The sequence below is a fragment of the Zea mays genome, chromosome 9, assembly GCF_902167145.1.
Source record: "Zea mays cultivar B73 chromosome 9, Zm-B73-REFERENCE-NAM-5.0, whole genome shotgun sequence".
Lineage (NCBI taxonomy): Eukaryota > Viridiplantae > Streptophyta > Magnoliopsida > Poales > Poaceae > Zea > Zea mays.
Window position 1 is genome coordinate 48210830 of NC_050104.1, and position 71687 is coordinate 48282516.

The 71687-nt window shown below is 47.7% G+C and overlaps 3 protein-coding genes across 4 annotated transcripts; 2 read left to right on the forward strand and 1 right to left on the reverse strand.

The window, feature by feature from the left end:
- Positions 1-10963: 10963 nt before the first annotated feature.
- On the reverse strand, positions 10964-17598 carry LOC100383148 (uncharacterized). The gene is made up of 8 exons (NM_001175813.2): positions 17194-17598; positions 16946-17055; positions 14182-14238; positions 13792-14091; positions 12652-12899; positions 12255-12561; positions 11891-12164; positions 10964-11419 (listed from the first exon to the last, which is right to left on the reverse strand). The coding sequence occupies exons 1-8, from the start codon at positions 17533-17535 to the stop codon at positions 11165-11167; spliced, it is 1893 nt and encodes a 630-aa protein (NP_001169284.2). The 5' UTR covers positions 17536-17598; the 3' UTR covers positions 10964-11164.
- A 1874-nt stretch (positions 17599-19472) lies between these two features.
- Positions 19473-20931, forward strand: LOC103638336 (exosome complex component RRP45A). The gene is made up of 5 exons (XM_020544584.1): positions 19473-19525; positions 19679-19774; positions 19868-19982; positions 20462-20542; positions 20629-20931. Exons 1-5 carry the CDS (start codon positions 19473-19475, stop codon positions 20914-20916), a joined length of 633 nt encoding a protein of 210 aa, XP_020400173.1. The 3' UTR covers positions 20917-20931.
- Positions 20932-22431: 1500 nt separating this feature from the next.
- Positions 22432-26702, forward strand: LOC103638338 (Sodium/hydrogen exchanger 2). 2 transcript variants are annotated; one of them, XM_008661277.4, is made up of 5 exons: positions 22432-22792; positions 22977-23170; positions 23531-23772; positions 23948-24109; positions 24390-24548. In XM_008661277.4, the coding sequence occupies exons 1-3, from the start codon at positions 22584-22586 to the stop codon at positions 23713-23715; spliced, it is 588 nt and encodes a 195-aa protein (XP_008659499.1). In that variant the 5' UTR covers positions 22432-22583; the 3' UTR covers positions 23716-23772; positions 23948-24109; positions 24390-24548. The 2 variants fall into 2 exon arrangements, 1 of the variants encoding a protein (XP_008659499.1); XR_558703.3 differs by lacking the exon at positions 22432-22792 and adding an exon at positions 26441-26702 and having other exon boundaries at positions 23446-23772; positions 24390-24495.
- Positions 26703-71687: the final 44985 nt, after the last annotated feature.

Consider the following 71687-nt stretch of genomic DNA (forward strand, 5'->3'; position numbering starts at 1 on the left):
GGTATCTTCTTCCTCAGAGTGGTGGCCCCATCTGACTTTGCACATTCTGATGGTATGTCTCCGTGTGACTCTGTCTACAGTCTCTAGAATCTGCATTGGCTTCTCTACGCATGTCAGGTCTTCTTAGATGTCTAGTCCTTCCACTGGCAACTGCCCCTCTGGTACTCGTAAACACTTCTTCAGCTAAGACACATGGAAAACATCATGCACCAATGACAGACTTTCCGGTAAGCTGAGCTGGTAGGCCACTTCTCCACGCCTTGTCAGAATCTGGTACAGTCCGATATATCGTGGTGCTAACTTGCCCTTGACTCTGAACCCTCTGACTCCTCTAATAGGTGACACATTCAGATAGACATAATCTCCCACTTCAAAACTTAGTTTTCTTCTTCTTGTGTCAGCATAACTGTGTTGCCTTAACTGTGCTATCTTTAGATTCTCTCGGACCATTTTGATGTTCTCTTCGGCTTTGTGCAAAATGTCGGGACCGAACACTTGTCTTCCTTCAGGTTGATCCTAGAGCAGTGGAGTTCTACAACTCCTTTCGTACAGTGCCTGAAATGACGACATCTTTAAGCTGGCCTGATGGCTGTTGTTATAGGAGAATTCCACATAAGATAATTTCTTATCCCAACCTGACTTATCTTGCAATGCACATGCTCTCAGCATGTCTTCCAGAATTTGATTAGTTCTTTTAGTCTGACCGGCGGTTTGCGGGTGATAAACTGAACTGGACTTCAAATGCGTGCCCAAAGCTTCTTATAGCTGTTGCAAAAAGTGAGAGGTGAATTGTGTTCCTCGATCTGACACTATCTTCTTCGGCACACCATGCGAACAAACAATCCGGGACATATATAACTCAGCTAGCGTTGCTCCATTGTATGTTGTCTTCGATACTTGATTCCACCAAGTAAGAGCATAACCAGAAAACTCGACTGAAGCCAAGTTCACTCAGTGTTGATCTGAAAAAATTTGAACTCTGGAAATTTGATCACACTACTCAGCCCAACTAAGATATTCACCTGCACTTTCTTTCCCAGTAAATTTAGGAATATCCAACTTAACTCAGGCAATATTGTTCGGGTCATTGCTATGACATCGTCCATGATAACAATCTCTATCTTCAAAGTCAGCATGTCGGTGATGATGACGCCAACCAAACATTCCATCATTTGCAAAGGGATTCTCATCGGATTCATCCTCACGATCGTGGTCTTCAAACTGCTCATCTTCAAATCTTACTCGACATCCGTGTGCATGATGCCTTCCACGCAGATTATTGAAATCAACATGACCAACACCACCATAACCTCTATGGCCATCGCCGAAGGGATCGAATTAATGGCTGAAACCATAATTCTCATCTCCGGATTCTTCTCGGTAAAATTCTTATGGATCACAATGATGTAGCCTTCGACCTCCTGTTGATGAGGACATGGATGTGTTTCCCTCTGAGATACCCCTGGATTACCACCTGAGTTGCCTCCAGATTTTCGGGTTAGTCCCACTTTTAACATTTCAGATTTGAAGCCATATATGGTTGACGAAGATGAGATAGAGTCAAGGACGACTCCAATTCAAGAGGAGGAGGATGATGAGGACATCACTTCTATACATACAATGAATGGACCGATAACACGATCGCGTGCACGACAGCTAAATCTCCAGGTATGTTCTACCCTAGTCAATTGTGTTTCAGAGCTTATGCTTGGGGCCATGGATGTTTTGATGATTCGGAACCTTGGAGAGGACCAGCAAGGACTTGGGAAAGGCCTACATGTTGAGGAGGAGCAGCAAGGGCACCACAACAGGAAGGAGATCAAGTCTGACTCGGCTGCGACTCCATCTTGGGTTCGAGGACCAGTCTGCACTAAAATGGACGCCCAAGATGCATCCGGACTCCGATTGCGACGGACTTGATATGGTTGGAAAGGTAAGGAGATTATCTAACCAACCCAACTGCTGCCACCCTAAAATTCGTCTGGGGTCAACGGGAATCATCGAAACAAGTCAGCATTCAGATTCTGTTTTGGTGCTGCGACACCGTCTGTTGGGTCGTTGGGCCGTGTATCGTGTCGGAGCCCATTAGGGTCGAGTCCAGGGGTCACGCACACCCTAATACTCTATTTATTCAGCAGCAGCCGTCATATTAGGGGGGTTTTGCTTAAGTTTGGATCTGTCGAGAACAGCCGCCGTAGATCGGTTTGTGAGACCCCAACTTGTGAGTTTAATCATTCATCCGCAATATTCTAGATTGTGTTCTTTCTTGTTCTTGCTTGTGTCTTTGATTCTCAGGCAGGAATTAGCCCTCGTGGCGAGGTCAATCGCGCAATGCACAATTGATAACCAAAGGAGAAGTGGTGCTACGATTGCGGGGTTCTAGTCGTGTTGATTGGAAGCCGGATCGTCTGTGTGACATCTACACCAAATCGATAGTTATCTTCACCTGACGGAAGATTGGGCACCCCCGTTCCTATCAAGTGGTATTCAAAGACTCAGGTATTACCGTTAGGCTTACCCTAGTTTAGTTTAGGTTTGTTTTCATCCTATAACTCCAGATAATTGCCATACAAAAAAAATCCGCTGTCCTATAACCCTATTTAGCCTTGCAATTTCGTTTCAGATTGCTTTGTTGAATTTGTGTCCGTGTTCGAGTCTTGTTGCTGGTTTAGGTCGTGTCGTAATCGTAGTTCAACTGCTCCGTCGCTGTTATTTGTTTCCGCCGCTATCCCATCCACCTTTCCCAGATTATAAGTCGAGACACCACATTACTTGATTTGCCCTCGCTAGCCGCCTTGTGTGAACTCTCGCCACGCTAGCCCTAGATTAGGTTGCAAGCCGCATTGCATTGCAGCCCCTCCTTGTTTCATCATCTAGCGCTTACCTATTGCTTATACCAGGGAGGTTTGTGCCCCTGTACTCTATAGCCACCGCTACGGTTCCTACCAATTTGTGCCCTTGAAAACCATAACTTGAGGTACCTTCCATAAAATGGGCATAACTTTTCGCTCGGTACTCCGTTTGAGCTCAAATTTTTACAGCAGATTTTTGACTCCATTCTGGGGTGACCCAAACTCGCCTATGACCCGTTTGGTTCAGTCAAAAAATTCAAAAAAAATCGGGAAGATAATTAAAAAAATTGTTAAAGTGTTTTCAGAAATTTTAGAGATCTTTTGTGATTTTCTCTATGCCACAATACAACTTTGTTTCAAGTGAAATTTTGTGTGCTTCCATCATTTGTGATTTTGGATCAGTGATAAAAAATTCAGAATATTTCGAGATCTTTTGCTGGTACTCCTTTGGAAACGCGCCTTTGATTTTTACTAGTGCTGAAAAATCTGCGCTATTTACAGAACTGCCATTCTGCTGGTTATTTAAGTTTTTGTCCACCATTCCTTGTTACCTTTACCTTGTTGTGCTTCGATAGGACACGTCTTAGCCAGCAATTGTGACTTGTGATTTGGACACTTATTGAACTTCGCTAATCTGCACTCGATTTTTGCTAATCCTTGATATTAATTTTTGGCCTCCCAAGCTCCACATACTTTCTTCTGATCAATACAGCTGTGACCTTGCAATCGCGGTTTCACTACCTCTTGGTAAGTATCACGAACCAGCCTCCGATTGTACCATCCTTTGCTTGTATTTCGTCAGACACTTGTAAGAGCTTGGTAAGATACATTAGAGCGTGTTCCTGTGTTCCACCCGAGAGGAGCGTGTAGTGAGATTATTAGGGATAACCTTCACCGTTTGTTTCCTGTTTTTGTGTTTCGATGGCAGGCGACGACGAAGAAGCAAGGATTCCTACAGACTTCGATGAATGTGTTAGCCGCCAAGATCTTGAGGCAAACAACAAGCTCCTGAAGGAGCAAATGGAGGAAACGGTCCACAAGTCAGTGCATGATGCCTTCATTAACATGGACCTTGGCAGGACTTACGAGAGGCTGGATCGACGATTGTCCTAGATCGTCGACAGACTTGCTGTGTTGGAGATGCAACAACAAGCACCGCCACCACCACCTCCTCGTCCACGTCTTCCCGATGATGCGGTGATTGATGAAGAAGGCAATTATGATGAAGCGGCCACAAGAGATTTGTGCCTCCATCGTCGTCTTCATCAAAACGCAGAAGGTATGCCACACCGCCAACAAGGTAATAACAATCGTGCTCCTGATGACCCTTATGCTAAGATTAAATTTTCTATACCATCTTTTTCGGGTCATTATGATGCTGAGGGATATCTTGATTGGGAGATGACGATAGAACAGAAATTTGTTGCCCATCTTGTACCTGAACGGCATCAAGTTAGACAAGCCACTAGTGAATTTAAAGATTTTGCTATTGTCTGGTGGACTGGTCTAGTTGGGGATGGTAGAGCACCTACGAGGCTACGACTTGGGAAGATCTTAAGGTAGCTATGCGTGATAGATTTGTTCCATCGTCTTATCATAGAGAATTGCGTAAGAAATTGATGCGTTTAGAGCAAGGGGATAAATCTGTTCAAGATTATTATGCTGAGCTTCAGAAGGGAATGCAGCATTGTGGGATAGTAGAGGGACATGAGGATGCTCTTTGTCGTTTTTATTCAGGTTTGCGACGTGACATTCAGGACATTGTGGATTACAAAGAATTTAACACTGTCAACAAGTTGTTCCAGTTTGCTATGCTTGCAGAGGAGGAATTGCAGGGACGCCAACATCGACCTAGGGCTACTTTTGGCGCCTCCTCTGCATCACGGACGCACACACCTGCCTCAAGCCATATTCCCTCGACACCTGCTGCACATGTTGGTAACCTTCCTTCGCAGGTACCCGCCAAGAAACAGAATTCACCAGCACCTGCCAGTGGTCGTTCTTCGGGTATTGTTTGCCACCACTGTCATGGGATTGGTCACGTGAAGAAGGATTGCCCGAGTCAGCGAGCATACATTGCTACAGATGATGGCTACATTAGTGCTTCCGACGGTGAGGGTGACAATGATGACTCCAGTGATGTTGCTGCTCATGATGATGCCATACTTGGTGCTGATGCTACGGTGAACCTTCGAAGCATCATGGTGCAGCGTGTTCTTAGTTCTCAGCCTGAACCATCAGAGAAGCAGCAACGCCATAATTTATTCCAGACTTTCTTCTCCATCAAGAATCGGCGTGCACATGTTATTGTTGATGGTGGAAGCTGTAATAATTTGGTGAGTTCAGATTTGGTCAAGAAGCTTGGCCTGATCACACGTCCACGACCACATCCATACCACATTCAGTGGATCAATGATTCAAGCAAGGTTAAGGTAACACACATGGTACGAGTGCATTTCTCCATTGGTATGTATTCTGATTATGCGGATTGCGATGTAGTACCTATGGAAGCTTGTTCTCTTTTGTTGGGTAGACCTTGGGAATATGATACTGATGCATGTCACCATGGTAGGAGTAATACATACACTTTTAGGCATAAAGATAAAAACATTACTTTGCTACCTTTGACTCTTACTGAAATTGTACAAGCTGATAAAGATAGAGCTGCAAGTACTCATAAGAAACCAACTAATGAGACAGAAATTCAGCAAAATTAAATTGAAAGCTCCTGTCATGCTTGCTACTAAATCTGATCTTCTTGAAACTCATGCTACTGATGCTTGTTGCTATGCCTTGGTTTGCAAAGATGCTTCCTTTTCTATTGATGATATTGCTAACACTTTGCTTGCATCTGTGACTAACCTTTTGCAGCAGTTCTGAGATGTTTTTCCCTCTGAGTTACCTCCAGGACTTCCTCCCATTCGTGGGATTCAGCACCAGATTGATTTGATTCCTGGAGCGAGCTTGCCCAACCGTGCTGCTAGACCATTTAAAATTTCAGATTTAAAGCCATTTTTGGGAAAAGAAGATGAGCTTGAGTCGAGGACGACTCCACTTCAAGAGGGGGAGGATGATGAGGACATGGATGTGTTTCCCTCTGAGATACCCCCTGGATTACCACCTGAGTTGCCTCTAGATTTTCGGGTTAGTCCCACTTTTAACATTTAAGATTTGAAGCCATATATGGTTGACGAAGATGAGATCGAGTCGAGGACGACTCCAATTCAAGAGGAGGAGGATGATGACGACATCACTTCTATGCATACAATGAATGGACCGATAACACGATCGCGTGCACGACAGCTAAATCTCCAGGTACGTTCTACCCTAGTCAATTGTGTTTCAGAGCTTACGCTTGGGGCCATGGATGTTTTGATGATTAGGAACCTTGGAGAGGACCAGCAAGGACTTGGGAAAGGCCTAGGTGTTGAGGAGGAGCAGCAAGGGCACAACAACAGGAAGGAGATCAAGTCTGACTCGACTGTGACTCCATCTCGGGTTCCAGGACTAGTCCGCACTAAAATGGACGCCCAAGATGCATCCAGACTCCGATTGCGACAGACTTGATATGGTTGGAAAGATAAGGAGATTATCTAACCAACCCAACTGGTTCCACCCTAAAATTCGTCTAGAGTCAATGGGAATCGTCGAAACAAGTCAGCGTTCAGATTCTATTTTGGTGCTGCGACACCGTCTGTTGGGCCGTTGGGCCGTGTATCGTGTCGAAGCCCATTAGGGGCGTGTCTAGGGGTCACGCACGCCCTAATACTCTATTTATTCAGCAGCCACCGTCACATTAGGAGGGTTTTGCTTAAGTTTAGATCTGTCGAGAACAACCGCCGTAGATCGGTTTGTGAGACCCCAACTTGTGAGTTTAATCATTCATCCGCAATATTCTAGATTGTGTTCTTTCTTGTTCTTACTTGTGTCTTCGATTCTCAGGCAGGAATTAGCCCTCGTGGCGAGGTCAATCGCGCAGTGCATGGTTGATAACCAGAGGAGAAGTGGTGCTGCGATTGCGGGGTTCTAGTCGTGTTGATTGGAAGCCGGATCGTCTGTGTGACATCTCCACCAAATCGATAGTTATCTTCACCTGACGGAAGATCGGGCACCCCCGTTCCTATCACCTGTGATGGACAGTCATTCATTAAACATCCTCTCCATGGCCCCACGAGTGAGTCGGCCATGTGATGCAATTCAGCCCGAGAGACAAGGGGCTCTCCATCTCCATGATTTCCACCGTGAACACCCGAATTGGATCCTACCATGTTAGAGTGAAGCAATAGAAAGTAGAATATGAAAGTATTTGTAGAACAATCGATCTCACCTCTTACTTACACAAGCTCTTTCCTGATCACTAGGACCGTGATGGTGTCGGTGTGACAGCTTCGATAGAGGTGGTAGAGCGGTCGAAAGGATCACAAGTCAAACGTCTCGGTTCAAGTTTTTTTGTGGAGCTATAGGAGGCTAAACAAGGTGGGCTATGGTACTGTCAACCAAGTGCGTTGATGTGCTAAAAAGATATGAAATTGTTGCTAGATAGATTCTCATTAAGTCAATGTAAACTGAAATTTTCAGCAACACAATCCCCTTTCAATTTTTTCACTTCTTTTTTTGACTTCTTTCTCTTTTTCTTTCTTTCTATCTTTTTATAACACTAATGGGGTGCAGAGATCAAATGGAATGACTCAATATGAATACGATGGTGGTAACTAGCAACTTGAGGAACACAAACGACACAAGGTAACAGTACCACCAAAGGGCTATAGGGTTTTTTTTGTGTCACTTTGGACTATAGGACAAAACAAAATATAAGACGAACAAACATTAGGACAAATATGTGGATGATAGTAAGACCTACCGTGACAACAAAAGCTTTGATACCAGATGATAGGTACCGAGTTATATTCGGTACTAGGGTGGCCCGATCTTCATGATAATAGGTTGATAAATAGGATGGTTGGATATAAAAGTAACGGAATAACAAGGTAAATTTGCTAAAGAACATCGGGTAACTGAGTTTATACATGATCAAGGTTGGAGGTGACCAAGCGACGGGGAGAGAGACACTGAAACCGTGTAGACATCGACTCGATCTCCGAACGACCGTAGAACCACAACCAGAGCTAATCCACACAATGTGAGGCAGCCGTACTGGAAATCGTATGGCACGAACTAGTGGATCCCAGAGGAATCTCTTCACAAGTCTAGGAAGAATAAGGAAGAACAATGGTACAGTAATCACTCAGCAGCTCGACTGCGCTAATCACTTGGATTCTCAAATCATCAAAGGTTATCAAAAGTTGTGTTACATCATAGACATAGGGGTATTTATACTAGCAATAACCAGCCTTAGATAAGTATAAACATAAAAAGAAAGTATTTTAATGTGCTAATGTGAAGAGGCCTCTTCGGGAGATCTCCAGAGCTGAATTCTGCGTGGCTATTTGAATTCTGCGCAGCCTTTAGTATTTTGATAATAACTTCTCCTAGGTGTCTCCAAATGGCGTGGGGCTAGATGCGTTGGAAAGCTGACTTGATAAGCTTTCTCACCATGTATAGCATGCCTAATGAAACTTCATAGAATGATGCAGTTTAATACGGAAACTTGGTCATCAAGTAGAGTGTTGACCTTCTGACCAGTCAGCACTAAAGTAGGTCGACCGCCTTGCTAGGAGATCCAATTAAGTCGGTCTTAGAAGCATTGGAAACTAGACTTCAAGAGCTTTCCAAAAAATACTTATGAGCCTTCATAGCTTTTGGGAATCAAAGATATGACTGTTTATTATGCGTGGTTCTATCGCGCTGGGCTGACTCAAACTTAGCTCTCTCTGATTCGCCCTTGATATGTTCTGTCCTTCCTCTTGGGTGAACCTAAGCAATATCAACATACATGACTTAGGTAGTGTAAAGTTCTCATTAGTGTTTAATTTAAATTCATAAAGTAGCACGTGCACCACTTGTTATATCTTTTTCGCTCGGCTTCGAGTGATAGGTCCAATAGGAATGGTTGTCAAGGTTGACGATGTTGGTATGGTCACATCACAGGGTTAGTCACTAAACTGCACAAACATCGAGTAAACCTCGGAGCGATTCTCATGAATTGCTCGGAGACTCGGGGGCTACATCTAGCAGATGCACTCGTATGCACCCAAGATTTCGACCGGCGGTAGTACCTGAACAAAAATGGACCCATGCTTAGTGCGTGATGACCAAACGTTGGCAAGGTCCGTCTTTAAATTGCGCAATAAAACCCTAAGCAAATTAAAATTGTTTGGGGGCTTGGGGACTACTATCAGGTACCTAGGAACGAGGTACCCAAAGTGAGTCCTATAAACCTTCTGGCCGAACAGTCTCCCTGTCGAGCACGCCAGCGAGGCGATGCAGCCGACCAACTCCCCACCGAGCAAGCCAGCGAGGCGGAGCGACCGACCAAGTCCCCGCCAAGTAAGCCAGCAAGGCGGAGCAACCAACCAAGTCCCCACCGAGTAAGCCAGCAAGGTGAAGCTGCCAACCAAGTCTTTGCATCCACAAGGTGGAAACCTGAACCCAGTGATGCGAGCCCACATCCACCGCGACAAGACGTGTCATCACCACGCCACGCCCAAACATGCGCTCACTGCAGGAGACAAGCCCTGGGAAAACCACAACATATGAGTCCCACAGTAGCGCGCACATGGAAAAGATGGGACAACATGCCATACCATGCGTATGTACCGTGTAGAATGGCAGGAGACGCAAGGCATGCGGTGGGCGGAGCCACGCCACATATGACCACGTCCAGGGACAGAATCGTGGCACCCTCCACATACTGCCACCGGGACATCAGCGACGGACTCGCTACAGAAACCAGCGCAGAGGACGGAGCCGTGTTAGGAGTACATCCACACACAGAAAAGGGGTCAGTTCATTGACCCAGGCGGATAGGACCACCCCCCCCCCCCTCACTCACTCTCTCGGTCTCTCTTTTCTCTTCAACAAGGAAGGGGCCCCACTGTAAGGCTTCTCTCTTGAGATATAAAAGAGAGAGTCCCATCCTTCAAGCGACATACAAGCACACCTGATGTAACACGTTCCATAGCAATACTACGATTAGCACTACATTGGACTAGGGCGCAAACCTGAACCAATATAACCCACCATTTCAAATCCATCGCTCGAGTTCCAGGCGACTCACCATTCTGAATGAGTCAGCGCTAGCATCCCCGCCGAACATAAATCTTACTGTCCCTGGTTTCCGAAACCACAACCGTTTACATATGAGCTCGCATGAAATTCAGGTGTGGTGGTTGATTTGATTCTCTAAGAAGATTGTGATCTTACTTGTAAATAGGTGTTAAGGATTTAAGGTAAACTAGAATAGAATATGTTGGTTAAGCATTGATGTCAAACCTTATAAACATTTCCTTTGTTTAGACCTCATGCCGTACATTTCTATCAACATCATCAACATAGTTTTTTAGTCCTAAGAAAGTTAGGGTAGGCTAGAGTTAAAACCCAAAAAGATGTCACCAAAAGAAGAAAAAGAGAGAAAGGGAAGGGGAAAAGTTTTTTAGAGCACTAAAAGAAAAAAGGCCTATTCTATACATTATATTAATATGTTCATCCTTTCGCTTCTGCTACCCCATTCAGCTAATTGGTGTAGAAAGAGTTTTCGAAGAAAGTGTTGATGCTAGGCTAGAGTACCTGATCCGCACAGGGATGAAGACACTCTTTTGCTGGCATTTTGATGTAATTTTGGTTTAGACTCCCTATGTAATAAACACTGCTATGTACCACTAATTATTGTCACATGTATAAATGAACTGGTCTTGGTATAAATGTGACGTGTATTTGGTTTTATGCTTAGAATCGGCTGAACAATGATACAGAGGCCGGACCGGCGCCTTGCAGCGGTGGCTGAATGCGGGTATGGGCGTATGGCCAGCTGATGGCAGATGAGGACAGCAGCAGTGGCACAGAAGGTGAGGCAACCGCGATGATGCAGAAGCCCAATAGAGATTAACCCATTACTTTGGGCATAACCATTCTAGTTGACCAGTCTGCAAGTGCCAGAGCTTCACTATATAGACTAGTAAACCGCCAAATTTCCATCTCCGTACGGGATACTAGGTAGTCACAATAACAGGTCCCACTGCTTCACTATTCCTGCAACGACATGGTTCTTACACACTTGCATCACCGGAAAAAAAATAGCATGCGATGCTTGACACATTACAGCACAAAGATGGACCCCTATACAGGAGGAAGACTATAAGCACCCAAGCATTTTTGTAATGTCCACGACGACTCCACGTCTTGCATCATGGGGTTCACGAGGAGCAGGACAGCATGCACACTCCAGGTCTGTATGCCCAAGCTGGTGGCAACCGTGCATATTTCTCCATTCCCGGCTGCTCGTCATACGGATTATGCATTACCCTAAGCACCCGGCGAACCTCCTCGTAATCGCCTTGCTCAGCTACGTCGATAGCAGACTGGCAGAGATAGTTGCGGAGAATATACTTTGGATTAACAGAGTTCATCGCGGCTTTCCTTTCTTCATCAGGAACGCCGCTCTCCACCAGCTTCCACACAGAATGAACAACATCGTTAGACTTGAGGTTAAGATATTGGATGTAGCAATATAAAAGTCTGGTTAACAACGGTAGAGCATGATAAACCTTGGGCGGTGCAGATGATAGTTCACAATGTATAGAGATCAAGGAATATGACCATCAGATAAATTTTAAAACGCATAGGCACATTCAGGGCGAATGCAGGTAAAATTTCAAAGCACAAGGGCAGCAAGCTGCAAGCCTGCAACGGGCAGTGGGAATTTCTGCCCGAGCCACAACACCTTACTCAGTTTCAAAATGATCACTTTAACTTCAAGAAGAAGAAAAAAAAAATGGCAGAAATTTTTTAAAATAAAAAAGAATGAAACGACAACAGAAATGCCAACAGTAGCAAAAACATTGTGCTATCGCAGCATCAAACCATCCCTTTTATGATAGAAGTGCACAATGGAGGAAACAATTACAGAATAGGTGACCCACCTCTTCAATATAAGTCTGTACCCAACTAATCCATGCTTCCTTCCTTTCTTTCCCAATATCTAGGAGAGCAGCCTTCAGTGGGACAAGCAGCTCATTCTCCGGAATACCAGGATCCGCATTGACATTCGAAAGAAGACGGAAGAAGTTGGTATAGTCAACCTTGTCAACTGCCATGTTGCTAAGCAGCTTACTAATTAGCTGCTTATTATACTTAGTTAAGCCCAGTTTTTTGGTCATGATAGATTGGTACTCATCCATGAACTTTGTCCCATACCTATAACAAACAAAAAAAATCAAAATGTTCACGCAGATAAGTCACTGTCATCTACTGCCAATAATCGTTCAGAATGGAGGAACAGCTCACCTCTCCATCACATAATTTGCCTCATCTTGGCTGATAAGTTCAGCAGAGGACAGTGGTCCAGTGAACTGAGCAATATTCCACAAGCCAACATCAGGTTGATTTGCAAAACAGTACCTCTTCCCAGGAAGATCAGTAGTATTTGGAGTATAGCTAGGATCAAATGCATCGAGAAATCCAAATGGTCCATAATCAATAGTTAGGCCCAGCACACTCATGTTGTCAGTGTTAAGTACACCATGGGTGAAGCCAACACCTTGCCATCTAGCTATCAAGTAAGCAGTCCTCTCCGCCACCTCAACTGCCCAAGCTGTTGCAATGGATTGTCAGGAAAGGTTAGTTCCCCAAATGATCGATGAGGATTTTCAAAGCAAACAAAATGTGGCACAAAGATATTTGCCTGCATATTTGTTTGATGTGAGATCTATTGTTGGGGAATCTCCTATAGCTGTCTCGAATGACAAACCTTCACTCTTTTTCATATTTTCAAGATGTGGAAAGTGATGATGTATCGTGTAGTCTGCCAAACGACGAACAATCTCAATGTCCTCTTTGCCCCTTGAAGCGTGTATCTGATACGAACCAAAACGTAAAAAAGACGGTGCTACACGACAAACTATTGCACCAGGTTCTTCCTTTGCATTGCCACTGTGTATATAAGATGAATGATTAAACAATAGAAGTGTATCAAATAGGTACAGTGTATTTACTCAAAACCTTCAGAAACATGATCCTTCAAACAGAGTATATTTTAACTGCTGCCAGTCGGTGTTATAGATTGAAGGTAGTCGTAATGTAACAAAAGTTCTCTAAAGTACAGGATGCCCTGGTGAGTGGTGATACAGTAAGAGCAAAACTCATACACATTCGAGATTTTTTAAAGAAAATCCTTAACAGGAAAGTGGCCATATGCCCCTACACAGCACATACATGTGATATATGTGAGTGCATGAGACTTGACCTCATTTACACAAATAAATAAAATGAAATAACCCAATCCACACTATACACTGCAGATCGTGTTCAAGAATAAATTTAGGGCAGTTTCATGCTTTATAATCATGTATAGGACTATAGATTAATAAGAAGTTAAGGACAATAAAAGGCACATAGAACAAAAGCAAAAGACCAACATACAGCAGTACATTGCCACCTGTGCACGCATCAAATAATAAAAAGACATGAAGCAAGCTGTCATTCAAAGAAATAAAACCACTATGCCTGAAGCACAAATTACCAAAAACGTTCTTAACAACAACAAAGCCTTTTAGCCCCCAAGCAAATTGGGGTAGGCTAGAGTTAAAAACCCAACAGAACCCACAAGTCAAGGTTGTGGCACATGAATAGCCTATTTTAATAATGATGTTGAGAAGTTAACCCATCACTAATACTTTGCCGTCCCTTCCCCAGACCCCACTCATGTGGGATCTTCCGGCACTGAATCTACCCTTTTTATATATAAGTGGAACACAGCGATGAAACATAACATGGTTTAAGTTTTAACAGTGCACATTAAAAAAATGAAGATGTCATGACATACTCATAGAACATATCTCGGACAACTGATTTTCCAGTTTCAACTAGACAAAGAGCACGAGTTGTAGGAATGCCTAGGCCGTGCATGGCTTCGCTGCATAAGAATTCACGGATGCTGCTGCGTAGGACAGCAAGACCATCAGCAAATCTGCTGTATGGAGTCTTTCCACAACCTTTGAGCTGCAACTCCCATCTCTCACCTCGAGAGTTGACAACCTCTCCAAGAGCTATCGCTCTTCCATCCCCCAACTGACCAGCCCATACACCAAACTGATGTCCTCCATAGCACTGTGCGTAGGGCAAACTGCAGGTTGTTATCCATCAGAATGTTGATTACCTGGCTATCCAAAACCAAATAGTAAGGATATTAAGTGATGGTGTCACTATGACAAACCTCCCCACTAGTGGAGTTGCTCCTGAGAAAAACTGAGGGAAATCAGGTCTTTCAAACCTGAAAATACAAAGGATAGCACATAAACAATTTATGAATTTCTGTTCACCAAGATCAGCAAGGATGCTAAAGAAACTGAGAATTGGAGTAGGCAAGGTAGGAAAAAAATATATGCAAAAAGAAAATGACAACCGGTGAAAGCACATGTTAGAACTCAACCTGATTCCTTAACCTATCATGCAATAAGAACAAATTTCTAATTTCAGTAGCTGACTTGTTGAAGTCCACAAATTAATTGCAAAGAGTCATAGGAAGTCTAACAGTTTCAATAAATAGAAGTTTTTCATGCCCATCACCACAGGTGATATCAAGGCATCAAGCCAATGACGTGAGTAGCAAACAAGAGGAAAACTCAGAGGATAGGTTATCTGTCAAGGGCTGTGTACCCTTGACTCGCCGGACCGCGGCTACGCAGCTCGTAGCCGTCGGCCGTCTTCTCCGGTGGGGATTATGCCTCCCAACCGCAGGCTTGATAGAGGTAGAGAGATGAGAGACAACTGATTATTGCTTTCTTTTCAAGGTCCGGTTACAATCAATTTATAAGGCCAGCGGCCAGCGCAAAAGGAGAAGCTCTCCTTGATTATAGAACCTGCCCAATTATTAGTTTCCTTCCTAGCCCTTTCCTTCCTAGCCGCCAATCACTCCTAGGCCTTTCCTTTCTAGCCCTTTCCTTCCTAGCCGCCAATCACTGTCACCCTTTCCTGTTCTGCGCGATCCCTCTGATCTGCGCGATCTCCTGCTGCGCGGTCGGCGCGTTCCTCAGCGCGGCGAATGTCCCGCGCGCGCCTCCCCCTACGGATATACGGTTGACCGTACATGACATTATCTCGGTAAGCAGAAAGAAACCTTCCTTTTATCTCTGTTCCGTTTATTCAATTTTTGAAATACAGCGCTTTAACCGCAAGTGGGGAACCACCCGTGGGACCCAAGCGGAAGACTAGATGATGTGTATAAGTTTGAAGACTCATAACAGCAAAAGCAAGGAAGAAAAAAAAAATTGAAGAAACAGAACAGAGATAAAAGGAAGACTTCTTGCTCCTCCTGTTCTCAAGATCACCTATCTTCTGTCCTCTTGTTTGCTACTCACACCATCAGGTTGATCTCACCCGCAGCAACAGGTGTGGGAAAATTCAGCAAAGATATTCTAATATTGGGCGTGTTTGTTTCAACTTTTTTTCTGACGAGCTTTTCTTATAATCTGACTGTGGAGAGAATCTAGTTGTGAGGAGAATCTGAATATCGTGGGGGAAGGAAGATGAAGGGGTTCATAGGGTTTAAGATCTAGAAAGTGACGGATTTCTATTATCGCGGTGACTCGAACGATTATGTGTTCATGTTGATTTTAGTCGGTTTTCACCAAAGAGATTTTCACAAAAACAGGCTGAAAAGCTGGGTGTTTGGTAGTCTGCAGCAGCTTCTGGTGGCCAGAAGCTAGAAAAAAGCTGAAACTAACACCGCCATAGTTTCCTATTCCCCAACACACATCATCCAAATATTTTGTGAACTTGCAATAGATAAGTTGCTAAGTGTATGACCAGCTGCTGCCTAGTGCCAGATTCCTAAGGCAGCCAAGGACACGAGTATTGTAATTAACAATTCTAAATTTCCTTTTTTCACATAATGGCATGTTATAAGTAGTGATTTGGGTTACCTTGGAGCACATAAGCTCTATTTTGGGCTGCTTACGCATCGGGACACCACTTATTGCCCTGGTGCCACTAAGGGCTAAGTGTCATCTTTCAAACATGCTCATCACAGACCTTAAGAGTAATAATTCAGCTAGCGCTTATCACTTATTTTCTCGAATGAAGTCTGCTAGTTGGAATGTTTTGTTAAAATATGAACAAAAATCATGGAGACGTGACTACCTGTTGACTACCATGTAGGTCTAATGCCCCATATGGAACAACCATGTCATAAGAAGTTTCACTTTTAGTGACTGAAGTGGCCAAGAACAAATCACGTTGCCAAAATAAGACAATGAACCCTTTTGTATGCTAAAAGGTATAAATGTCTTGTCACACTTTTTGTTTCTCAAAAAATGGTTATTCTATAACACCCCAGCTGTTATCAGCTACTTAGTTATGATTGAAGTGCTTCCAACTTCCGATGAATTCAATGTATCTTAGATATTTTTGCAATTTACATTTCACCTATTTGTTAGTATGAGCTCACCCAGTTAGCTTTCAACAAAGAGACATGCTTAGTTTTATTGCTCTCATAAAGACCAAAGTATAAGACTGCAGCTTTTAAACAAGAACGAGAGCACAGTTTTTTTAAAAAAAACATACACATCCAAATAGTACCACTATTTCATTCTTGGATGGAAGGTTTTTTAAACTGGAAAGAGCATGCAGACATCAATCAGTGCTCACTTAAGGATCAGTGGCTACAGGTGATATCTTAAGAGTTAAAATGTCAAGACAATTTGGTGTGTTAAATTAGCCAGGACTCTACCACGGTGGCATACAAGGACACAACTGAAGAAGTTCGCTGCAAAGGATACAATTTGGGGTTAAATTCGAGTGGCTTTAGTAGTGTCAACACTAAGCAACTTCGTTTCAGTGCATCTAAGAAACGTGTGATAAAGTTGTTCCCTGCTTCGCCAAATGCCATCCCTTAGACCATTGCAACTTTGCAGAGGATGCCCGCTTGTAGATAAGCAGCTAGAAATGGGAACTGTAACAACTAAGGATTTCAGGCTCACTCTTTGTGATCCAGATCGAGTAGATCGGCCACGGAATCAGACCACGCAACCAGCTTGGGGTTGTCCACTTTGGCAGAGGGAGACACCCTGGAGTAACAGGCGTGCAGGACCTGCAACAGCACAGCAGGCCGATGAGGTAGCTGCTATCCAAACAAAAAAAAACGAGGAAGGAGCAGCTAATCGGGTGCAGTTGAATGAAGCCAGGCAGCCAGCAGCGAGCGTAAGGGGAGGAGGAGGCAGGCCGGAACCTCCCGCGGGATAGTGTCCGATCGCGGGTCGCCAGGCAGCTCGCGGACGAAGGAATGGTCCCAGGGTAGCTCCTCCAGGACGAGCCGCCGCGGGGCGCCAGCGCCCCCTCCCCCCACGTCGACGGGGGGCGCTTCCGCGGCGGCGTGTGACCCGGGGGCGGCGGCGGAGGCCATGCCGCGCAGCAGCGGGCGGCGGCGGGCGACTCGGTGAAGAAGCTGCGGCGGCGGGAGGCGGAGGGTGCGAGGAGCAGGGGACAGGGACGCGGAGGGGAGAGGGGAGAGGAGCGGGAGCAGCCTGTGACTAGGGAGGAGGAGGCGGGCGGTGGGGAACTGGGGCGGCATGGCGACGCGTGCCACGGCGTATTTGGCTTGCGGGGCGGAGGGCGGGTGTGTGGGTCAATCCCATGCCCCGTCCGTGCTGCTGCGTGCGTGGTGGACTTGTTGTATATCTTGTATCGTGAGCGGCGCGGGCCGGGGCGCACGGTGGGTCTGGGACTCTGGGTCGGCTTCGCCAAATTCTGTGGCCTGATCTGGCCGAACAACCGGGACGTTTACGCTTAGGCCTGGATGACCGCACAGGAATTCGAAGCCACACGTGGGCGCGCGGAAACGAACGTGGCCAGACGTGAGGATATATCCGTACCTGTGCCGTGCCGCTCTCGGATCGTCGACACGTTTTCCTGTTTTGACTTCACAACATCAGCTATTAGGGGTATGTACGACTTATGCTAGATACCTATAAAAAACTCATTTATGTAAACTAATATATCTAAGTTTTATATTTTATTCAATAAAATCCTTAAATACACGTCTAATTTATGTGCGTTATATAGGTGAAATTGTAATTTAGATTTAAAGAATCATGCTAAAGACGTTACTTCATCAAAATACGTCTCTTTAAGATATGAGTTATTTATGTCGATTGTACATATCATTAGGCTATGACAAATATAGTATATAGTCGTATAAAACACATTTTAAGTATGTTTAGAAGTAAAGTATTTCTTTAGTTTTTAGACAATAACATGGTTTTAGTAATACTATAGTATTTATGTCGTAAGGTGTTTGGTTGCATTCCTAAAAACTATATTTTTAAAACCATGCTATTCTATATATCATGCTATTTTTAGAGTATTGAAAACTTCATTCCAATTCAAAATTTTCATGGCATAACTAGCATTTGTCTAATATCATGGTTTACAATATTGTATCAAAACAATATTTCATAAAACCATGATATTTTGGTAGTTAGTTAAAACTACGGTATTATCATGACAATTGTAAATTATAGTATCGTAAAATCATGGTTTTAGTAAAATCATGGTTTTAGAAAATATTATTGTCATTGTTTGAAAATAAAGTATTTTTATAGTTTCTATATAATACCATAGTTTTATTTTGTGCTACTAGAACTAGTGGCGCCCTATCAAGGAAATGAACAGCTTCATATAGCTAAGGTCAGCGGGGGTTATAGCCAACCCAAGGGCATAACATTCCACTTCAGCAAGACATAAAATAAAAACAATGGTTCCAATTACATGGCCCTCGGCCTTAATAGCGTACTGGACATTTCTTAGGCTTCTCCAGTTCTGACTTCTGCAACTCTAACCAATCTCTACTACTCCTTAAGAAAGCAGTGTAGGCGTGCACAGCTAAGCGGTTCTGCCTGCCACTCGCACCCCGCGACATCATCTGCTCCGCTCATTCCCACCCCGCGACATCGTGCCCCTTGCTCCCACTCTCCCCTCCCTCGGCCCTCCTCCCGTCCCTCGATAGCACGCCGCCGCCCGACGCCCCTGGTCTCGCGTTGCCCGACGCCCCAGATCCGCCGCATGGCCCCCGTCCTCCCCGCTGCCCCCTCCTCCAACCAGATCTGTCGCATGGCCCCCTGTCCTACCCGCGACGCCGCCGCTGCTGTTTGGGGTTTTTGCGGTTGACTCCGAATCCCGCCGCCGCTGCTCGTGCAGGAGGCCTCGAGCTCCCAGTGCTCCCCTCCTCAACCACCCAGGGTAAGTGGTTCCCATTCCTACCATTGCCGCGGATCCCCCACCCTCCTCCCCCTCTGCTCGGTCCTCGCCCTAGATCTCGGTCTTCTACAGGCTTTCCGGAGTGCAGCAAGGACGCTTGGGTAGGTCAGCTTCCAAGCAGCCCCGGAGATCTCGGTCCTCGCCCACACTCTTGCCTCGAATCCCGCCGCCACTGCTCGTGCAGGAGGCCTCGAGCTCCCAGTGCTCCCCTCCTCAACCACCCCGGGTAAGTGACATGCGCGCAAGTGCCCCATGACGCCCGCCCACCCCATGATGCTTGCCGACATCCAAGGTACATATGCTCCGTGACATGCGCGCAAGTGCTTGTGGAAATGCCGAGTTATTGACCGTGGCCTTAGGTCTCCTAATTATTCTTTCTGTAATTTACCAGAAAGGGTTTAAGCATGGAGGCTGATGATGTGGATTTTCTGTGTGTTTGTATATATTTTTTTTGTCAGGGAGAGTCGAGCTGTTGACATGGAGTTCTTGTGTGTTGTTGCCGGGAAGCATGTCTGGTCTGTGCATGTGGACCTTCACATATTGGATGACGGAGGGTATGGGTTAAAGAGTTATAAATTGTTTGCAGATGTAATTAATTTGTGAACATTTGCATGTTAAAGTTCTAAGCTTCTCCATTGCCTTTATAGGAATCTCATTGATGCAGCTAATATCGCTGCATTGGCAGCTTTATCTACTTTCTGGAGGCCTGAATGCACGGTTGGTGGGGACGATGGTCAGCAAGTTACAGTGCATGATCCTGAGGTAGACATACACTCCCAATGTGCTCTATTGTTTATGGTTTTGCCAATATATCCCTCAAAGGTCATGCTCCCTTATAGCATTAGATTCATTAATTATACTCCCTGCATCCTGAAAAGGATGCAATTATAGAACAGTGATACACTAAAGTATGTTAAGTTTGATCGAGTTTATATAAATATGTTAATAATTAATGTTTATTATACTAAATAGGTACCATTAGATTTGTCATGAGCCCATGAAACATATATTTACAGTATACTATTTTCTATAAATTTAGTCAAACTTAAGGTAGCTTGATTTTGATCAGACCTAGAATTGCATCCTTCTTGGGACGGAGGTAGTATGTCCTTAAGAGCACATTCGTCTGACTCCCATAATTTTCTTAGTGTGAAACTGCAGTATGGGCCTAATGCTCGCCTTTTGTCCTGCTTTGTTAACCACTGCAACTATCTTGTGTTTTGATTTGATGTATTTTACAGGTTAGGGATCCACTTCCTCTTACGATACACCATATGCCCATAGCTGTAACATTTGCATATTTTGGTGAAGGTAACATCGTGGTATGTTCAAATATTTGAGATTGAAGTGCTTTTGATTATCATCAAAGCATTATCATCCTCATCTGAGTAACTGGCCTTTTGTGTAGGTTCTTGATCCCACATACAAGGAAGAAGCAGTAATGGGAGGGAGGATGGCTGCTATAGTTAACTCAAATGGGGATGTTTGTGCCATTCAGAAAGCTGGTGGAGAGGGTCTCATGTCAAGTGTTACCATGCAGTGTTTAAGAATTGCTTCGGTAAAGGCTGCTGATATAACAAGCAAAATAAAGAAAGCAGTAAGTAACCCCCTCAGATTGATGACTAGCCGAGGTGCCCATGTGTTGATATGGTTCCCAACAAAGTTCAAATCAAAGCATGCTTATGATGTAAAATGAAATATAATTAAATTCAACTGGGCTTTTCATTAAGAAATTATTTCTCTACCTACACAGTGATTCTGTTGTGTGCTTTCTTAGCTGGAAAATGTTCTGAATATTACATAAGCATCTGAAGCAGATTGTTTTGCACATTTAACCCTCCTCGATCTCTGCACGGTTCAAACTAATATAATGATGTAGCATATCTTGGTGAATCCCCGAGTGAAGCAAGTGACTTCATCGAGCTAGCGCAGCTACCAGGTGGTGAAAACACATGCCCTTAGATTTTTTTAGATGAGCAGGCAACCTTTTTCCCATTGTCATCCAGGTACTTATTTGGGATGTATGTTCAGATCTTGTGATGTTGTTTAATTCTTGTGAGGCATAATGTGTTACAGTTGGAATGATGTCAACCTTTTTTCCATTGTCATCCAGGTACTTATTTGGGATGTTGAAGCACAACCAAATAGACATGCTGTCCTAGGATCAAGCGAGTCTCGCCCTGATCTGGTATGATTCATTGTTTTGTTCAGTGTGCCAGATATACTCTTCTTTGGCACAGGGCTTACTAGCATATACTGTTTGTTCAGATATTAACAGGACATAAGGAAAATGCGGAATTTGCGCTTGCCATGTGTCCAGCAGAACCATATGTCCTATCAGGAGGTTAGCCTATTTTCATCTTGTATGTTTGTGTTTTCCTACTATTTTGGGAGTCAACTATTTATCCTTTAAACATCACGAGCACAAGACTTGGGTCCACCTAACTTCCATTCAATGGCAATATGTTTCTTTATTGTATTGGCAAGTGTCCTTCCCCTTAGGATGCCATGGCAACTTTAAGACACAAGAAGAATATTTGGAGTGGAACCTTAGTCACCACCACACCATCTCAGCCTATGTAATAACCATGTGTAAAGTTCAGTTTGGACATAAGATGATTTGTTTGAACTTTTGATAAAATTCTGTTTTTCAGCTCAACTAGAAGAACTGTTCGTTTTCAGAAGTTATTGATTACTGTGCTTTTGATAAATAATAACCCGTGTTTTGTTCAAATACAAAACTTAAATAAGAAAGGAAAAATCTGTTGTCTTGTGGAGCATCCAAGACCATATATTTGCCCTTGGGGATTCCTCGTCTTCTCCTGGAGCATCTGGCAGCAAGCAGTCTGTTAAATAATAACCTATGTATTGTTGTTTAGGAATTGATGATAATGCATGATAATAATAAGAACATTCTGCCAATAATAAGTAGCTTCATTGTTAAAATGAAAAGCTCCACATGAATAGTTTAATTTCAGGTTTGAGTTCACCAACTTTATTTGTATCTTCATCTATTCATAATGAGACTAACTTTGATATTGTTGTTTACTAATTAATATTAACTAATTAACCTGATTGTGAGTTGTTGAGATGTTGAAGACGAGAAGATGGCAGCGTGGAAGGCGCTTGCCGCGATGTTGCTGGTGCAGCTGTTCAACACGGGCAAGGTGTTGTTTTCCAATGTGGCCGTCGACGGCGGCATGTTCGTCTTGGCCCTCCTCACCTACCGCAGCTTCTTCGCGGCGCCATCATCCTCCCTGTCCGTCTGATTTTCTATCAGGTTGCTCGACCGTCGTCAATATAATCCGTGTCAACAAATTTTAATCTTGGTTCATAAGTAAAGAACAGAAAAGGAAAACCTAGATGTCTATAATTATACGTACATCAAATCTAATGATTTTAGGTACATATTTTCTGTTTGCCATTGCAAAATCTAATCACGTGAATTTTATAGTTCCAATCGGGGCTATGTCTATGTACTCTTATTTTTGTCCAGAACCCTTATGTAAGGGGAAGTGGAAAGAAATGGATTGGCACACTGCTGGATGGATCTTCCTCAATACGTTTATCGAGTAAATAAGCTTGCATTGTTTTGGATAATTACATCATGTAACCGATTTTGACATTTTTTATTAATCACCGGCAACTTACCCAATTTGCTGTAATAATAAAATAAAAGGCTACACTATACTACACACTTTCTTGCCATACATTAAATATGATGGTCATTTTTTTTATTCGTGACGACGCCCGCAGTCGCCGCCGCCGACGACGGAGGAGCAGCACCTCTCGTCTGTCCACCGCTGACCGCTCGTTTGTCAGCCTAGCACCGGGGTGCATGAACGCCCAGTATATGCTACAGCACCGCCGCCCCTGGCCCTGCCGCCTGCGCCGCTCGTTGCCCTGTGCACTCCGCGGGCCTCGGGAATGGCCAACCAGGACATTTATCGGTTTGCCCACCCTCTCCTCTCTTCTCTTCTCTCCCGCTCGCTCTCCCTCTCTCCCTTCTCTCCGGCTTCCGATTGGGTATTGTTTATTGGCTTCTGGCTTTAATTAATTACTGTATTTGCATGTTCAGGTATGTTGTTCATCCATCTCGTATGATGAAGTGTTTTATGCTCTTTTCCAATTATTGTTGCAAGTAGCAAAATTAGAACATGTCCTTATGTTTAGACTATGAAAGAAAACACTCATTTCAATTTGTAGGTGTATTTTTCTGTTTCAGTTGGCATATCATCATGAGGATGTGAATTCCACAGGAAGGCCCATGTGATCTTATTGCTCCCTTAGATCTTCCACATTTTTTACAGTCTTATTCCTTGCCGAGGGGAGTCCTGCTCCAGTAGTGGTCTCAGAAGGGGCAAATACCATGGATGTTGGTAGGCCTGTGCTTGTGCAGAATGCACCAAGGACAAGACTGGATGCAGGGACATGGGGGACGATGGGGATTGGATTGGGGTACTGTATTGCAGCTGCAGTAGCTGAACCTGAATGACTCGTGGTTGCTGTGGAGGGCGATTCTGGATTTGGCTTCAGTGCAATGGAGGTTGAGGTACGAATACAAACATGATAGCTTCACTTTGAAAGACTAATCTCTACTACTCTATAAGTCTGCATGGGTTGCTTTATAGTTTGCTCTTAGAGTTATTGGTCAAGCTGCTTCTTGTATCTCTGGAATGCGATATTATATTGGTTAATATAACAACATGCCCCCCTTGAATTTTAAGGTGAACAGGGGCTTCAACAGTGATGCTGTTTTAGCAATGGAGACGATCCATTCCCTGTCAGCTTCAAAATCAAGTTACCCAATGGCTGATCTCACCCAACTCTTCATGACAGCTACCCAAGAAGGGAAAAGATCAGAATCGCAAGGCCAGATTCTTAGGGTGGTAAGCCTTTTTTTGTAGCTCTGTCTCCTAACTCTGTCCCATGTTAGTGTCTGGTAACCAATTGGACATCAAGCACTTAGGGGTTAGAAATATTTTGACGCATAGGGCTCTCATTGTTAATTATGGTGCTCTAGAAATATTAGATTGTTTTTGTTTTCAATATATGTAGAATGCAAGACCACTCTAAATTATCGTGGTGCTAATTTTCCTTGGATCACTATCTATCCTTCTGTACACACTATTGCCTTACTAAAGTTAGTTATTTCTTCTTTGTCTACAGGAATGTTATAGCTTAATGCCCTAATCTTTATATGCCTCTTCTTATATCTGCACTTCCATGGGCACTGGGCGACACTAAATTCACAAGATACCCCCTCCACCTCAAGGTGTAAGACCATAGCTTCCATCGCTCTTTACGTTATGTAATATATTTGTAGTATGCTAATTTGATTCACCATAATCCTTACCATTCATACTATTATGCTTGTTTTTTTCTCTCTTCAGTAATCGTCGAAAATGGTTCATTGTTCATAGTTCAAGCCAACTTAATTTTAACGCAAAAATGTAGCAGTACTTAAAGTTTCATCTGTAATTTATCAATGGATAAGTGAGTTAGAAATAGTATTTATCATTAATAGATTACTTGCCTACATCGCTTTGAAGATACTGGATATTCTTTCAGGTATTGGTGAAACCCCATGATGTATCTGTTACAATATGTGATGTGTATATTTTTTCAGATATTAGATCCCTTGATTATCATGAAAGATGCTGGCATTATTCATTGTGATCTAAATCCAGGAAAAAATTCTTATAGCTCCAACATGAGTTAATTCTTCTCGATGCCAATGTTGGCATCTTGTGCCCTGATGACTAAGTGGTGACTTTTGCAGTGTAGAAACAGCAGCTAGAGTGAAAGTAATTGATTTTGGATCAGCACTTCCATGGAGGGTAAACCCATTTATTTATATTCAAGTTTTGTTTGAATCCACCTAGCAGTCTAAATTTAATGCTATAGTAGTATTTTGTGGATTTCAAGTCAAGCTTCTGCCCTTTCTTTTTTTAGATCCGTTATTATAGGTCTCCAGGAGTACTTGTTTATCCGTATCATGTGTGTCATCTCTACAATCAGACACTATCTATAATTACACAAGCATCACATGATGCTTAAGTTGTTATGCTTTTATGCATTTCAGAGGTATTTACTAGACCGATTTTTTTTTATCTTTTTTGTTCCATAATGTGCATTATTTTTCAGTTATTCCCATGTTAAAAATAAAATATTTGTCCCTGTTCTTTGTATGTTCTGTAGGTTCTTGATGGTAAGCCATACAACAATAAGTGTGGTGTTTACAGTTTTGGCATTTGTTTATGGGAAATCTATTTGTTTATGGGAAATCTATTGTTAAATTACAGTTAATGGGCTGAAGCGCGAGGCGGCGTCCCGCGGCGGTGCCACGGGGCACGGCAAACCGCGGCTGCTCATCATCTCCCGGCGTGGCTCACGACGGTTCCTGAACGAGCGGGAGATGGAGCGTGCCGCGGGCGACGCCGGGTTTGAGGTGCGAGTGGCGGAGCTCGACCAGCCACGGACATGGCGACGTTCGTGGCGCTGGTGAACTATTCCCATAGAGTAAAAGGTTCATCCATTATTTTTTTGTTTTTCAGATGTGTGGTAATGGAGTCCGTTGCTTCGGTCGGTTTATAGCCGAGATTGAAAATCTGTAAGGGACAGCTAGGTAATGCATTGCGGCTTCACAGTAAAACATTGTATTTCTACAGACACTTCCAGTAACTGAACTCTATTTTTTAGTTGTTCCCATAATAGTCAGCCACCTGGTATACTGTTATTGTCTTTCAGATTTCAGACATCAACCCCTTGCAGCTATCTGAAACTTAGTGTTTGGCCGGGGCGAGGGAGATTGGGAAGGAAGTGGAGGAGAGCATGCTCCCAACACCGCTAGAGAGTTTTCAGTTTTTTCTCTTATATCACGTTCCTAGGAGCTTCGTGTTGTTTGCATGTGTTGATGTATATATAAGGAAATATATCCTTTTTGTGTTCTGCCTCTAACCATTCTGAACATGTAATTTTGGATTCTTAATTTATGTATTGGTGCTACTTGGTTATGTTATCAGTTGCTGTTGAGAGGATATATTGATGCTTGACAATTCAAATATTTGTTGCTAACTTGAAGATTGTTATTTTACTTTTCATTGCAGTCTATTCTAGAAAGTGTGAGCCATGGAACAAAGCTGGTTGAAAAAAGAACTACATGCATTTACCCTGTTTTTGGTTTCATCTTATTTTTTCTTTCACATGCTTTATTGTAGGTGGTACGGAGTTCTGTGTATCACAAGAGGCATCTAGGTTGACCTCACTCTTCTTAGTGTTCATGCCCACTACGCAAGACAACACCGCAACGCCGATGGAGTTGGAAGATTTCATCAGTTTCGACTGGATCTGGATGAGATGGACTCTGCTTGTAAGGAGAGAGAGAGTGCATGGCTTGGGAGGAGCATATTTTTGTTCATCCTTTTCATGAGTCATGTTACCTGCCATGTCAGATTATATAACTTCAGATATTTCTGTTTTGTTAGAAAAGTACCAAAATAGTTTCACTTCATGGCTACTCTCAGATGTGTTATTGTTGCTGCCACTAATCATATAAGGGTAACATTGTATTTGTTAGCCAACAATTTTTAAGATATTAAAGTCGGTGATAATATAATTGTTGTTTGTTTCTATGTAATCGTTGTGCACTAATATTTTGCTGAAGATTTTATTGTACCGTTGCAAGGCACGGGCACATACCTAGTATGGAATAAAAGAGCATGTCACATAGATAATCTCGGTAGCAGACTTAATGTTAGAGAAATAGGTATTTTAGTTTAATTTAATCCAGAAAACCAGAGTGATGTATGTGACGACATGTATGTGCATGTGTTTATCACTAATCATATAAGTAGTAAACAACAGTAAAACATACACAATCACTACCGGAATCAATAGCTTTGCCGAGTGCCTGAAGCACTCGGCGAAGCCTTAAAAACACTCGGCAAAGCCTTTGCCGAGTGTAACACTCGGCAAAGAAGGCTCGGCAAACAGTGCATTGGCAAAGACTTCTTTGCCGAGTACTTTTTCTCGGGCACTCGGCACAGATGTTTGCCGAGTGCCAGGGAGCACTCGGCAAAGAAAAGCGACCGTTACGACGCCGGGTGACGGAGACGACGACTTTGCCGAGTGTCGACGGTGACACTCGGCAACGAAGATAGCTTTGCCGAGTGTCTTCCTGGCAGCACTCGGCAAAGCCGCCTTCTTTGCCGAGTGCCAATTGGAACACTCGGCAAAGAGCCCGCCAGAGAGGGTCCCCATGTCAGGCTCTTTGCCAAGTGTTCTGTGCGACACTCGGCAAAGCCGACCTCTTTGCTGAGTGCCAGCGACATAACACTCGGCAAAGAACCTAAGCCGGTGCCCAGGTCTGTGCTCTTTGCCGAGTGTTATGACCCTGACACTCGGCAAAGAGCCTCTTTGCCGAGTGTAACACTCGGCAAAGTGACCAGTATATACCTTTTTTAATTGTTTTTTGTATTCCATCCACACAAACATAAGATATCACATATATATCACATATATACATCACAGATATCATCACAGACATAAATAGCCAACACAAACATAAAACCATCACCACAAACATAAATATCCATCACAAACATAAGTGTTCAACACAAGTATCAAACACAAACATAAGTCTCAAACGTCGCAAGGTCTCACATAAGTATCAAACACAGACATAAGTATTATACATAAGTTTTGAAGTCTAAAACAATGAAAACCCAACACTCATGGAGGTGGGCGGTTTGACCGGGGCTGCGTTGGGCTGAACCCTTCGGGAGGGTTGTTGGATGCCGCTCCAGATTGGCCCTGCACAGATAAGAGATTGCATGTGTTATACCAGATGCATTACAAACATCTAACTACAATTTTGATACTCACAGGAGTGTGGAAGAGAGCAGGGTCAACTGGAGGGAACAATGGAGGTGGTGGACCGATGCCCTGTGCGGCGCCAAGGCTCTACATGTACTGGAACATCTCCGCCATCCTCTGATGATCTGCCCGGCGCTCTGCCTCCCGCTCTGCCATCATCCTCGCTTCCATCTCGTGACGTTCCCTCCTCTCTTCTTCTAGTTGGGTCTGTAATATTACAAGCCAACGTTATAGTAACTCAAAGACTAGGTATATAACTAAAGGAAGGACGAGTTACAGAAGCACTAACCTCGAGTTGCTGTATGCGATGCTGTGAGCTATCGTGCCGAGGTCGAATGGCTGGGCTCGAGCCCGTGCTCCTTGCTCTCACCTGAGACAGAGTGGGAGTGGAGGACGAGTCAATTGCCCCGTCGGCAATCCAGTACCGCCCATGTCTCTTGCCTCCTCCGACCCTCATGAGCACATCGGGGTCGATAGGCTCGGTGCTCGGATCATAGTTTGGGCCATGGACCTCCTGCGCCATGGCGGTGTAGTCATGGAGGCGGCTGTAGACGGCGGGGTTGGTGTAGGCCTCGGGCCCGTCATCCGGGTTGTAGGTGACGTCGGACGTCGCCTTACCCTTATGGGCCATAGCATAGGCCGAGAAGGTGGAACAAGGCCTGCCACCATGTGACGCCGATTGCAACGAAAACCAACGAGATAGTTAGAAATAATATCTAACTTAGTGCTATATATCTAAATAAAAAAGGTGGTGTACCCATGCTTCGGCATATTGGCCCAGGCTCCGGCTGCCTTGGTGGTGCGAGGGGCCTTGCATCTGCAAACGCCGTTCCCGGCTAGCTGTGTGCGCCTCGTCCCACTCAGCCGAACACCACCTATCCACCATCTGCTCCCAGCACAGAGGATGTGCGGCGCACCAATGTGGAATCACCTGCAAAGTAAACACATAAAGTGCATATCAGAAGATAAAATAAAATTCATGCATGGAGTACTGGTACCAAACATGCATGACTTTACCTGCAGGTACTGCTCCCTGGTCAACGACATGGTTCGGGCTTGAGGTTTGGTCACCTTCTCCCCAAGGACGGAGCCGTGGTAGGTGATGATGGCCTGGATGCGGGCCTCATAGTGCATGTCCACGACGAGCTTCTTACAGCACGTGGTGGCCACCACATCCGCCCTAGCCTCGTATCCAGCATCGCATCTGAAGAAATCCTGCATACAAAAACGATGTATCCATACATTATTTCAAGAATTTGCAACGAATACGACATATTTTATATTATACTAAGACTTACCCACAGCTCTTGCTTCACCCGCTCCGCCTTGTTATTGAATTCCCTGCCGTCCCGGTCTACTGCATCGGGGGCGACGGCATAGTGGTCGAAGGTGAAGGCTGGGCCCGTCACTCCGGCGTACTCCACAAGTCCAGGGAAGTGTTCCCTGCACAGCAGGCCGAGGATGTTGTTGGGGGGGGCGACGATGACCCCCAGCATAATCCAAAACCGTCCAAGACCTGTCCAAGTGATAAATAAAACGTATTAGTTTATATTATGATTTTGAACACATAATATGAACAAGAATGAAGAACATAAAGTTACATACCTCTCCCCTTCCGGCCGAATCAACGGTCGTCTGTCCCGAAGTATGGGACGCGGCGGGAGACTCGCGGGGCCTCGCAGGTAGATGCTCCTCGAACTAGAGCCGCCTGAACCTGAGGCGTCCTGCTGCTAGTCGTCGTCGTCCTGCTGCTGGTCGTCGTCGTCCTGAGGCGCCGCCTGCTGCTGCGCTGCCTGCTCTGCCTCGTGCTGCTGCGCTGCCTGCTCTGCATCGCCCGCCGTCCTACTCCTCCTCCCCCTCCTCCTCCTCAGGAAACCGCCCACCATATTTGTCCAACAACCTGCAATTAAGAGTAAACAAATAAGCACATATAAAAAGATGTATTTAAAAACAGGTGCGAAATAAAAAGTCATATAGCATTACATCGATTAAAAATAATCTTCATATGTGTCGGGGTTAGCCGGATCATAACTCTCATCATCACTATCAAGCATTTCAATCTCAACACCATCGGAAGACGCAACCTCATCATTGCCTTCAAGGATTACTAAGTCATTATCATTTTCCACCTCATCATCCTCCTCATCAACAACCATTTCAATATCTACGTCCATTCCGATAGCTTCAGTTAAGTCTATCTCAAATCGCCCTTCTAGCCCATCTTCTTGGAAGAACTCTCCATCATATGTGTCCGGGTCTAAGTTGTAATCTTCATCGTTAGGAACAGGTAACCTCCCATGCGGCGATACCTTATACACAACATCCCAACCCTTAAGATGTTCTTTCGTTTGACACGCATATGGGAGATAATACACTTGTGTGGCCTGTTGGGCCACGATATAGACATCGTCTCCTGCTAAGGTGGAATCTTGTCGAATTTCGACTATCCCAAGATTAGAATGTGTCCGTCTCGTCACTTGAGGGTCAAACCAATGACATTTGAATATCACTGGAGTAAGAGGTTTGGAACCATAAAAATTGAGCTCATATATTTCTTCAATTCGTCCAAAATAATCGACATTGTCAAGGCCCGGCGTAAAGACTCCAGAACACGTTGTTTTCCGATTGGGCCGACTTTGGTCGTAGTGTGTTGTGCGAAAACGGTATCCATTGACGTCATACCCAGAATATTTCTTGACCCTATAAGCAAAGCCGTTGGCTACTTGTCTCAACTCGGCACTCATTTTCCATTTTTGTGCCATGTCATCTGTTTCGCGGATTCCTCTGTCATGTACAGACGCTGGATCCTCGGTATGAACGGAAGGTGTCGTAGGATTGTCAAGGGGATGTCGAGCTGCCTCTTCTGTCCATCACCAGAGTTTACCTCCATAAACCTAGACGAATTACACTTGGGACAGTACTTTGCCTTCGCGTATTCTTTCCTAAATAGCACGCAGCCCTTCGGACAAGCATGAATCTGCTCATACGTCATCTTGAGTGCACGGAGTAGTTTCTGTGCCTCGTACATGCTCTTTGGCAGAACGTGATCATCCGGAAGCAGACTCCCAATAACCGTCAACAAGCCATCGAATGCGTCTCTACTCATGCTGTACTGTGACTTGAACGCCATTACACGCCCAATGGCATCCAGTTGAGAAACCTTTGTCTGGCCGTGAAGGGGCTTCTGTGCCGCGTCGAACATGTCGTAGAACGCCTTTGCAGTCGGCTCTGGCTCGTCATCCATACATCCTCCCGTGTACTGTGCCTCCTGATAGTCGTTCAACATATCCGCTACCCCCGCATCCGCGTCATAATCCTCGACACGTTGTCTCAGCACCTCCTCTCTCGTACGACGCGCTTCACCATGAAATATCCACCGAGTATAGCCCGACGTAAATCCATTCTTCCAAATATGTTCTACCATGGTCTTCTTTGGTTTTCTTTTCCGGTTGTCACAATTGCTGCACGGGCATGAGACTAGACTCGCTCCTTTAGCAGCTTCGCCGTATGCCCGTTCCACGAAATCATCGGTCTTTCTAATCCATTCAGTGGTGACATCGTTTCTTCCTCTACGGCCCGTGTACATCCACTCACGGTCCTCCATCCTATAACAGGAAATTTTGGCAGCACCTGCCCTGCACGGGGAGGTTTCGAAATCCTGCAAATTAAATTTTCAGCACGATGGCTGACATCCACACATAATTCAACGGCACGATGGCCGGCAATCATCAATACTCAATATTAACCTAATCATACACGTACATAAATTTAACACAAGAAAACTAAATATTAATCTAATCAACACAATATTAAACTTAATCATACCCAACGGGCGGGACGACGGGTCGCAGACGAATCGACGGGTCGCGGACGAGTCGGCGGGTCGCGGGGCGAGGCGGCGGGGGCACGGCAAGGGCACGGCAAGGGCACAGCAAGGGCACGACGAGGGCACGCACGGCGGGGACGCGACGGGGGCACGGTGAGGGCACGACGAGGGAAAGCACGGCGGGGGCACGACGGGGGCACGACGAGGGCACGACGCGGTCGCGGCTGCGGCGGCAAGGGCCTCGCGGCGAGGGCGTGGGCGGGGCGAGCGCGGCGAGCGCGGCGTGGGCGTGGGCGCGGCGTGGGCGTGGGCGCGGCGGCGGCGCGGCGCGGTGTGGGCGCGCGCGCGGCGTGGGCGGGCGCGGCGTGGGCGGGCGTGGCGTCGTCGCGGCGGCGCGGCGGGGTCGCGGCACGGCGGCGGGGTCGTGGCGGCGGCGCGTCGGCGATTTACGGCGGCGGCGGCGGCGCGATGAGTGAGTGAGAGAGTGAGAGAGAAAGAAGAAGAAACCAGCGCTATGTAAACGCGCTTTGCCGAGTGCCCGTGATCTGGCACTCGACAAAGATTTTTTTTATTTTAAAATAAGCTTTGCCGAGTGCCAGATCGGGGACACTCGGCAAAGAGAGCCTTTGCCGAGTGCCGACGAGCTGACACTCGGCAAAGTCTAACGTACACTTCTTTGCCGAGTGTCACCAAGTGGGCACTCGGCAAAGCCTCTTGTGCCGAGTGTCAACCTACTGACACTCGGCAAAGTACTTTTTAATTTTTTTGTTTTGTCTCCCAAACTTTTTGTGTTATGTTCCTACACTATGTAGACCTACATGTATCATTTGTGGACAATTATAACAGAGATTCAATCGTTAGTAGATTTAGTTCGTTTATTTGAATTTCTTCGGAAAATTCAAATTTGAACTGCAGGTCACTCGAAACTTGGAAAACCGTGCATGAAAAAATGATATTCATGGTACTTAGCATAAGTTACGACCGATTTCAGAAGCGTACCGGAAACTTCGAGCAACATGCTCACTAAACATGGCCGTGAACTTGGCATCCACGTGTTTAAAAATTGTATAAAACACAAACAAAGTCAGAAAATCATGAAACTTGTCCCCGTGTCATGATATAATATGTATAGGCTGTGATAAAAATTTTAGACTGTTTGGAGAAAGTTGTGAGACACTATGTGTAGAAACCTAAGAGATCCACATTGAAACTCTATGATTTCATGTGTAGTCCTCTTAGGTTTCTACACATAGTGTCTCACAACTTTCTTCAAATACTCTAAAATTTTTATCACAGCCTATACATATGATATCATGACACGGGGACAAGTTTCATGATTTTCTGACTTTGTTTGTGTTTTATACATTTTTTAAACACGTGGATGCCAAGTTCACGGCCATGTTTAGTGAGCATGTTGCTCGAAGTTTCCGGTACGCTTCTGAAATCGGTCGTAACTTATGCTAAGTACCATGAATATCATTTTTTCATGCACAGTTTTCCAAGTTTCGAGTGACCTGCAGTTCAAATTTGAATTTTCCGAAGAAATTCAAATAAACGAACTAAATCTACTAACGATTGAATCTCTGTTATAATTGTCCACAAATGATACATGTAGGTCTACATAGTGTAGGAACATAACACAAAAAGTTTGGGAGACAAAATCAAAAAAAATAAAAATATACTTTGCCGAGTGTCTAGGGATGACACTCGGCAAAGAGGTCTTTGCCGAGAGCTAGATGTGTGACACTCGGCAAAGAATACTCTTTGCCGAGTGCCAGCCGCTGGCTCTCGGCAAAGACTGACGGCCGTCAGCTTTGGGACGGCCTCTGACGGCCCTTTGCCGAGAGCCCCCTTTGCCGAGTGTTTGGCACTCGGCAAACTAGTCTTTGCCGAGTGTCGACCTGTGCCGAGTGTCCAGCTCTCGGTAAAGAGCCTCGTTGCCGAGAGTACAGCTTTACCGAGTGCGGCACTCGACAAAGCCTTCTTTGCCGAGTGACCGACAAAAGGCACTCGGTAAAGATTTCAACACTCGGTAAAGCCTTGGATTCCGGTAGTGAATTACTAAGAACAGAATGTACCCTGCGGAGGGACCGATGCTCAATGCATCAGTGGCTTCATTCACACGAGGCATCTCATGAGTATGTTCGATGTAGTCATACATAGTCGATGCAGGCAGATGTACGCAGTGCTATGGGTGGATATTGAGCCAGCTCGGCTCGTTATGGCTCGTTACTGTAACGAGCCAGCTCGGCTCGGCTCGTTATACTAACGAGCTAAACATCTGGCTCGCTTCGACTCGTTAGGAAGCTCGAGCCAGTTTGTTAAGCTCGCGACCTACACAACTAAATACAAAGATCTATGTACATATATATATATATATATATATATATATATATAACAAAAAAATCATATTTTAAGTGTTTAATACTACAAACCCAAAACTTTTAAAATATTATTATCATATCATCATCCTAGCTTCTAACATTTAATATTAAATTAAATAACCAAATAGGTATTAACTTACATATTTACAAACCCTTATTATAATAAGATAGCAACAAGCATCATTATAAAGCAATTCATCATCCATTCCACAAACATGTAACATTTCATTGCACAACACTAACATCATATGCTGCTAGAAACAAAGTTCACAAAACCATAACCAATAATCAAATATTAAATATACAATGTAGGTATGTAGCCATGCAATAATGCAAATATTTAAGCACATGGCATGCCCACACATGTCCATATCACAGATCATAACTACGAGAAAACAAGACTATGAGAAATGAGACGACACCAATGACTAGACAAACTCGTGTTGTGGCTTGGCTCGTTTGGCTCGCGAGCTAACCCGAGCTGGCTCATTAGAGAACCGAGCTAGAATGCTAGCTTGGCTCGCTACAAAATTAAAACGAGCCGAGCCGAGCTACTAACGAGCCGAGTCGAGCGAGTTATCGAGCCACGAGTATTTTGTCCAGCCCTACGTAGTGCGGTCCTTCGAACGGCGCCGACGACGAGGAACCTTATCAACGTTGGTCAGGCGGACGAAGCGAGCAGTCACGAGTACGCTCCCAAAAAACATGATCACCCACACACCCATGCAAGTGTAGCTCTGCGGACGGCGATTTCGGAGTCCTGCTCTCTCACACTCTCTATGCTCGCAGAAGGTGGGACGGGAATGGATGTGTGCAATGCGTCTGAGAGTGTTCGTACGTGCTGTAACCAGAAGCAGACTCACCTCCTCTGTATATATACACGCGCAGAGGAAGGCGAATGGACAGTAATGGTAGCCATCAGAGCTACTGTTATAGCCAGTCAGAAACTGACGCCATCAGTGACATCGGTTACTAGCCATAACACAGGAAACAGTCAGTAACAGATGACAGTAATAGACAGTCATCACTCCAGGCAATGTGCAACTGTTAGGAAGGAATATTCGGACCAAGGTCCGATCTACCACGGTCACGGCCCGGCCCGGCCAGCGGCGCGCGTGTGTGGCAGTTCTTCATCCTTTTCTCAACTTCTCAATAGATGCACCAATGGTCCACCTATTTAAGTTGATTAATTTGTCCATTGAACTTCTGGTATGGTACTAAAGTACTAGTACACTGAATCATTAAAGTAGGCATTTAGCATTGACTATCATTGAATATTAATTTGGGTTAGGCCCACATTAATTCAATAATCCCCACCAAATGCTAAGTCACACTAAAATGCTCTCATCATCTCAAACGTTTGATATACTGGTGTTTTGATGGAGACTGTTAAGTTGAACATCCACCTAAAAAATAGACTACACTTTGACCACGACTGCGCAATGGACTAGGCCTTGAATTGGCAGTTTTGTGTGGAGTAAGTTTCATCTAAACTCTTTACCAGTACTAGATGGCCGAGCGCATCCCCTCTGGTTGGAGCATATAAGTCAAACTCCATAGCCTTTCATGGGTATCTAGAGACCACCTAGATCTCATAAACTATGACTAGCAGTTAACCTATATAGGTATGTTCCTCTAAAGATGTTCTATAGGACAACATCTTTGCTTCACAAAGCCACTTGGAACATATTAAGGTGTAAACACCAACCTACCTTACAGTAAGGAAAGATGTGCATATGAAATGAACCTTATTAAGGGTCTTTCCTCTCAGTCTATCACTAGGTTGTTTCATCATTCTAATTCACAGGATCTCCGATCACATAGAACAGGTTACCACTATGATAAACTTTTAGGTGGGTCTCATACCCATCTCACTCGATGCACTATCTATCACACTATGTGATAGCCCCTTAGTAAATTGATCTACCAGATTTTTAGACGTGTGGACATAGTCCAACGCTATTACTCCGGAGTTTCTCAATTTCTTGACAGATTTTAAACGCCTCTTTATGTGCCTTGTCGGCTTCATATTATCCTTAGAACTGTTTATCTTGATTATCACGGTCTAATTATCACAGTTTATAGAAATAGCTGGCATAGGTTTTTCAACCACTGGTAAATCCATAAGTAGTTCACGAAGCCACTCAGCCTCAACTGAAGCGGTATATAATGATGTAAGTTCTGCTTCCATAGTCGACCGCATTAAGATGGTCTACTTTCAAGACTTCCATGAAACAGCGCCACCTCCAAGTGAAAACACATATCCACTTGTGGCATATATCTCATCGGCATCAAATATCCAATTTACATCACAATAACACTCCAGTATTGTTGGGTACCCGTTATAATGGATGCTTAAACTCATAGTACCTTTTAGATAGCGCAGAACTCTCTCAAGAGCATGCCAGTGATCATCTCCCGAATTTGAAACAAACCAGCTAAGTTTGCTTGCAGTAGACGAGATGTCAGGCCTCATAGTGTTAGCTAAGTACATGAGTGAACCAATTATTTGGGAATATCTCAATGGATCCCTAGATATCCTTCAATTTTTCTTCAAAAGCTTACTAGGATCATAAGGTGTTGGAGTAGGTTCACATTCGCTATAACCAAAGCAACTCAAAACCTTTTCCATAGAATGGGATTGCACAAGTGTGATCCTACCATTGCCTTCTCTCAGTAGCTTAATGTTAAGAATAACATCAGCTTCTCCCAAATCTTTCATTTCAAAATTATTAGACATAAATTATTTTGTCTCTTTAATCACATCAAGACTCGTCCCCAAGATTAGAATGTCATCAACATACAAGCATAAAATTACTCCCTCGCCCCCACCATACCGATAATATACACATTTGTCTACTTCGTTCACAACAAAGCCGACAGATGTCAAAGTTCTATCGAACTTTTCATGCCATTGCTTAGGTGCTTGTTTTAGGCCATATAAAGATTTCAATAATTTTCACAACATGCCTTCTTGACCGTTTGCTACAAACCTAGCTAGCTGCTCCATGTAGATTTCCTCATCTAGCTCTCCATTTAGGAATGTTGTCTTAACATCCATTTGATGGATGAGAAGACCATGAGAGGCAGCCAGAGAAAGCAACACACAAATTGTGGTCAATTGAGCCACAGGTGAATAAGTATCAAAGAAATCCTCACCTTCCTTCTGTGAATAGGCTTTAATTACAAGTCTCGCCTTGTACCTTTCAATAGTACCATTAGGCCTAATCTTTTTCTTGAACACCCATTTACTCCCAATGGGCTTACACCCATAAGGACGCTCAACGACCTCCCAAGTTGCATTAGACATAATAGAATCCATCTCACTCCTTATTGCTTCCTTCCAAAAGTCAGCATCAGGAGAGGAATATGCATCTTTAATGGTACTTGGTGTGTCACCCACAAGATATACAATGTAATCATCACCAAAGGCTTTGCAATCCTTGGTCTCTTACTCTTTCGAGTTGATACATTGTCATCTTCCACATGATTATGTATATGGGATTCCTCAGTGTGTTCTACCGGAATAAAACGCTCATGGGGTATCGATGGTTCATCATTAGACATATCATGTGTAGTTTTCATGGGAAATTCGTCCTAAAAAACGTAGCTTCTTTGGACTCCATAATAATACCAACCAACATGTTTGGTACTCCAGAGTTTATAATTAAGAACCTATATCCAATGTTGTTGAAAGCATATCCAAGGAAAACATAATCAACATTTTTTGGTCCTGATTTGTGCTTCTTGTTAATTGGCACATTCACTTTAGCCAAACAACCCCAGGTGTGATGTCACACCCAGGTTTTAAGGACCTGGGCGCAAACGTAATCACCAGGTGTACTAGGACCAAGTCTTACACATATGATGACTCATGGTATAGAAACAAATGTCACATCTTTACTAAATAATAGGAGTTCTGTACAAAACAAATAAATAATTACACCATATGAAGACAATGATCCAGCAACCCAAGGTTGACTGGGAGACGATGGCCTAGACCTCTCACAAACACCTCGCATCATCCTCCATGCGCCTCATCCTGTGGTACCTGTTCTTGACCTGTGGGGGTGTGAGACAGCAAGGGTGAGCTCACATATGTTCATCGCTCAACAAGTTGTGGGGAATAATGTGCATGAACCCGCCAAAGGTGGGAGCTCATGTGAAGTGTAAGGCTGATCAACAATAGGGGTTAAAGCTGAGCATTGCTTTTAATAAGTTGGTCAAATTTTATTAGCAATTACTAGATGTAAGTAAATACCATACCATAATAATAATAGAATAAATTTAATAATAAATCCCAATGCGATGCAAATGACAAATTGAGTTTAGTTCCATAATTTAATCATGCGAGAGTCCTGAGCTGCTCATGACCGTGAGCACGGCTAATATACCAGTTTTACACTCTGCAGAGGTTGTACCCTGTACTCACAAGTCGTGTATCCCATGTCGCCAGGGTTAGCTAGACCCTTAGACACTACCGAGGTGAATGGCTAGGGATCTACTACGAGGCCTTTACAAAGTTCCACTAGCTTCAGAAAACTCGCTACAGTTTCTAGGAAGAGCAATGCAGGAATCCCTCGTCTAACCGCCATCGCAGCAAAATCAACCCGGGAACCTCCCTACACGCCTACTACCCTACTGCCCTTGCCCCTATCGGGTAAGGTAGTCCTCCACTAGCTTTCCTAGTTAGTCAGCCAAGGGCATCCCATTCCACCCTTGTGGTGGCACGTGTTTCTCAAGTTAAGCTCCATGTTCCAATTAAAATAATGATCTTGTCATGAACAATAAATAAAATAACAGTATAATTGGAACATGAACATAATGTAATATTAAATCCAAAACCATATAGAGCAATAACAAAACTACCCAACTAGTTCAAGGGTAAACAAGGTAACAAGATAATCAGTCTAGGGTGACCTATTGGGTCCTATCAAAATTAGGCCTATGCATGAATAAGTGATAATAAATAACATTATTGGGTAATAAAAGTGGTCAAGGGCACTGTTGGTCACTTGTTCTCAAATGCTATAAATCTGAGAACAAGACAATACAATTATTAATGGTTAAAGACCTTTATCATTCGAAGCATTATTTCCTCTCGGATATAATGATCTTCATATAAACGTGAATGTAAATAAGAAAGTGAACGAATACAGAAGAATGAAGATAATAATTGTTATGTATCAATGATTCATTTATTATTATCTTCCATAAACATGAATAAACACTAACAATATTCATATTACAATGGTATATTCAGCTTGCCAAAAGGTGAGAGAACGAGAATGGCGCGAGAGCAATTACAATCCAATGTGAACAGTATGGGGGTATTGTTCATCTATTTATAGTCACGGGACGCAGCCTGGGTAAAAGTACATTTATGTCCCTGGTAACTATCTGTAATATTAACAAGAATTATTAAGGACTGTATGGTCTTTATCCTTTTTCAGTCGTTATCACACTTGAGCTTCGTCAACATGTTCAGCCGAAGTCCTTTGGCTTCTAGCTTCGTTGCCCACTCTATTTTCCTTCGTTCTGTTATAAGAGAAGTTCTCCATCCCAAAGCCAAAAGCTTCTTGTAACTATTCATAATCATGCTGAAGACATTTGGTTAGTCATATTTTTAGGACCTTTAGAAGAGGAAGGCCCCCAACAGTAGCCCCTCGCAGTATTAATTTGTTTCCTTATAACAAATTTAGACTGTGACGTGAACGAAGGCCTTTATCCGAAGGTCCAAAAAAACGCCTTTCCTTCGCTAGAATAGCAAACGACACTGACATATCGGACCCACCAAATCGTGGGGCGCTAGGCATATAAATAGGAGCTTGTATTGAAAGCATTTTTTGTGCCATCTCAGTTGCTTACACTGTGCTCGCCATTTAAACTTTCTTTCTTTGTTGAGTTTTGATCGGATTTTAAGCTTCGTCATTTCATCAAGCTTTGATTTGATGGCTGGTGAGAAGAAAACTGTCGACCCAGCGTTGTCCGAGTTTTACGAAGCTATGGAAAGAACCAATGCAGAAAAGACTGCACATGAGACACTAGCTGGGATATCTGAGGGTTCTAGTGATAGTGAAGACTTTAATGTAGAAAGTGAGAATGAGGGTGCCGAAGATTAGCCTTGGAGACCAAGTCATGTTGTCTTCGGAAAGTCAACGATCAAGCAAGGACAAATTGATGCCATGAGGGGAAGGTACTTTCGTGACATTTCTATTGTGAGGGCTAGAGGGGAGAGTAATGTCCCTCTGCCCGAAGCTGACGAGGTGGTTGTCTATAGAAGCTTCATGAAAGCAGGGCTTCGATTTCCTCTGGATAAGATGCTGGTCGAAGTGCTGAAAACCTTCGAAGTTTACCTTCATCAGCTTACCCCCGAAGCCATCATCAAGATGGGGATTTATATCTGGGCCATGAGGAGTCAAGGGCTAGAACCAAATGCTAAATGTCTCTGGAACATGCATGAATTGTCTTATGAGACAAAGGCCACCGGAAAAGAGCGACGTCACAACAACTTTGGTTGTTATAGCTTCGTAACCCGCTCTGAGGTGAGCAATCAATTCCAACATTTCGCAAGAGATGGCTGGGAGCCTGGATGCAAGAATGGTTCTATGTGAAGAATGATCTGGTCAAAAGGGAAGACATCAAGGGGATTATCCAACATCCTATATGGTCTCACTTCGGCATTAAGAGACCATCCCTTGCCCTTGGGAACGACATACAAGCGTGCCAAGCTGCTTATAACACAGTATGCACTTACATAGGCACCAGAGACTTAGTCTAGGATCACATTGCCTACAAAGTGTGGCCACTCGGAAGTGGGTGGGAGATGCCGAAGGAGGCTGCTGCTGGGTCTAGCCAAGATGGCTTGATTTATTTGAAGTATACATTCAAATACAGGAGCCAATTTGATGTGCCAAACGACGACTGGCTAGATGACATTGAAGCTGTCGGTGTTTTGGGTCCGACCGCACACCCGGGGTTGCCCCTCAAGGTGTTTTTAGGAGTAGGACGGTGTCGCCGACTGTAGCTAAATGGTTCGTGCCGGATACACGAGGAACAATGGACAGTGTTTACAGGTTCGGGCCGCTTTGAGATGCGTAACACCCTACGTCCTGGTGAGAATGCTTTACGTGGTGGATTACAAGGGAGCTCTCTAACGCTAGAGAGTAGAGAGTTGGGGTGGATGGCTGAGTAGTGAGATCGATCGTTCTGAAGGGGTGCCCCCTAGGCCTTATATATTCGACTGTGGGGCAATACATGCGGATATGATAACAATGCGCTCCTAAGAGATAGTGAACTGATTGAGTCTATCTTCCTATAGTTCTGCCGACTCATCCTCGCTTGGTTCCATTGTACGGGGCTCTAGCGTGGGAAAGTCGGGTCTCTGTTGTGGTTGCTTGCTCAACGTTGTTGGGCCATCCGGGCTCACACCGATCCGGCCTTATGTCGATCTGCTTCACTGGTCATTCTTCCCCAGGCCCAAGAAGGGATGACCTTACGATTTATTGGGCCCTTGGGCCTTTCGTGAGGTCTTTTATCCTTCCAGTGGACCCGGGGGATATCTGTCCCCCACAAGCCCCCGATCTTTGGGTTGATTTTGAGATAATCAGCCCAAAGATCCTAGGTCCAGCTCGCGGTCTTCGTTTATGACAAGAAATGCTTTCCGGGCAGTTTGGTAAAAACGATTTCTTACTGTCTCCTTTTGCTTTGATCACTAGAAAACTGGTGTTCTGTCTCACACTCGTGCTTTGGAGATCAGCATTTCGTACTGTAGGACCCTGAACTTCATTGGGTGCACCGGAGGTGCACCCAATGGGTGTAGCCCCCGAGCTTCGAGCGGATTTTTGAAAATAATCCACTCGAAGGTCTTCATCAGAAATCATTTTTATTTTCCGCTTGCACTTTGTTGGAAGTCAGTCTTGCCATATGCTTTAGAAGTTAGCATTATCTTGTCTTGAAATGGTGATTCATGGGGTGCACCGTAGGTGCACCCAATCGGTGTAGCCCCCGAGCTTCGAGGGGATTTTTGAAAATAATCCACTCGAAGGTCTTCATTTCGTGCCCTTTTGCTGAGAATCATCCTTTTTTTTGAATGCCTTAGAGGTCAGCATGATGTCATTGATATTATGCTTTAGAGGTCAGCATGCATTTTGTCTTTGAGGCCGAGTTCAAGATCTGCCCATATCTTGCTAGGTGGTGCAATTTATTTGATCTACGACTGATTGGACGTTCGATGGACGTCCCCTGGCTAGTCTTCATGTCACTTCTGTCGGTCAGACTTTGTACTTCACCGGCTATATTTGGCTTTCCTTTGATCCTTACTGATATCTCATTTTTGTCTTGAGGTATTCATTGCATGTCATGCACGGATCTGACAGTTTTGAAAAATATACTGATAATTCCTGGGCGTCCCCTCCCCAATGGGTGTAGGCAATGTGGCGGAACTGTCCGAATTATTCTGACTTAAGTGCCTAAGTCCCGCCTTAGAGGCTAGACCACACTTAAACAGGAATAACCTGTCAATCCCTCGGATCTATTCCGATAAAGCCACTTACCAGGATCGAATACCACTAGCTCACTCGAAGGTGAGGCTAAGAGAAATACAATAAAACATAATACCACAATTTAATAAGTATCATTAGTGATTACATTATCGGAGTTTCAGAAATATACCATAAATTTTAATGCAGCAGAAATAACTAACGGAGAAAACCAAGTAACATGGCGAAGCCTGGCCACGCTACTCCTCCTGGTCCTCTCCTGCGGAAGCAGTAACCCACTTGACCGTCTATCCCGGTGGCAGGGATGGAGGCCAAGTCACACCATCAACCAAATCAAGGGGGTACCTGCAAAAATTATGCCACAAGCAAGGCTGAGTATACTAATACTCAGCTAGACTTACCCGGTGTGAGGAGTCTACTCCTCTACCTCTAGACATGCAGCTGTTTGGCTGAGGGGTTTGGTTGCCAAAAGCACTAGCTGAGTCACAAATCAAGTTTTAGCTTTTTCAAGTTTTAGTAGAATCCTTTAGACTAGATGTGTACCTAGCTAGTCATACATGGTATCAAACATTTTATCAATCAACATCTTTTGCCAGTCACCTCATTTCCACTTATTACTCAATGCAGTACAATGGATCAAGCAGTCTCATTAGCTGCGAGAAGCAGACGATTCGAATCGAGTTTTTATCCTTGCAAGGTAAACCTAAACACACGACGTGGCGAGGAACTCCGTCCCCACACACATCAACCGTCCACATCGATCCCCTGGCAACAGATCAGGGCTCACCGCCTTGGCCCTCACTGACCCCGACTGCCGTCGTGCAGTGACCGCACTTGTACCCACCATAACCAGAATGGGAGACCACGTCTCAGGTCGCGTGAGGGGTAAAGTCTGCGGGCAGGTTCACTCAGGTACTAGGCTTACCGATTTACCATACTTCTCGGCATGTGTTTAGTACGTTCAAACGCTTGACACAGGTATCCGCACGTTAATCCTTATTCCAATTTCCGTCTCGTAGACCACGCGTCCCCATGGACTCGTGTCCACAAACCATTATCATTCCGTTATCAAAATGGATACAACCAATTCCTGACCTCGTGCGAGTGCTAGAAAAATCACTCGACTTCTACCGAGATCCCTAATTAGCAAAGCAACTACTCGACCTAGCATACTAGTATCCATCTCAAAAAGGAATCCTGAGTTCATGCAACTAGGGTTTCAGGCAACTCCTACACTTAAGTGCACAGTACAAGCCTACAAACATTAAGTGTAGTAAAATAACATAATATAATTGGTTATGCATAAAACCGGGGCTTGCCTTTAATTTAACACTTAGGTAGTGTTTGTTGGGGGAGGTACTCGCTTGGCGAGTATCCACTGGTTAAGTCCATTCTTCAGGTCGTCCACCAACGGCATCTTGTGGTTGGCACCACATCACTTGCATGATCGTCATCTCTCGGTCCTAAATGAGATGCAAGATGCATATGTATGAATATAATGAAAGTAGCACAAGATATACAAGGACACCATGGCGAAATAAACAATAAAATGGAAAACACCGTAACAACCATATGTTCGCTTTAGTTATCTACACATTATTGACGTTCAGCATTAACACCATTAAAAAGACGACAACATGTTTATTTATTTACACAACACAATTACAACATCACAAGCACACATATTTTATTTATTTGGACATGACTTTTTATTAGTTCTCCTATTGATCACACACAAGCATCACTAATAACACAAATTTAATAGAGGACATAAGCGTCAATATCTATGGAACTCCTATATCGCAATCACTAGAAGTACCATATATAATTAACAACGCATTCTCCATGATAATCACCCAACGATTTGCGTTTTCAATTAGACCTCACATGAGCACTACTACTTTTTACCCGTGCCCATAACCATATACATTTAGACCACAACAAGCAATTCGCTGTGATTACGAGCTTAACTAAGTTATCTAACAATTCGGCTAACTAGAGCAACAGTATAGGCCGCTATACATCATACACGTCGGCTGGTCTATTATTATAGAAGTTCGAGACACAACAAGTATATAACAATCACTTAACGAAATCGACTCCTACTTAACATGAGTTGGCTAATCATAGCATAAGACTTAGCGAACTATTTTAGACATCGTAACTCAAAAACATGGTGGGAGCAGGTTAATTAATGTTTCTTAACCTTTTCTCAACTTAAACTGGACAACACACAAGTCACTTAAAACACCATATTTTAGGAGGTCTAATCATAGAGACATTAAAACATGGCATAAAACTCCATAAGACCTACTGTCGGCGTTTCGAACCCGGGGGGTCCCTGGACCGACGAGTAAATTATCGCCGCGTGCCCCAGCCCAGATGGGTCGGCGTGAGACGGAGCGCGAAGGGGGGAAGAAGCCGGAGGGAGACGGGCATGAGAGGTGAAATCCCGCGGCCTTCGTGTTTGTCCCGTGCCCAGGTCGGGTGCGCTTGCAGTAGGGGGTTACAAGCGTCCACGCGGGAGGGAGTGAGCGGCCTTATGCGAGCGCCGTCCCGTCCTTCTCCTCGCGGCCAACCCTCGTAAGAGGGCCCTGGATCTTCCTTTTATAGGCGTAAGGAAAGGATCCAGGTGTACAATGGGGGTGTAGCAGTGTGCTAACGTGTCTAGCGGAGGAGAGCTAGCGCCCTAAGTACATGCCATCGTGGCAGCCGGAGAGGTTTTGGCACCCGGTTCGTGTGATGTCGTGGCCGTCGGAGGAGAGCCGGAGCCTGGCGGAACGACAGCTGTCGGGGCTGTCGAGTCCTTGCTGACGTCCTTTGCTTTCGTAAGGGGGCTAAGAGCCGCCGTCGTCATAGAGCGTGCGGGGCGCCATCATTACACGTATAGTGGAGCGAGCCAGATGGGACGCCGGTCTTGTTCCCCGTAGCCTGAGTCAGCTTGGGGCAGGGTAATGATGGCGCCTCCTGTTGACGTGGCCAGTCCGCGCCCTGGGTTGGGCGAGGTGGAGGCTCCTCCGAGGTCGAGGTCGAGTCTGTCTTCCAAGGCCGAGGTCGAGTCCGAGCCCCGGGTCGGGCGAGGCGGAGACCGTCGGCTGAGGCCAGGGCTGAGTCCGAGCCCTGGGGTCGGGCAAAGCGGAGTTCGTCGTCTTTCGGGGCTGAGCCCGAGTCCGAGCCCTGGGGTCGGGCGAAGCGGAGTTCGTTGTCTTCCGGGGCTGAGCCCGAGTCCGAGCCCTGGGGTCGGGCGAAGCGGAGTTCGTCGTCTTCCGGGGCTCAGCCCGAGTCCGAGCCCTGGGGTCGAGCGAAGCGGAGTTCGTCGACTTCCGGGGCTGAGCCCGAGTCCGAGCCCTGGGGTCGGGCGAAGCGGAGTTCGTCGTCTTCCGGGGCTGAGCCCGAGTCCGAGCCCTGGGGTCGAGCGAAGCGGAGTTTCCCATGGCGCCTAGGGCCGGACTTGGCTGCTGTCAGCCTCACTCTGTCGAGTGACACATCAGTTAGAGCGGCGTAGGCAGCGCTGTCCTCTTGTCAAACCGGTCAGTGGAGCGGCGAAGTGACTGCGGTCACTTCGGCTCTGTCGACTGGAGGGCGTGCGTCAGGATAAAGGTGTCAGGCCACCTTTGCATTAAATGCCCCTGCGATTTGGTGGGTTGGCGTGGCGATTTGGCCAAGGTTGCTTCTTGGTGAAGACTGGGCCTCGGGCGAGCCGAAGGTGTGTCCGTTGCTGGAGGGGGGCCTCGAGCGAGACGTAGATCCTCCGGGGTCGGCTGCCCTTGCCCGAGGCTGGGCTCTGGCGAGGCGTGATCGTGTCCCTCGAATGGACCGATCCCTGACTTAGTCGCACCCATCAGGCCATTGCAGCTTTGTGCTGATGGGGGTTACCAGCTGAGATTTAGGAGCCTTGAGGGTACCCCTAATTATGGTCCACGACAGTAGCCCCCGAGCCTCGAAGGGAGTGTTAATACTCGCTTGGAGGCTTTTGTCGCACTTTTTTGCAAGGGGACCAGCCTTTCTTGGTTGCGTTTTGTTCCGGTGGGTGCGCGCGAGCGCACCCACCGGGTGTAGCCCCCGAGGCCTCGGAGAAGTGGTTTGACTCCTTCGAGGTCTTAGTGCGTTTCGCAACACTTCGGCTGGTCTGGTTGTTCCCTTATGCGAGCTGGCCGTAGCCCGGGTGCACGGTCGGGTCCCAAGTTCTCGGGCTGGTATGTTGACGCTGTCAACGGTTTGGCTGGAGCCGGGTTTGCGAGAGCAGCCCCCGAGCCTCTGCACAGGGCGAGAGGACGGTCAAGGACAGACTCGACTTTTTTACATACGCCCCTGTGTCGCCTTTCCGCAAGGAGGAGGGGGGAAAGCGCCATGTTGCCCTCAGAGGGCGCCGAACATGGTGTCTCCAGTGAGCTGCTGACGGGTAATCCGAGTGGACGCCCATGCCCCATTTTTTAGGGGTCGGCTAGAGGCCCGGAGGAGCGCTCCAAAAGTACCTGCGGGTGATCTGCCGGACCCGGTCCCCTTTTGACGGGGTCCGAGGGCTCGATGCCTCCCTCTGATGGGATTCCGTTACAAGATCGTTCCCGCTGGTCTCGGAAATGTCCTAGGGTACCTCGGGAGTGTAGCCCGAGCCTTGGTTATGTATCGAACGTACCCAGGGTCATCCCTCGCTCTGTGTCTGAGGCGGCTGTGAACCCTTCGAGGGCCAGCCTACGAACCCCTGATCAGTAGTGGGCGCGGAGCCCGAGTGGCCTGAGGCGGCCGTTGAACCCTTCCGAGGGGCCGGCCTTCGAACCTCTGACCAGTAGTGGGCGCGGAGCCCAAGCGCTCTGAGGCAGTTGTTAAACCCCTCCGAGGGGCCAGCCTTTGAACCTCTGATCAGTAGGGAGGCTCGGGGCCTGTTTCCTTCACGGAGAAGAATCCTTTTCGGGGTATCCCCCTTTCCCGGTCCCTGTTGTAAGAGAGAGAAAGAGGAAAAGGAAAAGGATACGAAATCGGATGACGTGGCGTACCTTTTTTGATGCGGTCATTATGGCGAAGGCGAAGCGTCGCTCGCTTCTCCTGCCAAAGGCGCCACCTGTCCCACCGCGGAGTTAATGCGACGGGGCGAGTGGTTCGCGGGGCAGCCGTTGCGCGTGCGCGAGCCGTTCGAGGAACGGAACCCGGGCGCGCCGTCTTCACGCCGTGGGAGAGGGTTCCCTTGCTGTCCCTGGATGGGACGTAAGCTTAGCTGACGACGTGACCGCTGCTTCCGCCCGCCTGCCACCGCCATTACTGCCAGCCCATTTTTGGCAGTATTGACCGTCGCGCCTGGCTGGCACTGTTGGGTCATACGCAGGGTTGCCTCGAGTCGCGGTACTGGTTCCGCAGTCGAGGATGCGCGGTAGTGGTGCGAGTGGCGGTGCAGTTGCTCGCACGTAGCAACTGGCGCGCCGGTTGCGTGACGTGTGGGCCTGGGCCTCCATGCTGGGTGCGTTGGAAGTCGGAGGGGTGCGCCCACTTGGCGCGGTTGCATGCCGACTGCATGGCCGTCCGCCCTTTCACCCGCTGGTCTGGGCGAAAGTGGAGGAATGTTCGTAACCGCTGGGCAGTTGCATGCACCGCACGCGGCGGTTTGGCTTCTTCTGCTTTGGGCCAGCTTGCATGACGCGTGGGACCCAGCCCCCGCGCCGTAGGGGGAGGACCTTGGAGCGTGTTGGAGAAGACTCAGCCCGCGACGACTGGGGACGCAAGTAGGGAGAGTCGCCTTTAAAAGTAGGGTGACCCCCTTGAAAGGCGACCATGTCTTCGCGCTCCCTTATGCACCGTGTCTTTCCACCTTCCGAGCCCCCGGATGGGGAACACCCGCAATCCTTCCGCCTTGTCGTTGGAGGGACGCAACTTCGCGGAAGTTGGTACCTTTTAGCCATCGTTCGGCTTCAAGGATTTTCATCATGCAGCCCGGCTGCACCCCCTCGCCGGCGATCACCCAAGACGGTGACCTCCAGTTCGATGGCGGGGAAAAGCAAGCCGGGCTGCGACCTCTGCCCCTCCCTTAGCTTCAAGGATTTTCATCATCAGTGCTGGGGAGGGGAGTGTGCCGAGTTGGGGTCGGTCCCTGCGCGGGCGGCGGCCCGCTCCTTCCCTCAGTGATCGGGGGGAAGGGCGTTCGCCGTTCGTGGCGTTGGCAGCTGCCGCGTGCCTGGCTCTCTGACCTGAGTGGCTTCGGAGCCGCTCTCGGCGCCGCCTTCCACCACGGCAGCCGGAAGAGGTTTCTCCACTGACGAGATAGCAGGTGCCGCCCACGGACTGACCTCCAACTCTATGGCCTTCTGCCCGTCCTTGCCTCTCGAGTGAGGGCATGGGCGAGGGCCTCATGGTAGCAGCATCCGCCCTGAGGTCATCGCTGCTGCTGTTCGGCCCCCTGGAGCAGAAGTCGTCGTCGTCGCTGCTGCTGGAGCGGGCGACGGCGAGCCGTTCGTCGGTCTTCTGTTGCTCCACAGGCCCCCCAATCGTGTGGGGTTGTTCGTACCTGCGGAGGTGGAACCAGGGTTCCGTTTGTAATGGCACCTTGAATGCCGGTGTTTTGTTCATTATGGCTGTCGGGGCCTGAACATGTATGTATTTTTGGCACGGAGCCGTGTTTTTTCCTCATTTCGAGCACTAAGACTCGCCTGTCGGCTAACTGAACCGCTTCACCAAGCATGAGTCGCCTCGTGCAAAGGTGACGAGTGAGGTATCCGTATCCCGGAGGCGTAGGAGTCCCTCGGCTCGGTCGGCCTTGCCGTCCGAGGCTTCTCTTGCTTGGTTAAAGGAAACCCTCGGCCGCTCTCTGATGAGCCGAAGCCGGAGGTAGCGGTGTCAGCACGGACAGAGGCTGAGTTGGCTCGAAAAGAAGACTTGGTCGGCCAGAGCCTGGCCGGGTCGTCCACTAGCGGGACCGACGCCGGAGTTGAGTTGTCGAGGCCTCGGGCCGGGCAGATGTCTTCGGGGGACAGCTGGCCGGGGCCTCGGGGTGGCCGGCCAAGCCGTCTGGTCGAGCCGGATTCCTGGAGAAGACCCTGGCGGTGATGGCCCGGGCGTGGTGCTGATGTCGTCCTTCAGAGTGGAGATCCTCCGACCGCGTCGCCGTCCGAGGCTAGGTCGGACCTCGCCGAAGGTGTAGTTAACGCCGAGGGTGCTGCTGCTCCCTTCAACTGTCAAGATCCAAGCCTGCAGGATCGGATTATCTTGTAGTGTGTGTATGTTTTCTGCGGCCGCCGAGGCCCAAACACACCATCGTCGTGTTGTAAAGCTGCGTTTCTTTTCCCCTTGTTTCGAGTATCTGGACTTATTTGTCGGTAACAGAATTGTTTGTGCGAGCGAGAGTTACTTTTCACGGAAGGTGATGAGTGAGGTATCCGTATCCCGGAGGCGTAGGAATCCCTCGGCTCGGTCGGCCTTGCCGCTTATGCGCACTCTTACTCGTCCATAGGGTTCTGTCACCGACGCAGTCGAGAAGGCCCGAAAAATCGTTTCGGCAGAGGAGCTTTCGAGCGTGAAGACTTGTTCGGTCTGCGGAATCACCTATCCGAGCGCGAGTTACTTATCACAGAAGGTGATGAGTGAGGTATCCGTATCCCGGAGGCGTAGGAGTCCCTCGGCTCGGTCAGCCTTGGCTGCTTACGTGTACTCCATCGTTTTCAGGATCCACTTTCGAAGTAGTCGAAAAGCACGAAAGACATTCTGGCAGAAAAGATCTTTTTCCGAGGAAAATTTTGACGCAGAGGGGGTTCCCCCCTTTTAGCCCCCGAGGGAGGGTCAGGCTTTGCCGAGGCAAGGCTGACCCTTCCTTGATGACTAAACTTTGCGTGTGAACGAGGTATGCGAACAACTTGAAAGCATCTTAAGGGTAGAAGCGACGTAGTTGTTGGATGTTCCAAGCGTTGCTGTAGACCTCGCCTTGACTGTTGGCCAGCTTGTACGTTCCGGGCTTTAGAACTTTAGAACTTTGGCGATGACAAACGGCCCTTCCCAGGGAGGCGTGAGCTTGTGCCGCCCTCGGGCGTCTTGTCGCAGCCGAAGCACCAGGTTGCCCACCTGGAGGTCTCGGGACCGAACCCCTCGGGCGTGGTAGCATCGCAGGGACTGCTAGTACCGCGCCGAGTGTAGTAAGGCCATGTCCCGAGCCTCTTCCAGCTGGTCCAGTGAGTCTTCTCGATTAGCTTGATTGCTTTGGTCGGCGTAGGCGCTCGTCCTCGGGGAACCGTATTCTAAGTCTGTGGGCAAGATGGCCTCGACCCCATAGACTAGAAAGAACGGTGTGAAGCCCGTGGCTCGGCTCGACGTTGTCCTCAGACTCCAGACCACCGAGGGGAGTTCCTTCATCCACCGCTTGCCGAACTTGTTGAGGTTGTTGTAGATCCGAGGCTTGAGTCCTTGTAGAATCATGCCGTTGGCACGCTCCACTTGCCCATTCGTCATGGGGTGAGCCATGGCGGCCCAGTCTACCCGGATGTGGTGATCCTCGCAGAAGTCCAGGAACTTTCTACCGGTGAACTGGGTGCCGTTGTCGGTGATGATGGAGTTCGGGACCCCAAAGCGATGGATGATGTTGGTGAAGAACGCCACCGCATGTTCGGACCTGATGCTGTTTAGGGGTCGGACCTCGATCCACTTGGAGAATTTGTCGATGGCGACCAACAGGTGCGTGTAGCCCCCGGGTGCCTTCTGCAAGGGGCCGACTAGGTCCAAACCCCACACATCAAACGACTAGGTGATGGGTATGGTCTGCAGGGCCTGAGCAGGCAGGTGGGTCTGCCTTGCGTAGAACTGACACCCTTCGCAGGTGCGGACAATTCTAGTGGCGTCGGCCACCACCGTCGGCCAGTAGAAACCTTGTCGGAAGGCGCTTCCAACAAGGGTTTGAGGTGCTGCGTGATGGCCGCAAGCCCCTGAGTGTATCTCTTGTAGGAGCTCCTGGCCTTCGGCGATGGAAATGCATCGCTGGAGGATGCCCGAGGGGCTGCGGTGGTAGAGCTCCTTCCCATCTCCCAGCAAGACGAACGACTTGGCGCGCCGCGCCAACCGCCGAGCTTCGGCTTGGTCAAGGGGTAGCTCCCCTCGATGGAGATATTGCAGGTACGGGGTCTGCCAGTTTTGATTAGGCGTGACCCCGCTTCGCTCCTCCTCGACGCGTAGTGCCTCACCCTCGGGGGCCGAGGGTACCTCGGGCCGAGCCGAGGGTGCCTCGGGTTGAGCCGAGGGTGCCTCGGGCTGAGCCGAGGGTACCTCGGACTGAGCCGAGGGTACCTCGGACTGAGCCGAGGGTACCTCAGGCTGGGCCGAGGCCTTCTCGGGCTCGGGCGTGTCGTCGGTCTTGACGGAGGGTTGATGCAGGTCTCGGGAGAAGACGTCCGGGGGAACCGTTGTTCGCCCCGAGGCTATTTTAGCCAGTTCGTCCGTAGTCTCGTTGTAGCATCGGGCGATGTGGTTGAGCTCGAGCCCGTAGAACTTGTCTTCTAGGCGCCGAACCTCATCGCAGTAGGCTTCCATCTTCGGGTCACGGCAGTGGGAGTTCTTCATGACTTGGTCGATGACGAGTTGCGAGTCACCGCGAGCGTCGAGGCGTCGGACCCCTAGCTCGATGGCGATGCGCAAACCGTTTACCAGAGCCTCGTACTCAGCCACATTGTTGGACGCCGGGAAGTGGAGGCGTAGCACGTATCATAGGTGCTTCCCGAGGGGCGAGATGAAGAGCAGGCCTGCGCCTACTCCTGTCTTCATCAGCGACCCGTCGAAGAACATGGTCCAGAGTTCCGGTTGGATCGGAGCTGTGGGGAGCTGGGTGTCGACCCATTCCGCCACGAAGTCCGCCAAGACCTGGGACTTGATGGCCTTCTGAGGGGCGAATGAGATCGTTTTGCCAATGATTTCCACCGCCCACTTTGCAATTCTACCCGAGGCCTCTCGGCACTGGATGATCTCCCCCAGGGGGAAGGATGACACCACAGTTACCGGATGAGACTCGAAGTAGTGTCGCAACTTCCGCCGCGTCAGGATCACCGTGTATAGTAGCTTCTGAATTTGTGGGTAGCGGATCTTGGTCTCGGACAGTACCTCGCTGATGAAGTAGACTGGCCTCTGGACGGGCAATGCATGCCCCTCTTCTCGTCTCTCAACTACGATCGCGACGCTAACCACCTGAGTGGTCGCGGCGACGTGGATCAAGAGGGCTTCTCCGGCAGTGGGGGGCACCAAGATGGGCGCGTTCGTGAGGAGCGCCTTCAGGTTCTCGAGGGCTTCCTTGGCCTCAGGGGTCCAAGTGAAGCATTTAGCCTTCCTTAAGAGGCGGTACAGAGGCAGGCCTCTTTCGCTGAGGCGCGAGATGAAGCGGCTCAGAGCCGCAAGGCATCCCATGACTCTCTGTACACCTTTCAAGTCCTTGATGGGCCCCATGCTGGTGATGGCTGCGATCTTCTCCGGGTTGGCCTCGATGCCCCGCTTGGAGACGATGAACCCCAAGAGCATGCCTCGGGGAACCACGAAGACATACTTCTCGGGATTGAGCTTCACGCCTTTCGCCTTGAGACATTGGAATGTCACTTCAAGGTCAGAAAGGAGGTCGGAGGCTTTCCTCGTCTTGACTACGATGTCATCGACGTAGGCCTCGACCGTTCGGCCAATGTGTTCGCCGAACACATGGTTCATGCACCGTTGGTACGTCGCACCCGCATTCCTCAAACCAAACGGCATGGTGACATAGCAGTACATGCCGAAGGGTGTGATGAAACAAGTCACGAGCTGGTCGGACTCTTTCATCCTAATTTGGTGATACCCTGAGTAGGCATCGAGGAAAGACAGGTTTCGCACCCAGCAGTGGAATCCACGATTTGGTCGATGCGAGGCAGAGGGTAGGGAACTTTCGGACATGCTTTGTTTAGACCAGTGTAGTCTACACACATCCGCCATTTCCCTCCTTTCTTTCTCACAAGCACAGGGTTGGCAAGCCATTCGGGATGGAATACCTCTTTGATGAACCCTGCCGCCATTAGCTTGTGGATCTCCTTGCCTATGGCTCTGCGCTTTTCTTCATCGAATCGGCGCAGAGGCTGCTTCATGGGTCGGGCTCCAGCTCGGATATCCAGCGAGTGCTCGGCGACATCCCTCGGTATGCCGGGCATGTCCGAGGGACTCCACGCGAAAACGTCGGTGTTTGTGCAGAGGAAGTCGACGAGCACTGCTTCCTATTTGGGATCGAGCTCGGAGCCGATCTGGATCTGCTTGGAGGCGTCGCTGCTGGGGTCGAGGGGGACGGATTTATCCATCTCCGCTGGCTCGAAGTTGCCAGCGTGGCGCTTCACGTCTGGCACCTCCTTAGAGAGGCTCTCCAAGTCGGCGATGAGGGCCTCGGATTCGGCGAGGGCCTCGGCGTACTCCACGCACTCCACGTCGCATTCGTACGCGTGTCGGTACGTGGGGCCGATGGTGATGACCCCGTTGGGACCCAGCATCTTGAGCTTGAGGTAGGTGTAGTTGGGGACGGCCATGAACTTGGCGTAGCATGGTCTCCCCAGCACTGCGTGGTAGGTTCCTCGGAACCCGACCACCTCGAACGTGAGGGTCTCCCTTCGGAAGTTGGAGGGCGTCCCAACGCAGACGGGTAGATCGAGTTGTCTGAGAGGCTGGACGCGCTTCCCGGGGATGATCCCGTGGAAAGGCGCAGCGCCTGCCCGGACCGAGGACAGATCAACACGCAGGAGCCCGAGGGTCTCGGCGTAGATGATGTTGAGGCTGCTGCCTCCGTCCATGAGGACCTTGGTGAGCCTGATGTCCCCGATGACGGGGTCGACAACGAGCGGGTATTTTCCCGGGCTTGGCACGCGGTCGGGGTGGTCGGCTTGGTCGAAGGTGATGGGCTTGTCGGACCAGTCTAGGTAGACTGGCGCCGCCACCTTTACCGAACAGACCTCCTGACGCTCTTGCTTGTGGTGCCGAGCCGAGGCGTTCGCCACTTGCCCACCGTAGATCATGAAGCAGTAGCGGACCTCGGGGAACTCTCCTGCCTGGTGTTCTTCCTTCTTATCATCGTCGCGAGCCCTGCCACCCTCCGTGGGTGGCCCGGCCTTGTGAAAGTGGCGCCGAAGCATGGCGCACTCCTCAAGGGTGTGCTTGACGGGCCCCTGATGATAGGGGCATGGCTCCTTGAGCATCTTGTCGAAGTGGTTGGCACCTCCGGGAGGCTTTCGAGGGTTCTTGTACTCGGCGGCGGCGACAAGATCCGCGTCGGCGGCGTCGCGCTTCGCTTGCGACTTCTTCTTGCCTTTCTTCTTGGCGCCGCGCTGAGTTGACGCCTCGGGGACATCTTCCGGTGGGCGGCCCTAGGGCTGCTTGTCCTTCCGGAAGATAGCCTCGACCGCCTCCTGGCCAGAGGCGAACTTGGTGGCGATGTCCATCAGCTCGCTTGCCCTAGTGGGGGTCTTGCGACCCAGCTTGCTCACCAGGTCACGGCAGGTGGTGCCGGCGAGGAACGCGCTGATGACATCTGAATCGGTGATGTTGGGCAGCTCGGTGCGCTGCTTCGAGAATCGCCGGATGTAGTCCCGGAGAGACTCTCCCTGCTGCTGGCGGCTGCTTCGGAGATCCCAGGAGTTTCCAGGGCGCACGTACGTGCCCTGGAAATTGCCGGTGAAGGCTTGGACCAGGTCGTCCCAGTTGGAGATCTGCCCTGGAGGCAGGTGCTCCAACCAGGCTCGAGCGGTATCGGAGAGGAACAGGGGGAGGTTGCGGATGATGAGGTTGTCATCGTCCGTTCCACCCAGTTGGCAGGCCAGCCGGTAGTCTGCGAGCCACAGTTCCGGTCTCGTCTCCCCCGAGTACTTTATGATAGTAGTCGGGGTTCGGAACCGGGTCGGGAACAGCGCCCGTCGTATGGCGCGGCTGAAAGCCTGCGGACCGGGTGGTTCGGGCGAGGGACTCCGATCCTCCCCGCTGTCGTAGCGTCCCCCACGCCTGGGGTGGTAGCCTTGGCTTACCCTCTCGTTGAGGTGGGCCCGACGGTTGCGGTGATGGTGCTCATTGCCGAGGCGACCCGGGGCCGCAGGCGCCGTGTTGCGCGTGCGCCCGGTGCGGACCGAGGCTTCCCGCATGAAACGGGAAGTCACGGCGCAATGTTCCGAGGGGTGCCCCTGCCTTCGGGAGGCGGAGCTTTCGGCCTGTCGGACCGCGACGTCCTCCAGGATCTTCTTGAGCTCTCCCTGAATTCGCCGCCCCTCGGTGGTTGATGGCTCCGGCATCGCGCGGAGAAGCATTGTCGCTGCAGCCAGGTTCTAGCTGACTCCACTGGAAGTCGGTGGCAGCCTTGCCCTAACACCGTCGGCGATGCGGTGCTGGATACCCTAGGGTAGATGACGCACTTCTCCGGCCGGAGGTTGGCCCGCCCATTCCTGCCCGATGTCCCGGCGAACCGGCTCAAGTGTTCCTGCCCCCTCGTCGAGCCTAGCCTGCATCTCGCGGATTTGCTCGAGCTGTGGGTCATGATCCCCCACCGGGACGGGGACCACAGCTAGCTCCCGTAGGATGTCAACGCGAGGCACAGGCCTAGGGAGATCACCGTTCTCCGACATACCAAGATGGTTGCCTTCATCGGGACCCCCTAGATCGACGTGGAAACATTCACGACTTGGGCCACAGTCCTCGTCGCCGAGGCTGCGGCTACCGTCGGAGCAGTCGGAAAGGCAATAGTCGCATGCGGTCATGAAGTCCCGCATGGCACTGGGGTTACCAAGTCCGGAGAAATCCCGACAGAAGTCGGGCTCCTCATCTTCCTCGGACCCCGAGGGCCCGTAGGTCGAGACGGCTGTCAGCCGGTCCCAGGGTGATCGCATACGATACCCCAGAGGGTTTGGACTCGCCTCTATGAGAGCGCCCACCAAAGCGAAGTCGCTTGGTGGGTTGAGGCTGGATCCAAAAGGCGTGAGATGGGAATCGGTCGGTACCTCTTGGTTGACGGGCGGTGACGAAGTCACGTCAGGGACTGACTGCACCGTCGTCTCAGGTACGAGGGTGATGCCCAGCAAGTCCTTCGCGAGCGTGCTGGCGTCGTCCGTTTGCTTGGGATTGGCGTGTTGCGGGGAGACGGCGCTCGTCTTCGTCTCAGACGCGAGGTCGATACCCGACGTGCCCCCCGTTGGGGCGCCGGCGCCGTCGACTCGCTCGACAGCCGACGAGGTGCTGCCTCCTGCTTGGCCTTGGTTGCCCTGCCTCCTCCTCCGTCGGCGGGGGAGGGGAGGGGGCGAGCTCGAATGTTGTTCTTCCACCACGCGGGGAAGATGTCGTCGATTCCGCCGCCAGCGGGCGGGCTATCGACCGCCATTGTCGCTGTCGCGCGGCGGGGGAAGGAGTATCATGTTGTAGCTGCCGTCGAGGGACATGAACTCAAGACTCCCGAGACGGAGCACCGTCCTGGGCTGGAAAGGTTGCTGAAGACTGCCCATCTGGAGCTTGACGGGAAGCTGTTTGTCAACACGCAGCAGGCCCCTACCTGGCGCGCCAACTGTCGGCGTTTCGAACCCGGGGGGTCCCTGGACCGACGAGTAAATTATCGCCGCGTGCCCCAGCCCAGATGGGTCGGCGCGAGACGGAGCGCGAAGGGGGGAAGAAGCCAGAGGGAGACGGGCGTGAGAGGTGAAATCCCGCGGCCTTCGTGTTTGTCCCGCGCCTAGGTTGGGTGCGCTTGCAGTAGGGGGTTACAAGCGTCCACGCGGGAGGGAGCGAGCGGCCTTACGCGAGCGCCGTCCCATCCTTCTCCGCGCAGCCAACCCTCGTAAGAGGGCCCTGGATTTTCCTTTTATAGGCGTAAGGAAAGGATCCAGGTGTACAATGGGGGTGTAGCAGTGTGCTAACGTGTCTAGCGGAGGAGAGCTAGCGCCCTAAGTACATGCCATCGTGGCAGCCGGAGAGGTTTTGGCACCCGGTTCGTGTGATGTCGTGGCCGTCGGAGGAGAGCCGGAGCCTGGCGGAAGGACAGCTGTCGGGGCTGTCGAGTCCTTGCTAACGTCCTTTGCTTCCGTAAGGGGGCTGAGAGCCGCCGTCGTCATAGAGCGTGCGGGGCGCCATCATTACTCGTATAGTGGAGCGAGCCAGATGGGACGCCGGTCTTGTTCCCCGTAGCCTGAGTCAGCTTGGGGCAGGGTAATGATGGCGCCTCCTATTGACGTGGCCGGTCCACGCCCTGGGTTGGGTGAGGTGGAGGCTCCTCTGAGGTCGAGGTCGAGTCTGTCTTCCAAGGCCGAGGTCGAGTCCGAGCCCCGGGTCGGGCGAGGCGGAGACCGTCGGCTGAGGCTAGGGCTGAGTCCGAGCCCTGGGGTCGGGCAAAGCGGAGTTCGTCGTCTTCTGGGGCTGAGCCCGAGTCCGAGCCCTGGGGTCGGGCGAAGCGGAGTTCGTCGTCTTCCGGGGCTGAGCCCGAGTCCGAGCCCTGGGGTCGGGCGAAGCGGAGTTCGTCGTCTTTCGGGGCTGAGCCCGAGTCCGAGCCCTGGGGTCGGGCGAAGCAGAGTTTCCCATGGCGCCTAGGGCCAGACTTGGCTGCTGTCAGCCTCACTCTGTCGAGTGGCATAGCAGTCAGAGCGGCGCAGGCGGCGCTGTCCTCTTGTCAGACCGGTCAGTGGAGCGGCGAAGTGATTGCGGTCACTTCGGCTCTGTCGACTGGAGAACGTGCATCAGGATAAAGGTGTCAGACCACCTTTGCATTAAATGCCCCTGCGATTTGGTCGGTTGGCGTGGCGATTTGGCCAAGGTTGCTTCTTGGTGAAGACTGGGCCTCGGGCGAGTCGAAGGTGTGTCCGTTGCTGGAGGGGGGCCTCGGGCGAGACGTAGATCCTCCGGGGTCGGCTGCCCTTGCCCGAGGCTGGGCTCGGGCGAGGCGTGATCGTGTCCCTCAAATGGACCGATCCCTGACTTAGTCGCACCCATCAGGCCATTGCAGCTTTGTGCTGATGGGGGTTACCAGCTGAGATTTAGGAGCCTTGAGGGTACCCCTAATTATGGTCCCCGACACCTACATTGGTTACTAAAGGACCTAAAGCACTCGCGTGCATATGTTGTCGGATGGTTCTTCAATTTTAGCAAGGACTGACTCATGAGCGCTACTCGCCTCCAATAATTATTGGGCTGCGATAATGCTCAAATAAGACCTCTAATCGATCAACAAGACATTTATTTATCCAAAGGGAATGGAATGCAATAATTTATAAAGCTAGTCATCGATCCGTCATACCACAACATCATGACAACACCGACAGATACTATCCACTAATCGTTGAAAAAACTAAACTTACTTCTCGCTTTGCCACAACAACACCCTTTAGTCGTATGAACATCGGAAGCATCCTTCACACGGTTATACGACAACAATCTAAACATTGTGTTACACAAGACATACATCTTTCTTTGTTGCGAGTGTAACCATATTACGGCATATACCCGCACACCTCAATAAAATATCTTGTGCCACCACCACTACAATACGCCCATTTATCGCCTATATGCGCACTAATTCCTTTCTTGCGACACATGCACTCAAAATCAATCCACACTACACAAATACACTATATGTGAAGCGTAATTTAGGGAACGCGTAACGTGTATAGACTTGACTTATAAACATAGAGAAAGCGACGGCTACTTTGGCGTTGCCACCACCTCTCTACTTAAGCCAAAACAAATTTCCTAGCCACATCAACCAAACTTCTAATCGAGTAAAACCTACACCTCCTTGTCACGAATACAACCATAATGCGACATGCACTCGAGACACTTGATCCACGTAGCGCAACAATAAATACGATGCACCATGGCACACACACACATGTTCACTAATCCATCGCTCGCATATTTTTCCTACCAAGATATAAAAACATCCGAGTTCTTGTTCTACTTCCTTTTCGTCTATATAGCGTTCATTTATACAATTATAATTTCACGCACATATTCACACACGCATAATAACACATGCACGTCATCGACCAAAACCTAATTAGACTAACTACAAATCGCACACATCAAATAACCTCTTGTTCTCCAATCGCAAACGCGATCCTACCAATGCGTAATACCGAAACATATTACACACATCCACATATATACATGCACTACCCGACATCAAACAAAGCATATGTATTATTATAAATCAATCAACCTGAACGGGATCGGAGTTGAGTTGTGCAAGCACGTGGTTCACTCGACCGGTCTTGTATCGAACACGCGTGCGCGACGAATGGCAATTGACGGCTAGCTGCGATTAGACACACACAACCGTTCAACAATTTCACCGAGCCCAAAAATAAAAATATAATATCAGCAATGGCAGTGAGGGTTTTCTCACCACGGGTTTCGACGACGACGCGCGGGGGCCCGACCTGGCGGGCGCAACGCAGCGGGGGGGGGGGGGGGGGGGGGCGTCGCTGCTGCTGCGGCTTTGGCATTTTGTCAAACACGACGCAAGCACGACAGCGCAGGGAGTACACTGTTGTCGTTTGGCGGGGTTGAGGAGTATGGGATGGCTCTGGGGAGGGAGCTCCTTGCTGCAGGCATGCATGGGAGAGGGACGCCTGCACTTGGGGAGGGGGCTCGGTCTGCAACAGTGGGGGTCGGCAATGGGGAAGAAGCTCTCTGCTGAAAATTCAGGGCGCCATGGAGCAAGAAGCAGAGGAAGCCGCGACCAAGGGGAGAGAAGGGGGCGCTGTGCACACGGAGTAGGGGGAGGTGCCTGCTGGCTTGAGGAAGAAGGGGAGGAGGGCGCCATGGATCAGAGCTCGCTCACACCATGGACAGCAGAGGGAAACGCTGGGGGAGCTCGATTGCTGGCCGACCACGGAGAAGACGACTCCCTGCTGCAGCCGCTCGCCAGGAGGAGGAGCCGGGAGGGCGCTCGGCTGCTGCTGTGCGAGAGAGAAGGAGAAGGGGGCGCTGCGAGAGGGAGAGCAGAGGCGCCACACCATGGACGCCGGCGAGCTCGCTGCTCGAGCTCAGACCAGAGGATATGCCGCGCCCTGGCTGGAGCAGAGGTGGCGTTGGAGAAGAAGGCCCCCTGTCCCAGCCACTCGCCAGGAGGAACATGGAGGGTGCCACGCCATGGCTGGCCTTGCTCCCTGCGCTGGCTGCTGCTGTCGTGAGCAGCGAGGAAGAAGGCAGGGAGTATGGCTGGTGGCGGCTAGGGAAAAAATGGAGGGTGGGAGTGCAAAATAGCCCAAGTGCAAGGAAATGGCACCCCTATTTATAGAAGATGGCTAGGGTTAGGGTTTCCTTAGTGGGCCAAATGGGCCGAAATGGACTTGGCCCAAAACGCTAAGTCGTGCCGCGCTGAATTATTTCCAGAGTAAAAATGCTCCTGCGGAATTCGTCGCTACGGAAAAATAGAGCGAAATAGAGTTCGAACGAACGGACAATTGAACGATTAATTCGGCCGAGAGTTTGATTTGAATTGGCTCGGAAATAATTTCTCGCGCACTATTTTAGAAATAAATGTTTCTCTCAGACTTCTGATCGGCTTCGGATTTTTAGTCGGAGAAACCGAATCGTGACAATTTAAAATCGCTGTCGATACGAGGTTTTGAATTCGGTTCAGACATGAGATATTTGGCCGAGTTGGATAAATTGATTAGAGGACGACATATCGAGTATTCCGTTTGAGAGTACGGACACGGATTAAAATAGTTGGACATCGATCAAGGTTTGAGGAATCGGATTCAGACACAGCTCGACTAGCAACTGTCGAGCGTTTGATTAAACGAGCCTTAGACGAGTTTGATAAATTGAGAATGATTATCGAGTTTGCATTTGTTCCGAGAAATAAAAGTTTTAACAGGCTCCAAATTCGGCCTTCTGTGAGATTGAATAATTCCGAATTCGGTGAAATGTGAAGGAATAAGCTGGATAGTCAAAGACATACGCGAGCGAGAAATAGAAATTTTTACTGAGCATCCGAGATTGGGATAAATCTCCCGACATACACGAAACTGACACCTGGGGTGTCACAGCCTTCCCCCCTTAAAAGAATCTCGTCCCGAGATTCGAATGAGGATCTTTAAGGGTGGAGAAGCATGTAACTCCCAGGCTGGAGATAGATGCAAATTCATGAGATGGGATCTGACAATATACTGAAGATAGATTTGGGTAGAACATCGCGACATATTGAGACAAAATGCAGCGATCACTTTGAGAGAATATCCACAAAAGATAACACATCATCGTAGTCTCGTAATGGATTATGACTATTAACTGTGATACCAGCGCGTGCCGAGCAGCTGAACCATGTGTGCACCATAGTAGGCTCTCGGTTTCGTCGCGACACCATCAGTCGTTAGCCATAATACCATTACCAGACGCAACCAATGAGAATTTCACATAGCATAAATAGATGGAGCCCATGAGAGTATGGCTCAGGAAATAAGAATGTGACCGGAGTTGAAGCAGAGATTGCTGACAAAAGAGCATCACATGAGAACTCTTCAACTCCGCGAATTATTTTATGATCAACACGGGGATTATCAGTCCAAGATTGATACGACATTTGATATGAGAAGGAACTGACCATGAGATCAAGATCATTGAGTTTTTAGAGACATGAGAGAACTAAAGACAACATCAACATTCATTGAACCAAATGGATACATTGTTTAGAGATTAAATTGATCACAACATCATGATCCTCGGAGGAGGGGTATGAGACTGACCAGAAATGAGAGATTTATGCAAATCAACATCCGATACTTGAGAACGGGTTATAGCAGATAACCAGATAACGGGGCAGAATCAATAGAGGATCCCGAGATTCGGATGATAAAGCAAACATGATTCACAAGAAAAAGGATTACCAGATCCAGGCGAAAGGAGAGGTAGGCAAACAGGATCAGCTAGGATGATCGACAGAAATGTTATGAAGTTTTAGGGGCAAGGATTTATGGAAAGAAACATGGCTTGGTCATGGTTTGCGCAACTAGACACCAAACGATGTTTTTTTACACAACAAGTGCACAAGGAGACTTGGGTTGGTCTAGCGATCAAGCTGTGGGGGTCTATAAGCTGTGCAGGTGCATTACCAATAGCGCAACACACAAGGGCTAGAAAACACCAACACCATCATGATTTTTTTAAGAGGTTTCATTTGCTAAACTCAAGGTTGTTTGGAGAAGGGGGGGTCTTTTATGGGCAAAACAGGCAACAATTTTTATTGGCAAAGAGAGGTGAACAATTACAATACCACCTAGCTAGCAAGGCAAGAGAAACACGTAGCACGACCTAACAAGACTTACCGATCTGACACGAGGTAAGGCATTCCTTATAGTTCCTAACATTGCAGTACATCACATTATTCACAAGTTCTTATTATTGGAATAAAGGCGAGAGAAGCATGTTGATGCACAAGACACAATGATGCGACAATCATGATGCATGCTCATTCTAGTCGTCTTCTCAGACCTAACTAATTTTTTTGGGTGCTTCTACAACATCCTTATTAATAGTAGTAGTAGCCTCTATGGCCTATATACATAGCCACCTAGCTACCCATCTATTTCCTAAGGCTTCACGTCCTAGGTCTATCCTTATCGTCCTGACTTCTATCCAACATTGGTTTCTAGCAAGTTTTACTTTTAAAAAAGGTTGGTAATCATGACTTATTGACTTCTCTGTGATGGTGTTCGCTTCGATACCAGCTGTGGCGGAATTGTCTGAATTATTCCGACTTAAGTGCCTAAGTCCCGCCTTAGAGGCTAGACCACACTTAAATAGGAATAACCCGTCAATCCCTCGAATCTATTCCGATAAAGCCACTTACCAGGATCGAATACCACTAGCTCACTCGAAGATGAGGCACAGAGATATACAATAAAACATAATACCACAATTTAATAAGTATCATTAGTGATTACATTATCGGGGTTTCAGAAGTATACCATAAATTTTAATGCAGCGGAAATAACTAACGGAGAAAACCGAGTAACATGGCGAAGCCTGGCCACGCTACTCCTCCTGGTCCTCTCCTGCGGAAGCAGTAACCCACTTGACCGTCTATCCTGGTGGCAAGGATGGAGGCCAAGTCACACCATCAACCAAATCAAGGGGTACCTGCAAAAATTATGCCACAAGCAAGGCTGAGTATACTAATACTCAGCTAGACTTACCCGTGTGAGGAGTCTACTCCTCTACCTCTAGACATGCAGCTGTTTGGCTGAGGGATTTGGTTGCCAAAAGCACTAGCTGAGTCTACAAATCAAGTTTTAGCTTTTTCAAGTTTTAGTAGAATCCTTTAGACTAGATGTGTACCTAGCTAGTCATACATGGTATCAAACATTTTATCAATCAACATCTTTTGCCAGTCACCTCATTTCCACTTATTACTCAATGCAGTACAATGGATCAAGCAGTCTCATTAGCTGCGAGAAGCAGACGATTCGAATCGAGTTTTTATCCTTGCAAGGTAAACCTAAACACACGACGTGGTGAGGCACTCCGTCCCCACACACATCAACCGTCCCCATCGATCCCCTGGCAACAGATCAGGGCTCACCGCCTTGGCGTACAATGCCTCACTGACCCCGACTGCCGTCGTGCAGTGACCACACTTGTACCCACCATAACCGGAATGGGAGACCACGTCTCAGGTCGTGTGAGGGGTAAAGTCTGCGGGCAGGTTCACTCAGGTACTAGGCTTACCGATTTACCATACTTCTCGGCATGTGTTTAGTACGTTCAAACGCTTGACACAGGTATCCGCACGTTAATCCTTATTCCAATTTCCGTCTCGTAGACCACGCGTCCCCATGGACTCGTGTCCACAAACCATTATCATTTCGTTATCAAAATGGATACAACCAATTCCTGACCTCGCGCGAGTGCTAGAAAAATCACTCGACTTCTACCGAGATCCCTAATTAGCAAAGCAGCTACTCGACCTAGCATACTAGTATCCATCTCAAAAAGGAATCCTGAGTTCATGCAACTAGGGTTTCAGGCAACTCCTACACTTAAGTGCACAGTACAAGCCTACAAACATTAAGTGCAGTAAAATAACATAATATAATTGGTTATGCATAAAACCGGGGCTTGCCTTTAATTTAACACTTAGGTAGTGTTTGTTGGGGGAGGTACTCGTTTGGCGAGCATCCACTGGTTAAGTGCATTCTTCAGGTCGTCCACCAACGGCATCTTGTGGTTGGCACCACATCACTTGCATGATCGTCATCTCTCGGTCCTAAATGAGATGCAAGATGCATATGTATGAATATAATGAAAGTAGCACAAGATATACAAGGACACTGTGGCGAAATAAACAATAAAATGGAAAACACCGTAACAACCATATGTTCGCTTTAGTTATCTACACATTATCGACGTTCAGCATTAACACCATTAAAAAGACGACAACATGTTTATTTATTTACACAACACAATTACAACATCACAAGCACGCACATTTTATTTATTTGGACACGACTTTTTATTAGTTCTCCTATTGATCACACACAAGCATCACTGATAACACAAATTTAATAGAGGACATAAGCGTCAATATCTATGGAACTTCTATATCGCAATCACTAGAGAAAGGAACATATAAAACAAGACACACATGTCATCTCTAGCCTAACCATGGCAAGTCTACATTACTTAAGAGCAAACCAAACATTTTTAGCGAGAAGGGTGAACTAAACAATCAAAAGCGCACTAGCAGAATTTTTGGACAGCAATACAGCAGTCACTTGTTTCAGTCAAAACTCACACGATATTTAACCAAAAATAGTAAATTAGGACTTTCTAGAAAGCTTGAAAAGTGCTTTACAACTTTGGTATTGTCATCACAGCATGATTAAACACTTAGCAAGGTCAAAAGGTGTTAATACAACAGCGCTGTCCAGATTTGGACAGATTCAGACTTGTGACTTTAAAAATTCATAACTGAAGATTTAGACATCCAAACAAAGTGATCTTAGACTTTCTGGAAAGCTAATTAGACGTTCTACAAATCATTTATAAACATCTCAGGGTGATTCAATATTTAACTAAGGATAAAAGACACTAGAAGAGCTTGCTGTCCAGAATTGGACAGATTCAGTCTTCAGACTTTAAACATTCATAACTAAATCTTCAGACCACCAAAAAGAGTGATCCAAGACTTTTTGGAAAGCTCAGCAAAAGCACTACATAACGTTTATAATCACCAACAAGTGATTCAATGTTTAACTAAATCAAACAACACAGTTTTCGAAATCTGTTCTGACGGTGGACAGAACACAGCAACCAAGTTGTAAAATTCATAACTCTTAAACTATCAGGCCTGTGGTTATGGAATTTTAACACAAGCAAGATCAGAAAGGCATCTACAACTTTCTTATAATTGACAAGGACTGATTCTAACATTAACTTAAGCAAACAATGCAGTTTCTGAAATCTGTACAGAATTTGGACAGATTCAGTTACTGAATTTGTAAAAAGCACAACTCCTAAACGGTCAGACCTATGGCTGTCAAATTTTAACACCAGCAAGATAATAAAGTTATCTACCACTTTTCTATAGCACATATCTACAGAAAACACAATTTAGTTCATTAAACATACAGCACACCGAAAATAGTACGTGCAGCCCAAAACAGCAATCAATACATTTCAGCTTCTATACAATTCAAGAATTGCCGCGTTCTAGAGACTTGAATTATTATAGCACTTTGACATTTGTTAGAGTTAAAATAACCAAGTGAGAACTAACAAGTGGACTTACTAATTTTTATCCGTGTCGTTATGAGCACTAGAAGTACCATATATAATTAACAACGCATTCTCCATGATAATCACCCAACGATTTGCGTTTTCAATTAGACCTCACATGAGCACTACTACTTTTTACCCGTGCCCATAACCATACACATTTAGACCACAACAAGCAATTCGCTGTGATTACGAGCTTAACTAAGTTATCTAACAATTCGGCTAACTAGAGCAACAGTATAGGCCGCTATACATCATACACGTCGACTGGTCTATTATTATCGAAGTTCGAGACACAACAAGTATATAACAATCACTTAACGAAATCGACTCCTACTTAACATGAGTTGGCTAATCACAGCATAAGACTTAGCGAACTATTTTAGACATCGTAACTCAAAAACATGGTGGGAGCAGGTTAATTAATGTTTCTTAACCTTTTCTCAACTTAAACTGGACAACACACAAGTCACTTAAAACACCATATTTTAGGAGGTCTAATCATAGAGACATTAAAACATGGCATAAAACTCCATAAGACCTACATTGGTTACTGAAGGACCTAAAGCACTCGCGTGCATATGTTGTCGGATGGTTCTTCAATTTTAGCAAGGACTGACTCATGAGCGCTACTCGCCTCCAATAATTGTTGGGCTGCGATAACGCTCATATAAGACCTCTAATCGATCAACAAAACATTTATTTATCCAAAGGGAATGGAATGCAATAATTTATAAAGCTAGTCATCGATCCGTCATACCACAACATCATGACAACACCGACAGATACTATCCACTAATCGTTGAAAAAACTAAACTTACTTCTCGCTTTGCCACAACAACACCCTTTAGTCGTATGAACATCGGAAGCATCCTTCACACGGTTATACGACAACAATCTAAACGTTGTGTTACACAAGACATACATCTTTCTTTGTTGCGAGTATAACCATATTACGGCATATACCCGCACACCTCAATAAAATATCTTGCGCCACCACCACTACAATACGCCCATTTATCGCCTATATGCGCACGAATTCCTTTCTTGCGACACATGCACTCAAAATCAATCCACGCTACACAAATACACTATATATGAAGCGTAATTTAGGGAACGCGTAACATGTATAGACTTGACTTATAAACATAGAGAAAGCGACGGCTACTTTGGTGTTGCCACCACCTCTCTACTTAAGCCAAAACAAATTTCCTAGCCACATCAACCAAACTTCTAATCGAGTAAAACCTACACCTCCTTGTCACGAATACAACCATAATGCGACATGCACTCGAGACACTTGATCCACGTAGTGCAACAATAAATACGATGCACCATGGCACACACACACATGTTCACTAATCCATCGCTCGCATATTTTTCCTACCAAGATATAAAAACATCCGAGTTCTTGTTCTACTTCCTTTTCGTCTATATAGCGTTCATTTATACAATTATAATTTCACGCACATATTCACACACGCATAATAACACATGCACGTCATCGACCAAAACCTAATTAGACTAACTACAAATCGCACACATCAAATAACCTCTTGTTCTCCAATCGCAAACGCGATCCTACCAATGCGTAATACCGAAACATATTACACACATCCACATATATACATGCACTACCCGACATCAAACAAAGCATATGTATTATTATAAATCAATCAACCAGAACGGGATCGGAGTTGAGTTGTGCAAGCACGTGGTTCACCCGACCGGTCTTGTATCGAACACGCATGCGCGACGAATGGCAATTGACGGCTAGCTGCGATTAGACACACACAACCGTTCAACAATTTCACCGAGCCCGAAAATAAAAATATAATATCAGCAATGGCAACGAGGGTTTTCTCACCACGGGTTTCGACGACGACGCGCGGGGGCTGCGCAGATCGACGGCGAGTGGCCCGACCTGGCGGGCGCAACGCAGCGGGGGGGGGGGCGTCGCTGCTGCTGCGGCTTTGGCATTTTGTCAAACACGGCGCAAGCATGACAACGCAGGGAGTACACTGTTGTCGTTTGGTGGGGTTGAGGAGTATGGGATGGCTCTGGGGAGGGAGCTCCTTGCTGCAGGCATGCATGGGAGAGGGACGCCTGCACTTGGGGAGGGGGCTCGGTCTGCAACAGTGGGGGTCGGCAATGGGGAAGAAGCTCTCTGCTGAAAATTCAGGGCGCCATGGAGCAAGAAGCAGAGGAAGCCGCGACCAAGGGGAGAGAAGGGGGCGCTGTGCACAGGGAGTAGGGGGAGGCTCCTGCTGGCTTGAGGAAGAAGGGGAGGAGGGCGCCATGGATCAGAGCTCGCCCACACCATGGACAGTAGAGGGAAACGCTGGGGGAGCTCGATTGCTGGCCGACCACGGAGAAGACGACTCCCTACTGCAGCCGCTCGCCAGGAGGAGGAGCAGGGAGGGCGCTCGGCTGCTGCTGTGCGAGGGAGAAGGAGCAGGGGGCGCTGCGAGAGGGAGAGCAGAGGCGCCACGCCATGGACGCCGGCGAGCTCGCTGCTCGAGCTCGGACCAGAGGATATGCCGCGCCCTGGCTGGAGCAGAGGAGGCGTTGGAGAAGAAGACCCCCTGTCCCAGCCGCTCGCCAGGAGGAACATGGAGGGTGCCACGCCATGGCTGGCCTTGCTCCCTGCACTGGCTGCTGCTGCCGTGAGCAGCGAGGAAGAAGGCAGGGAGTATGGCTGGTGGCGGCTAGGGAAAAAATGGAGGGTGGGAGTGCAAAATAGCCCAAGTGCAAGGGAAGGGCACCTCTATTTATAGAAGATGGCTAGGGTTAGGGTTTCCTTAGTGGGCCAAATGGGCCGGAATGGACTTGGCCCAAAACGCTAAATCGTGTCGCGCTGAATTATTTCCAGAGTAAAAATGCTCCTGCGGAATTCGTCGCTACGGAAAAATAGAGCGAAATAGAGTTCGGACGAACGGACAATTGAACGATTAATTCGGCCGAGAGTTTGATTTGAATTCGCTCGAAAATAATTTCTCGCGCACTATTTTAGAAATAAATGTTTCTCTCAGACTTCCGATCGGCTTCGGATTTTTAGTCGGAGAAACCGAATCGTGACAATTTAAAATCGCTGTCGATACGGGGTTTTGAATTCGGTTCGGACATGAGATATTTGGCCAAGTTGGATAAATTGATTAGAGGACGACATATCGAGTACTCCGTTTGAGAGTACGGACACGGATTAAAATAGTTGGACATCGATCAAGGTTTGAGGAATCGGATTCAGACACAGCTCGACTAGCAACTGTCGAGCGTTTGATTAAACGAGCCTTAGACGAGTTTGATAAATTGAGAATGATTATCGAGTTTGCATTTGTTCCGAGAAATAAAAGTTTTAACAGGCTCCAAATTCGGCCTTCTGTGAGATTGAATAATTCCGAATTCGGTGAAATGTGAAGGAATAAGTTGGATAGTCAGAGACATACGCGAGCGAGAAATAGAAATTTTTACTGAGCATCCGAGATTGGGATTAATCTCCTGACATACACGAAACTGACACCTGGGGTGTCACAGGCAAGGGACGGCTTGGTACGCTGAGTGTTTTAGCCGGCTGCTTCTGAGTAGTAATGTGATGTGACCGCGGGTGTAATCATATCGCCCGCGCAGTTGACTGGAGTCCCAATGGGTGCTGCGTTGCGTGAAACGGTGTCAGCCGCCTGGCGTATCTTCAGACGGTTTGAAGTGTATATTGAATTTTTGCGACTGTTCAGTGACCGTGGTAGGAGGTGAGCAGTTGCCTTCTTCTTCTATAAATAGTGCCTTTGCCTCTCCAGTTTTTTCACATCTCTTGCTGCTCTCTGCTGCTTGCTTTCTTCTTCTCCCTTCATCTCCACCATGGGCAAGATTAACAAACGCAAGCGTGAGCCGACTCCTCCATTGGAGGACTTCGGCGACTCGGAATACTCGGAGGAGGAGTTCTCCTCCGAGTCCGAGGGGTCTCCGGCTCCCGTCTCTCCCCCGGCGTCGTCTGATGATTCAGACGACTCCCAGGGGATTGCCGCGGAGGTCTGGACTTATATCCGGACCGTCGAGCGCTCCGGGCTCGAGGGCTCGGAGGAGTCGGAATACTCCTCGGACGAGGAGGACTCTTCGGACTCGTCCGAGGAGGGCGGCGGCGGTGATGGCGGAGACGACGACGACGGAGGCGACGGTGACGACGGCGACGACAGCGGCGGTGGTGGTGACGGCGGCAGCAAGGGCGGCAACGGCGGCAGCAAGGGCGGCCACGACGGCAGCAGTAGGGGCAGCAACGGCGGCGGCAGCAGCAAGGGCAGCAACAAGGCCAGTGGCTAGATGCCACTGGTCTATAGATGTTAGTATAGATTAGAAGTAGTATAATGAAATAATGTAGTAGTAGTTAGTAGTGTAGAGTAGTAGAGTGTAGTGTAGTGTAGTAGTAGTAGTAGTAGTAGTAGTAGTAGTAGTAGTAGTAGTAGTAGGGAAGCATCAACTCATAACGAGTTGATTTGTAAGTTATGTAACTTCCCTTAATGAAGAATGATTTCGTCTCCTCCTGTGTTGATTATTTTGCTTCATAGTCAATTGATGATTGTCGCGATATTTATTGTCCGTGATGTTCTCTGTCTGTTATGCTTGTGTTATAACTTGGAGTTTTCAAGTCATTCCTCCGTTTGCTTTATCTGTGAAGTCAATCCCTCTGGAGTAGTAGTTGAGTCATTCGGGCATCATATCGTCGCTTTTAGGGGTGATGGCCGAGTTATTATTGTTAACATTTACACTTTTGAAGTAGCGTCCGAGTGATGACGAAGCCACATCAGCGTTTCAGAATTAACGTTGGAATGACTGATGACCACGTCGGCGCTTTTAGAGGTAACAGCCGAGTGACTTATGACGACGTCGGCGTTTTAGAGATAACTGCCGAGTGATTGAAGATGATGCCGACGTTTTAGAAATAACTGCCGAGTGACTGAAGACGACGTCGGCGTTTTAGAGATAACTGCCGAGTGATTGATGGTAACGTCGGCGTTTTAGAAATAACGACCGAGTTGGAACGGGTTGCGTTGGCCACTTTAAAGATAATAGCCGAGTGATGATGTGGCACACTGGCATTTTAGAAATAACCGCCGGGTGATGACATGACACGCCGGTGTTTTAGAAGTAACCGCCGGGTGATGACTGAGCGTTTTTTTGGAAATGG

Coding starts and splice junctions, on each gene's coding strand:
- LOC103638338 (XM_008661277.4), top strand. CDS start 22,584: ATGTCTATAATTATACGTACATCAAATCTAATGATTTTAGGTACATAT. Junction 22,793..22,976: donor TTCCTCAATACGTTTATCGA/GTAAATAAGCTT, acceptor CGACGCCCGCAG/TCGCCGCCGCCGACGACGGA. Junction 23,171..23,530: donor GCCAACCAGGACATTTATCG/GTTTGCCCACCC, acceptor CATTTTTTACAG/TCTTATTCCTTGCCGAGGGG.
- LOC100383148 (NM_001175813.2), bottom strand. CDS start 17,535: ATGCCGCCCCAGTTCCCCACCGCCCGCCTCCTCCTCCCTAGTCACAGG. Junction 12,562..12,651: donor CACATCAAACAAATATGCAG/GCAAATATCTTT, acceptor CCATTGCAACAG/CTTGGGCAGTTGAGGTGGCG. Junction 12,165..12,254: donor GCAAATTATGTGATGGAGAG/GTGAGCTGTTCC, acceptor TGTTTGTTATAG/GTATGGGACAAAGTTCATGG.
- LOC103638336 (XM_020544584.1), top strand. CDS start 19,473: ATGACGCCCGCCCACCCCATGATGCTTGCCGACATCCAAGGTACATAT. Junction 19,983..20,461: donor TTACAGTGCATGATCCTGAG/GTAGACATACAC, acceptor TGTATTTTACAG/GTTAGGGATCCACTTCCTCT. Junction 20,543..20,628: donor TTGGTGAAGGTAACATCGTG/GTATGTTCAAAT, acceptor CCTTTTGTGTAG/GTTCTTGATCCCACATACAA.